Source organism: Sinocyclocheilus grahami, unplaced genomic scaffold (genome assembly GCF_001515645.1).
Source record: "Sinocyclocheilus grahami isolate Dianchi unplaced genomic scaffold, SAMN03320097.WGS_v1.1 scaffold158.1, whole genome shotgun sequence".
In the NCBI taxonomy this organism is placed as follows: domain Eukaryota; kingdom Metazoa; phylum Chordata; class Actinopteri; order Cypriniformes; family Cyprinidae; genus Sinocyclocheilus; species Sinocyclocheilus grahami.
Window position 1 is genome coordinate 617786 of NW_015505337.1, and position 70299 is coordinate 688084.

Sequence of the window (70299 nt, forward strand, 5' to 3'; positions counted from 1 at the left end):
GGAAGTTGGACATAGTGCTGTATTAGAGGTAAAAAATTATATAAATACTGTTCGGTTTCTCGCACAAACCGATCGTTTCGTGTCTTAGGACATCAATGTGTCGTCACGAGCCGCAGGATTTAATTTGGATTTGTCTGTGCATGTTTTTTTTACTCTCATAGATTTTGTTACCATTGCCATGCATTATACGACTGATAGACTGCAACGGCTGGACTTAAAAAATCATAATTTGTGTTCTACTAAAGAAACAAAGTCACCTACATCTTACATACCCTGGGGGTAAGCAGATAAACATCAAATTTTCATTTTTGGGTGAACTAACCCTTTAAGTTGCTGGGGTATATTTGTAGCATTAGCCAAAAATACATTGTATGGGTCAAAATTATAGATTTTTTTTTAATGCCAGAAATCATTAGAATATTAAGTAAAGGTCATGTTCCATGAAGATATTTTGTAAATGTCCTACTGTAAATATATTAAAGGTAATTTTTTTTATTAGTAATATGCATTGCTAAGAACTTCATTTGGACAACTTTAAAGTCGATTTTCTCAATATTTAGATTTTTTTTGCACACTCAGATTCCAGATTTTCAAATAGTTGTATCTCGGCCACATATTGTTCTATCCTTCCTCATCTCTTTTTTGTGTGGAGCCCTAAAAAAAGTAGGTGCGATAATGTGAAATATGTTGTAAGGTAGCACAGCCCGCTGTGTGTTTCAACCTGTGGTTGTCTAACATGTATAAATATCAACCATATCAATGCATCACTCATGAGAAGCTCAGATTAAGGGGGCTGTAACCCAAGCGTTAAAAGAGTACCATGGAGTGTGTTAGGAATGAGAGGCCTGCTCTGTCAAGAGGATATCTCCTTCTAAGGCATGCCTTGCCTTGACACGAGCAGGGCAAGGTTATTCCTTAGGAGGACCAGAACTAAGTTGTAAAAGTTGAAAATAAAACACACTTCTTAGGCACATTGCAAGCATGCCATTCCTCATCTTCAGAGCTCGCCTGTGTCTTTCTTCCATTGTCTGAGAAACGTAATGCCTGGCATGACAATTAGGAGGAATTAGAGTTGATGGCTCTTCAAATGCTACACAGTTGTCTCTCAAGTTCTAAAAGTTGTGTTTTTAATCCATTTTAATGAGATCCAAATATATCATATCAATATTTGAACAGTGTAGTAGTGTTAAAAGGTTTAATGTTTAGGTCTTGTGTAAATGAATTGCCACATCAGAGTTGTTTTGTCATTGTCATGATATTGAGCAACTAGAAATGCATGATATATCATTAAATTAATTATCTTTGGATTTTAGAGATTTTATTCATGGGTAATTGGGTATTGGTCAGTATTGGATTTTTAATTGTACATGCTCATTTCTAGATTACTAAATGAAGTTAATCTTCAAAAACACTAATAATTTAATAATTATTAGTAATCCTTAGAAAATCTCAAAACGAATATCCATTTGTCATACTGTACATTATAATGTTGCAATGTGTAAATTCACTTTAGTTTTGACTTTAGTCTTTAGTGTTTTATTTTTTAATTTATGTGGAATAAATAGTATTAGTAATGTTGGCCATAACATGAAAATAAATATCAGCATTTCAATCATTTCAAAGTATCAGCCACAATTATAATATCAAGGCATGTTCACTTGCGGCAGCAGAAATTGCAACTTTTTTTTTATCTTACAATGTATTGCTTTTTTTTCAATGTTAGTGCCCAATTACCTTTTTATTTTTTTTACTTTAAGACGGAAACAGGCTTTCATACTGAAGAGTCCTCAAATGCTGACGCATTGTCTTTGAGCAAGCCTTTTTCTCTGTGTAGAGCACTTTATCATTACATCTGAACATACTTTGACTTTTAACGCAAAGTAAATCACATTGGTTTCAAAGCACATGATAGAAAATGCTAAATAAAGCTAGTTTGTCCAGAAGTCTTCACATCAGAATGTCTTTGCTCAAATACACAACACAGACAAGTAGTCGTGGCAGACTCTAAGGCTATGCACACTCATACACATCATACGTATCAAGAAAAGAGAGTCACCCTTAGAGAATAGCACTGAGGCACATTATCAAATATGAGATGGTCTTTGCATAAGAAAACTCTGGAAATGCTAATGGAGGAGGACTTGGAAGTGAAACAGAAGCCAGTTGAAGTGAAATGCTTGTGGCTATTCTGCCTCTCTGATTTAAAAGGTCCGGCTTTGAGTTGGCATGCTGAAAACGCTCACAGACTTGAAAGGCCCTATTGACTTTTTAATGATCTTATGTGGCTCTTAATTAATGACGGGCTTGTGGCCTGTCCACCCCCAACATTGGAGGAGTGGGAACTGACTCTATTATCAGAGATCATGGTAATGAATCTGCCACCAGGTGTCACTAAGTCATCTGAAACATTAGCCTTTTCTAAAAGGGGCAGAGAGGGAGAAAAAGGTGTTTTTTTCTTCCTTTATGTAATTAAATTAAGTAGCATTAAATGTTACAAAACAAACATTTGAATCAGATTTTGTTATATGGGTCAATGATATTATGCTCATTTTCCCCCATATCTATTAGTTTATTCAACAGTGCATAAAATGACTTGAATACACCTCTTTCATGATGAGCATGTTTTTAATTTCTGAATTAAATGTCATTTATATTCTACCAGCATCACCACAGGAACTGTTTATCATTTGGATCACTCCGCTTGCACTCCAGCATTTCTTACAGTGTGCAATTCATTCATTCATTCATTATGAGAATATAGTTTATATAGAAATGAATAAATGTTTATTTTAAACTGGAAATAATATCATAAATAGGACCCCTGCTTGTACATTCAGTACCACGTGACTGTGTGTCCTGGTCATAAATAAGTATTTTAAAATATTTTTTTCCCTTTTTACGACAAAAAAAAAAAAAGGCTAGTTCAAGTTGTCATTTGGTGCAACTTCCCAAAAACTTACTTTTACCTTTAAAAAATATTTTAAAGCTTTGAAAATAATGATTCTGTGTATGCTGACGTGTTCAAGGTGCAAGGAAAAATGTAAAAATAAAGTATTTTTCACTTGATGGTTACACCACATGATATTTTTATAAAGTCATTACACTGAAAGTTCACAACCATATGAAACCAACATGAATAGAAAGAGTCTATTTAAGAACTTAAAGAACTAAATTGCCAACCATCTTTTTTTATTTCATTTATGATATAAGAACACAAACTGAATAGAGAGCTTGCTCGAGCTCAAGCAAATATGAGGCATAGCGAATAGAAAACATCGGCCTAACATCTACTTTTGGCTTTACCGAACATACCATCATGTTTTCTGGAACCCTCACCGGTAACATCTGCCGGCGAATGGGTTCGAAGTTGTAGAAGACACTCGGCAGATTCCTCGGCATGTGTGAGGTGACAGACCGATCTGTCCTCGGAGGGACCTTTCACTTACCCATTTACCCCGAACACACTTCTGCTCCACGCTCCTGATTCTCCCCTAGGTTGCCATTCGGCCTGCAATGCCATTTCCAGTAATAGGGCTTCAAGCGTGATCAACTCCAAGCCTCCTCATCGGAGGAGCAAATGGACAAAACTTGTTTTGGCAAAAGGTGTTCATTCTCTCATCGGGGCACATTTCGCCTTGTTTTCCCTCCCTCCGTCTCGCTCCTTTTCCTCCGTGACCCGGTGTGCGGCGGTGCTCTGCACTTGGCTAGACATGGCAAGCCAGTTGGTACTTGAGCAAGGCAGTATCATCCCACCAGCAGCCTTCCTAACAGCCCCCCAGCTGGGAGAGAGCAGAGCCCTCATAAAAGTAGCAGAAAGATGTATTAAAGGTAGTAAATATACACATCCAGCTCGGTGAGCTGTGAAAGTTGTGAATTGGTTTATAAAGCTTTGTTAAGACCAGAAAGCACAGATGTTAAAAACAGGTTCAGATGTAGCGACAGATGGTATTTGATTATGAAGCAGACTGTTCGTGTAATGCAAGGATGCTGCTTCAGCCCAACTGCAAGGAGCCTGTCAGCTCCGAGCTGAGGCGGGAAGCCCCAGAGGTTCGCGAAAAGAATGAAAAAGAACCCAGAAGAAGAGAGCCTGGCGCTTTTGACCGCGTCTGTCCGTGTCGTTTGGATTCAGCCATGAGCTCTGGATCCAAACCGATACAGCTGCATCTGAAGTTGCATGTAATGCCAGAAGGAATCATGAGGTCATTGTCTTCTTGATAAAGGGAAGGTCACACACGCCTGTTCGTGCTAGTTCTACATAACCAAAACAAAATACCCCGATCTGACAGAGGTCAGCCGGTGCGCCACTTACACGAGTTTTAGGATGTTTAAACTAGAGAAAAGCGTTTTATTCTTTCCCATTTTTCATGACAAGTAACACACACTTACAACATAGCGATCAAAATTCGTTCTACCTCACGGACAGGCCTGCCAGAATATCGAACAAAATCTTTATCCCCCCTCCGCCTTAATAACAACCAATTAATAACAGCGATCTTTCCTTTCTCTTTTCTGATAGAGCATCACGGTAGCGACATTATTCTCGTGTTATCTCTTTAGGGAGGGGAGAGAAGAGGGGATGGTGGTAAAATTTTCAACAATGAATGGGCCAACACAAACACAGCTGTTTTATTGTTGTGCTGTTAAGATGTGCTTTTCAAAGGCGTGATGATGAAATCAAACAGAAGGGGAGCGGTGAGCGGCTCTGCTCATCATTATGGCGCGGAGGGTGGCGGTGGGGGGGAGACTGACCCCACCTCCTGTTCAGTGGAGCTGCTGAAGCGGTCCGGGCCCGCTAAAGTGCCTCTTTGTATCAGACTATAAATTACAGCAACGGCCGCCCAGCTTCCTTCCACAACGCCGCACGAGCCACAATAGCACGAGCACTGCTCTTTTCTCCCCACGCGCACCTTTTCCCGCCCTCTTTCTTTGCAATTAAGATCGAATGTTGATGTGTGTATTTGAAGCACTTTATTTATTTATCTCCATTTCAGATTGTTCATATTAATCTGGATGAAATGACACTATTCTGGTGTTTTGACAAAGACAACTTCATCAAGAAACGTCTACTGTGATATTTGATGAAGTGAACCACCAGTGGGTCTATTAAGCATGAATCAAAGACTGCTGAAATAACAGGCCTGATTGGGAATTAGATTTAAATAGGAAAAAAGACCTATAAACGTTTCTTAGCGCAATGTTGATTATCTACAAAAAAAAAAAGCAAGAAAGGCTTTTTTGTGGAGAATTTAGAAGCAGAAATGTAAATTTCATAAAATACCTTACAGTGATCCTTCTGTTAAAACTTTATTAAGTTTTATTTAAGCAGTAAAGTCGCTCTCCAGATTTTTGCAGTCCTTATAGAGTTTTAAGTGTTACTCTGTCAGGGCAAAAATTGTATAAACAACACAGAAAAGTCTTGTGGCTGTACTTTTGAAACAGTATTGTATTATTGGCTGTACTATGCTATTTTAACATTATTTACTTTCATTGTAACCCAGATTTGTGCTTTTTTTAAAACTGAATTTTTGTGGCATTCAACAAAGTTCTGTTAAATGAATTTAACTTGAACCCAAAATATTATTTTAAGCCCAACACAGGGGTATAAAAATATCTCCAGTTCTTCTGGCATCACAGGCAACTCCAACTCTCCTTGGGGTTTCTCTGATTAGCATGCTGATCTAAATGATGACAAATGGCAAAAGGAAACACCTGATCTAGGACTTAGTTTTTATTTTGCACAAGCTTGCATATATACTGCACATACATTCAGTTCCGAGGAGATGGAAGGCACACGAGGCACTTTGACTACTGTATTGTGTAGGTGGTAAAAAGCAAAGGTAAAAGTCTGATTAAGTGATTAGAAATAAAAACTTCAAAACACACAATTTTGTCACCTTCCAAACAAGATAGAAGAAAAGTTTTGTTGTACATAAATTTTTTTTTCTTTTTCTTTCCTTTTGTGTTTTTTTTTTCAAGCGTCTCTTGTGACTACAGTGTCTGAAATTACAATGGCTACCTGGACATAAGTGTCTCTTTATGTCTCTACAGAGTTAAGGAGCTTAGGAGGGCGTTTATATTGTCTCTGTCTACCAAATAATATTACAATACATCCCCAGAAATACCAAAAATTGTACACCATCACCAAATAAATTATGATAAATTAAACCAATAAATTATGAAACTTCTGCATGACAAATTGACAACAAAATCCACAATGCTATCCCGTTAACAATGTATGTGTATCCTTCAAAACGTATCAAAGAAAATTGTAACAGTTTCAGCTGGAATTACCATACTAGAATCAAAAATTCTTTCATACAAAAAAGCATAATGCTATGTACATCATATTGCTAAATCATAGAAAGGCAGTGTTTTCTCATTTTCGGTTTGTATTTACATACACGTCGAAGCCAGTGAAATCATGTTTAAAACCCTTCAGGGAGCACACACCTCATAAATACAGCATCAAATCTACAAAGAGTCAAGAGTCTTGTACAACACATTGCATTCAGTACAAATAATTGTTCCCCTTCCCAGAAATATAGTCATATACAAAGTTTCTTTCTTCCTTTTCTCTTTGTAACATCTTTCTTTGTAATAAAAAACAGTCCCAAACTGAGTTTGGCAATTGATTTGTACAGATCACTACATGACAGTTTTTTTTTTCCCATTGCATGAAAACAAATAAAAAATCTTATGTCAAATGTATATGCACAATAGTCTATCACAAGTGAGATAAAACTTTGAATCAAGGTTATTTCAGAGAGTTTTTTTTCTTCTTCTATAGAGTGTCCTTAATGGAGTGCGAAATGTACACGGCTACATTTCGGATTTTCGACACAAAGCAACAAATGACCCTGTGTAACCACGCAAACAGATCCATCTCATTTCAATATCAAATGAATGCAGCCCGTTCGAGAACACCTTTGAAGGGCAAACCTGAAGAGGTGGTGAGATGAAGGGGAGAAAATAGTCGACTGAGAGTCACTCGAAACATTTAAAACATCATAACACTTCTAAAAGTACAATAGCAAGAAAAAAAAAAGAGTTGAGATGTTGAACATAACCTCCCTCTGGTTTGTCTTAAAGATGCAGTACAGTGATAAATACAAATAAAAGTTCAAAAAGAGAAACAATAGATAAAGAAAATAAACAGAAGTCCTTATGGGAACTAAAACTAACGTACTACCATGCGTGTATATCACACACTCCCTGCAAACACGCACATGCACAGGTAAGCACGCACACACACTTATGCACACGTATTGCCTCTGTGCTACGTTAAATGGCTTAAAGTACATCAGATTTGTGTGGAACTAAGCGTCATACTTGTTCTTCTTCAAATGAGCTGTAAAAATTCATTTCCTGGACTTTGCATGTACGTAGTTCATTACCAAGAAACTATTACCGAGGGCATTTTGTTTCAAAACAAGGAAAATATACCCCTCCGTTTCAATTTGTGCTATTTTGTTCTAAATTTTTAGTAGTCAAATCGTATCATTTCTGTTCCATTTTATGTTAAATATAAATATAAAAAAGAGAAATAATTTGCTGGTGTAATTAACATTAGGCACAGGCAATTATCAGATTCATCAAGGGTGTAAATCACAAAATGCCTGTTTGTATGGTGGAATATGGACAGCTGAATTTGACTAAGCACCACTTTATGCGCAAATTGACACAACCTTCACTTTTAGTTGCAAAGCATCACCTTTAAATGAATGAATAGTGATAACAGAATTCCTTACGATTTGAAAGAATCGTTTATTTATCACAATGAATGGAAAGGAGAACGCATGTCAGCACAGTCTTGCGAGATACTTGAGAATAGGACGGGGCCAAACATCTACTAACTTTGTTTTTTGGGTTTATTTTTCCTTCTCTTTACAATGCATAGTGAGCAGCTTGGCATTTTGTGCGTTGTCCGGGGGCTGTGGATGATGCCAGCCCTGGCGACAGAATGACAGCACCTCATGCTCTTTTGTGCCCATTAATCTAGAAGTCAGCAGGTTTTTTAAGGCATTGTGCTGACAATAATTGCCGGCCTGCGTTTCAATTCATCAGCTGGATTTGCCCAATGCAAACGGCACAGGCTTCCAGAGCAGATCACATGTCCAGCCCTTGCCCTCTACTGCCGACTCTTATTTATGAACTAGGAAGGGATGCACAAAGAGTCTGAAGGCCCTCTTTTCTTTTGTGGACACTGTTTTGATAAGAAACTGTGCTTTTTTTCTCTAGGGTAGGCTAATCGTTGTAATTGGTTACATTTGCGTGGATCTCTTAGCAGGCTTAGCTTCTAAAATTCAATTCAAAGAACTTCATATGATTCATAAAAATTTACAATTGAACTCAAACAAAGTCTCTCGATAATATGAAGTTTCACTACTGATAAACTGTACACTGCCATAGCATTATCAGATGATTGTGAATATTAAGCAAATCTGTACATTTCTAACAAATAAACTATGTACAATCCAGTACGTAGAAGAAAAAAAAACTATTTTACTTTCGCAAATGTTCAAATAATTATTTTCAGCCTGTGTAAACCAAATTTGAGATAATCTACCAAATTTACGGTCCAATTATAGAGGTGTTCCCAGCTAGCAGGTGGAGAAAATCAACAACAACAACAATTCTCTTGTCTTGATGCCGCACGGCACGTGTTTGTGAATTACTGTGTATGTATGAGAGTGGTCTGTGTGTGTGTGTGTTTATGTGAGCAGTTGTGACAGCGTGCTTTTTATGAGCAAGAATGGTTTCTCAGTGGGAAGGCGTCCATTTTTTTTGTGCCGAACTGGCTTGCCCCAGTATGAAATGGCCATGTTGCTTAGTTACAGGAGAGGCTGCTCCGTGAAGGAAAAAAAAAAAAAACCTATGAGTAGGCCTCCCTCCCTAGAGCCAGTGCTATCAATGTGGACACAAAACACAAGAACATTGGACCCTAGCCAACATAGAAGAATGGCTAAACCAAAAAACAGTTAATACTGTTTCTTTTAAGAATAACATCAAATATATATATTATATTATAGATATGAATTTCCCACATAGAAAATGTATACCCCTCTTTATTATTATTATTTTATTTGTCCAAAGAATAATTTATTTTCTGTAGCATTGCCATGACAAACAAGAATACCACATGTAAATTTTTTGTCTTTCTTTTCCTTTCTTCCTTTTTTGCAGCAAGCATTAATAACATTAATGATAATAATTATATTAATCATAAATAATAATTACATCTATACAAGCTACAAATGCAAGTCTTATTCGGCAATAGTAAAACCATCACACATTGCAAACATCCGGGAATAAAACAAAGCCCTCAACAAAAAAAATGACCAATAAAAGAGAGAAAATCAGGGTGTCAGTTCCATTTGTTAACCATGGTGTGGTAAACATAGTAATGCCCATTTTAAAGGCAAGGAAAAAGGGGGTAAGGATTGAATACAGTCAAAACAATCAAGAATTTTATAGACTTTCCTAAAAAGAAGCACAAAAAATTTTTTTTTACAGCTAAGTAATTCAAAAGTAGCCGGGACTTAAAAATAGGAATGCTACCTCTTACTCTGTAAAGATTCTGGAAAAGAAGGGATGATACTTGGAAAGCAATTCAAATCACTACTCATGCAGAAGCTCCTGCAGACAATTGGGAGATTTGAAAATCTCTGGGACCTCACTGTCCAGCTTGCAGATGACCTTGTATATGGCCTTCTTCCAGGAAGGATCAACATCTTTGCCTGCCACAATGGCATTGAAAAACTCCCGTAACGTGATCTGTGCCACTTCCAGGAATCGCTCCGGAATCTGCTGATACACAAGGAGAGAATGACATTAATAAACATATTATGTTTCAATCCCAAGTCTCTGATTAAGAAAAGAAAAAAAAGAAAAAGAGATAAGTAAAAAGGAACAAGAAAATAAGATTCTGTACTGAGAGGACATAGAGAACGGCCCCAAACATCGTCACTACACTAATTCCTCTTTGTTTCAGTTGCTGAAACATATTCTGGTGGTGCTGACTTAAATACCCATATGTTTAGACTTTCAAATCTTTTATATCAATTGTCTTTCCTTTTTTTTTTTGTCTAACTGCACCATCAGGGGACGTGAAAGTATTTAATAGCTTTTGAATGGTTACAGTGAAAAAAGCAACAAGATGTTTGTTTCTTTCATCGAAACTGGTCAAACCATCACATAACAACACCTTTCAGTCAATGTATTGAACGTGGCAGAATTTGTGAGGTTGTAACCAAGAGGAACTTATTGGGTTAAACATTACCTGAGCTGTTCCTCTTTTAGAGTCTACTTCCTAGAGGGAGCGAAACATAATTTGTTGACTTCCCTTTATTTGACACAAGATTGTTAGCAATGTCTCATAAAATGTCTTTTTGTCTCAATATGCTTCCACTTCTAGAAGGGGAAGGAGAGGATTCTGCCACTGACAGCGGTCCATAAAATACTAAATTCTTCTTTGCTTCTTATCAAGTTCCAGTGAAACTAGATTCTGTAGCAAACTTATTGTTTGGTCAAACCAAAGTTGTAGCCTCTATCACAGGTAGAGGAATTCAAAGAAAATTAATCTGTAAACTCTGTGCTCTTGGACAAGGTCTGGACCTCTAACTGCGGTGTTTTCCCGCAATCAGGTAGCGTGTAGGGCGCTACTGAGGAGTTTGTTCTCTACAACCAGAACACATCCTTTCTGGCGTGAGGTTGTTGTTCATGAGAGAAGGCCAAGACCGGGGGCGTACTGTAGACTGGCTCTGTGATCTCTTTAGCACCAGTGACAGTACCTCTCTGCTAACACTATAGAGATGATTAGCCAGGCAAAGAACTAAGTCACCTCCCCTACAGCTAGACAAGACACTTCCCAGACATGGTGCTTACTGCCACACACACTCACAAACACCCACACGCTCGAACACAGATGGGGAAGCAGGCACGCAAGCACACAGAAACAGACACAAAGGTTGCAAAAATATAGTGCTGTCATATTAAAAGTCTTACTACAGGCCACAGAAAAAGCGCTAGCAATTGAGGGATGCATTAGGAATGCTTAAATGGATAGCTCACCCAAAAATTATGACATTTATTCACCTTCATGTCGTTCCAAACCTGTATGACTTTAACTTCTTTGGAACTCAAAAGATGTTTATTTTTTTTTACCATACAATGGAAGTCAGTGCGGTCTAGTGTTGTTATGGACCCCATTGACTTTCATTTTATGGACAATTCAAATATCTTATTTTGTGTTCCACTCTTTATTTTTAGTTGAAGTATCTATTTAAGATAATAGCTTTTGAGGGTGTGGAAAGATCCAGAGCAGTTTTTCCTCCAACCATCCTGAATCAATGTTTTCGCAACAAAGCTCATGACACCATCCAATATTCATCCTCCATTGCAAGGTTAAAGTTGTAGTCCTATAGTTGGTTTTATCAATGCAGCCCTCCCCCGTGGATTGGGATCAGCACTTAGTTTGGCATCAGTACTATCAATCAGACTCTGACTGCTCCTCAAAGGCCAGGTGAGCAGTTGTCTGGACAAAGAATCTCATCTATGCGATCCACACCATCCCCAGCTCCCTTTTTTCCATTAAGTGTGTTAAATATACTGTCATCAAAGGCATACCCTTGTCTGAAAGGCCTTGACCAGTGTGGAAGATGTTTCACTCTGCCGTCACAATCATAAGTGCTTGACTTTTGGTTGTGATGCGGTATTAAATTATAGCATGGCTATAAATACTGAACTTATAATGGCAGTTAAACTAGATGGTATGATTCACCAGAGTGTAGTTGATGGCTTGATTGGGTTTATATGCTGTAACGTGCCCTAGCCTGCATGCCTCCCTTTTATGATGTGTTCTGGTGTTAGGGAGTAAATAGCTAAAAGTAGTGACGTTGCTAACTGAATTGTGTAACATAATATCATAGCTTTTCCAGTAACAAGCTAGTGTTTTCAATGAGTAGCCCTCTCTTGAGTAGCATTGGGAAGTCTGATTCAGTTGGTTCATTTGGATGATTCACTTTAATGACCTCGTTAAAATGATTTGTTAATTCATTTCATTCATTACTTTTCTTCATTGAACTGTTTCTCTCAAATAGCTTTGGGAAGTCTGAATAATTTTAGTGAATTGGTTCATTCTGTCAAATGATTTTAATGAACTAGTTAAAATTATTAAAGGGATAGTTCACACTAAAATTAAAATACTGTCATTAATTACTCACCCTCATGTCGTTCCAAACCCGTAAGACCTTCGTTTATCCTCAGAACACAAATTAAGGTATTTTTGATTAAATCTGTGAGGTTTCTCACCCTCCATAGACAGCAACGCAACTGACACGTTCAAGACCCAGAAAGGTAGCATCAATAAAATAGTCCATGTGACATCAGTGGTTCAACCGTCATTTTTTTTGAAGCTACAAGAATAATTTTTGTGTGCAACGAAAACAAAAATAATGACTTTATTCAACAATTTCTTCTCTTCCGTGTCGGACTTCGACGCGCATTCACGATAGTACCACAACGCATGCGTGTGCATTCCTCTCTTTGCAAACAAGCCAAGCAAGAAACAAGATTTCATCAAAAATATCTTAATTTGTGTTCCGAATATGAACGAAGGTCTTACAGGTTTGGAACAACATGTGGGTGAGTAATTAATGACAGATTTTTAATTTTTGGGTGAACTATCCATTTAATTGATTCATTTGAATCATCACTCAATTTTGTTCTTAGAACTGTCTCTTTCAAATAGCATTGTGATGGTTCAATTTGATGATTCATTTTAATGAACTGGTTCAAAAATGTTTTATGCATTCATGTGTGATTGGCACTACATTTTTGATTGAGTTCAGATAATGTAGGGTGTTGTTTTTATTTGTTTAGTGTTAAATTATGTGTATTAAAATTTGATTGTATTCAATAATAAATCATATATCATTTATTATATATATAAAATAAATAAATTACATTATTTAGATATATCAACCTCTTACATAGCTCGCTACTTTTCCACCTTGTAGTGTAACTTTAACTTGTAGTGTAACTTAACTGTTTTCTCACAGGCAGCTTGACTGCTTTAAATTACAAGTAGCTTACAACTGCTGTGCCTGAACTCTGTCCGTCTCAAACGGGTGACATTTTTGTACAGTGCTGTACAGTAATTTCTCCCTTCCTCCTCTCTTTCTCCTGGGGCAAGATCATAGGAAGGGAGGGGGAAGAGAAGAGGAGATAAAAAAAAAATCCTGCCCAAGTGCTTTTGGCCAGAGCTCTGTCTCCTTCTACTTCTCCCTCCCCGAGGGGCACAGCCTTCAGGGGTCATTTGTTTGATTATGCTGACTGTCCCCAGCCTCGGCAGTACACAATAAAGGCCTGACATAGCAGCCTGCTTGCCTTCTGTGTCCTGCAGATACTCATCACGAGTGTCAGGACATACCAAGGTTAGTGGTCACTGGGACGGCGCTCATAGGCGAAGGGCTTGCCAAACGCACTTGGCTGATGAATGAATGTCACATGGAATGGAGGGGGTGAGAAAGAAAAAGAGAAGAGAGGTGGTGGTGGTGGTGGGGGGGATTACAAAGGTTATAGATATCCAACCTCCCCAACACCCCAACTCACAACATACCCTCTCCCCTATTTTTTTCACGCTTTTATAAGTCTTCCACCCCCTCAGACAATGGCCAGCAGCTTTCTGGAAAAACAACAGAATAATTGCACACAGGAAGAAAGAAAAAAGTGATAAAGGTGCCTTTCTCAAATTTGTGTGGTCTCAGAAGGGAGTCTATCTCTTTTGGATGCTACCATAGTCCCTTAAAGGCAAGTCAGTCTGTCTGGTTGGTGGCCATCTTGGTAATGCCTTCGGCTAGCTATTTGACCGAATTTTTCAAATCTATTTGTCAAGACTGCGTTTCAATAAAATATTTAGATTCAACAATAAAAAAGCTTAATTCTATTTCTGTGCTACATATTATCTGATGTCCATGCAATTCCTAGAAAAGTAATTACCTAAAAATAGTGTGGCATAATGGCATAGATTTTCCAGAAACAAGCTAGAGTTTTTAACAAGTTGTGGTGTAGCTTGACAAAATGTCTCTCTTGTATAGCATGATGAAGTCTGAATCATTTCAGTGATTTGGTTCAATTGGATGATTCAGTTTTAGTGAACCGGTTAAATTCTTGATAATTCGATTAATTCATGGAACTGTTTCTTGGCAGTCTGATTCATTTTACCAAGTTGGTTCATTTGGATGATTCACTTTAGTGAACTGGTTCAAAAAGTGATTAATTGATTAGTTTATTCATCTCTCAGTTTTTTTAAGCTACTTTTTTATTTAATGCACATGCAAGTCCTAAACTTGATTGGCTCTTTTAATTGAAAGGCAGGGATTCCATTGATCCCCTTTAAAATATCTGATACACCATTGTATGAAGCAGGTGTGTGCTAATGTGAAGATTTTATAGCTAATAGATTTGTCTTTATCCTATTTGTGAGAGAGATATGTTCACATCAAATCTGATTCCTTTGCGTAGCCACTGACGCTAATGAAGGGTAAAGCCCAGGAGTGCTGCATTGCTAAGAATATTCCTGCGAGGAATTTCTCCAACTCATTTTTTTTACCATAAAAGGGCAGTAAAATGCTGACTAGGGAAGAAGACAATGTCAAGGAGAAAAGGGTATTGGTATTTTGGATCCTCTTGACTGCTTGCCTTGGAAAGAGAGAGAGAGACAGAGGAAAAGAGAGAGAGAGAGAGGGAGAGGGAGAGTTATTCTTGTCACAAACCCTTTTGTCTGCATCTGCTGACTGCTTGCCCATAGCCAGCAGCATGCTTTAACTGTTTTGTCACCTCCTCGCCTCACACGGATCAGCTGTTGTTCTTTTGTTACGGCTATTGTGTAGGCTAAGCCTCTAAGGCCGCTCTGCTGTGCGGTAAACACAGCTGAATCGCACGGCAGACAATTCCACATCAATATTTCATATGCCCTCTTTAGGACTCCTGATTCAGTCAAGTTGAGAGGAAAAATACGTTGGGCACGGTGTAAATGGCCCACAGAGCCCTCGGAGAAAATTAATACTAATAAATAAAACACTACGTGTGTCTGTGGCTGCCGTGTTTTGTGCACGCTGTCACGCTGTGTTTCGCTTCTTGGCTGTAGATGATGTGAAAGTGTGAAAAGCGTAAGTGATTACTCAATTACTTCCAGCAGATCAAACTTCCGATTTACTCTGTTATACGTGGTAATACGTCATATTAATATACTAATGTCCCTGAAACAACATTATCGGTTAAAGGAATATTCTGGGTTTAGGGTTCAAGTTGACCGCGTTTCTGGCATAATGCTGATGCCATAAAAAAATAAAGTCGAAAATCTGGGTTACAGAAGTGGAAGGGAATGGGGCCAATGCAAACATGAAAATACTCATTGTTTCACTGATATAGCCACAAAATGTAAACAATATAAGTGTTAATAAAATTTTAGTATGAGAAAATGGCTTGGTAACCATTAATGTGTAAAGTTAAATGCAACTTTACAACTTCATTGCCTTGTCAAAGCAGTGTCATATACTCTAAAACCCTAAACTGACAATTATACAGGTGACAAATACATACGTTTTAACAGAAATATTTTTGTAAAATTACTAGCTTCATATTTCTGCTATTAGGCCTATATCCTCAAAAAAAATGGTCCCATTCACTTCTCTTATAACTGCCTCATCGTAACCTTGATTTTTGCTTTTTTTTTTTAAGAAAAGGAGGGACAAATTATGACACAAATTCTGTCAATTAAGCTCAATTTGTATTGAAAAATCACTTTTGTGTGATTTTATTATTTGAGTATCATTACAAATAAGACTAGCTGGCCACTGGTTCCTGCCCCCCCAGCTTGATCAGTTTTCTGGCAGCACTGCATCCTCAGCGCTGCTGTTGCCAAGGATGAGAGGACACAGAGACCATCTTATGAAAAGAGGGAAATTATATCGCCCGGTGTCCACTGAGAAACATAAGACAAGTGAGGGGGGGGGACGAATACAGCAGTCATGATCAGCCAGCCTGGTCTCATGTTTATACGTAGGTATTAATACGTAACATTTACAAGCACAAATTTTTGTTTGTTTTTATTAATGCTAAAATGTACAATTTAGACGTATTTCAACGTTTAAAATGTACAAATAGCTATGTATTTTTAGCTAAAAAACATAATATTTACGTATCTTTTATATCATTAAGATATTTGTATCAATGCATTTTTATCATTTTGTCAATAAGCGATTTAGATTTTTAGACCCCTTAACCTACCTCCAAACCTAAACCTACCCATTTTACAGCGAATATGCATTTTTACAATTTTATTAATACGCAATTTCGATTTTTAGACCCCTTAACCTACCCCCAAACCTTAACCTACCCATTTTATAGCGAATATAAAAGGATATAAAACGCAAATGACCGAAATATGCAGGAAAATAACCATTTTAGTAACAATATAGCATTAAAATATTTTTATAGTCTCTAATCCCACTCCTACTTATAAACCTAAACATTTCTGTACAGTATAAAAAACATGACTGACAGATAAATGGAATTACAATCATTTATTTATTGCAAAAATGTCAAAAGCAGCACCAAATGTAATCCAAATGATGCGTTGGACCCGCAGTCCTCTCTGGCGGAATACAGTAGGTTTGTGTGATCCAGAGCAGAATTTATGTTGTTAATCGCTGAAAATATTATCCAGATAATTTTCCCGATCCACTCCATGAACTCGGGAAGGCGCGCGCGCATCATTCAAACACACCTCACCAGAAACACGGCTTGTCACAATCTGTGACGAATGCAGGCGAGAGCCAATGAGCGTTCGATTATCCTGCCGTAAAACCTGTCGTTTGAAGCGGCAACATTTGAATTTGTAAAGAGTGCGTCAGTCAGAGCGGGCTTTGCTGCTCACGGTCACTAGTAATGGGAAGTTCGGATAATTTTACCGACTCGGACGTTTGAGTCTCGTTCAGCAAAATTAACAAATCTTTTTTCGAGTCATTTCGTTCATTTTAGCAAAATATAAATAAAATGTTACGTGTTACTTCCCTAACACGTCTACTACTTACACAAACGTTGATCATACTACAAACAATAGAAAACTGCTATAAGAAACAGAAAAGATTAATTCATTGTTTACCTGGGTCTTCAGTCTATGATTAGCTCACCTCACCTCTTATCTGACAAGTCTTCGGGTTTGAGTCATTCGTTCATCACGTGACAGCCCCATACGCTTTAACCAATGCAGTCTGAGCCGGAAAGAGAATTGATTAGCTCATCTCTCGAGTCTTTCGAATCATTCGTTCTTTTGTCACGTGACGTGACAGCATTGGATCGAGAAATTCGTTAATTTACAAGCTTCCTTACAAACGGGTGCATAGTTATTATTATAATGATTATAATCATTATTATAATTATTATTTACTCTTTACAGTTACGTGATGCGTTTCTGGTCTCAAATTGTAGCTTTTTACTTCTTACAGTTTATAAATGTGTGAATTTCTGTCGTCATGGTTCTTTTCCATAACACTGAATGTTGTAACAAAGGTAATAAAAAGTTGGTTATTATTATTATGTCTCTTTCCGGCACAGACTGCATAGGCTAAGGGTATGGGGCTGTCACGTGATGAACGAACGACTCAAACCCGAAGACGTGAACTACTTAACTAATTCCAGTACAGAACCTATAGGATGTTGTGCATGCACGACTGAACGAATCACTCCCCGAGATGACTCGTTCTTCCCGAGTCACATTAAAGATCCGTTCAAAATGAACGAATCGTTCAAGAACGACCCAACACTAACAGTCACTAGACTCGCTGCTCGGAATGGAGAAGAAGGTCGCAGAATAAAGGCTTGGATTTGCATCTGTTCCTCGCAGTCGTATGGATTCGGAAGATTTGGATTACAGTGTACGAATAAAATTGTTTCATTTCGTAATTATGTTGAGTTTTTGGTGTATTTTATAGTTCTATTGTTAGTCACAGCATCTTGGGAAAAAAACGCCTTTTGTGGCCTATGGCAATCAAAGTAAACATTATATGACAAGTAAAGGTTAAACGATTGCAGAAATTTTATTTATTTTAAGGTTTAAAGTGAAGTCTTGTTTAACATTGTTAACATTATGTATTCTTGGAAACGAGCTGGCAGCAGAAATCACACAACAAAACGAAATGTTATAATTTCATAAGTAAACAATTTAATAATGCAATTGAAAACAAGCTAATTCATATGACAACTAAAAACTAATAAAATTAATGCCGCGATTTCAGTATTCATAAGGATTCATTTTTAGGTGTCGTCAATACGTCAATTTTGTACATTTAAATGCTGAAAATACACAAGTATTTGTACGTTTAGATGCTGAAAATACATCAGTATTGTACGTTTTAGTGCCTGTAAAAACGTAAGTAAATGTACGTTTTATAGAACCACATGTTACGTAAAATACATACGAAATATCATGAGATCATGTTGGTTCAGCAGCCCCGGTACTTCAACCAGCATTCATTCACCCCACTGCGTGTGCACTTGGGCCCTCTATACAAACTGCCCCCGAATCGACTCTGTTTGTTGGGTAAATATTGATTGAGGAGAGACTTACCTCCTGATAACTGCCATACAAATCAAGGACTGCGTGGGGAGGGGAAGGAGGGCTGAACGAATGTGTGTGTGGGAAATGTCAAAGATGAGTACCGCAGATGAAGACATGGTCTGTGAAACTTCTGTATCTCAAAAGGCCACAGCGTGGGGAACTGAAAGCCCAGGCCAACTCTCTGTCCCTGCTAAGAGTTTCTTCTTGGGAAGAAAGTCCTGGTTTCCTCACCAGAGTTAATCATTAAAGGGGAAGAGTCTACTTTCCATTTCATTGCGGCTCCTGTTTGATGTTGCCTCTGTTTGGAGCTGGTGTATCTCACTGCTATTTGCTCAGGCCAAGCCATCCAGTCAAAGGTGATCAATTCACCTGCTGGCCAGTAAGATTTCTCAGAGATTGTTGAAGAGAAAAATAGCTGTCTCACAAGTCTAAAACATTTAGTTTCAGCTCTAATGATGCAGTAGTATTATTAACAAAATTAAGTCAATATTTAGTCTAATGATAATGCAACACAAATAATAATAATAGTAATATTAATAATAAAAACTATTTAAATAACTATTTTTTTCCCCCAGTAATTTATATTCTAAGGACAGCCTGTCACTCACATTTCATACTTCATCATAATCGTCATTTCCCTATCTCAAACTTTAATCTGAGAAGTGAACACTTCCCTTTCACTGCTGGTAAGGATATATATACTTTTTAAAAAGGCATATATCGCAGTAAAAAAAAACAAAAACCTTAATAAATACCTTAAATACCGTAGACTCTTTCAGGAGGTTGAGTTTTTTATAATGGATTGACAGAGAGCAAACAATTCTCAAGGCCAGGGGGCTGAAAGCATAAGAGTCCACCCCACTCGCTCTCAACTTCAAAAGAACAACATCCCATTGAACGCGAAACGTTACACTGAACACTGGACATTCGGCTCCAGCTAATCAATAGCACACAGAAAGCAAAACCTTGCAGTTTGATAAACTCTTGACTGGAGTGTCAATCAGGCAAACAGATTGCATGTTTCTCTCTCTGATAAAGATTCTTTCAAAACCTACTGTGATGCAACTGAGCTCCACAAACCGTCCCGACAACCTTGAAGCAGGCCTAGGTTCTCACTGCAAATGCTGGACAAACATACGCTTGCAGCTGCTGATTCTGCATTGGCCTTGATGAAAACTATTTTTCATACTTAAGAAAACTTTGAGCAAGCACCATATGCCCATTTCTCAAGGCACGCTGGCACATGAGTGTGTGCGTGAGTGGATATATTTGCGCTCACCTTTAAATAAGGTCATTCCCTGGTTAGTTTTTTTTTCCTTCACAGAAGACGAAACAAGCATTATAAAAGGAATTGCTCAGCCAAAAAAAAAAAACTGTTATTATTTACTCGCTTTTTTTCTTGTTGAAACACAAAAGGAGAACATTTTAAGAATAAGCTTATAAGAAAAGTACCATGAACAAATCTTTCGGGACAGATCTTTTTAATATGAGGTTGATTCAGTTCAAATCGCGGCTTATAATTTAATTCTGTTTTCACACAGAGTTATCAGATGCATTTTAAAGATTTGAAATATAGTGCAGAGTTTTATGCATATTTTTATGATATCTTTTTGAAACTTGAATGCATTGCAATTTCTTTGAAAAAGAAGGACTAGTAAATGTAAAGGGAAGAAAGAAAGTAAAGAAAGTAAGTAAAGAGCTTGGAACAAGAGTGAGTTATAATGAGTTTTCATTTGTGGATGAACTATTCCTTTAATGAAGACTGTTTATTATGCCAAATCTGATTCGCCATATGAGCACGATGTCCTTTCACCCTTCTATATCATTGCATTTACTAAAGCAAACAATGCCACAATGACATGTGCACTTCAAATTCAGGGGCACTAGGTCTCTGACCTAGAGGAGGGTCTGGGTTCAAACCTGCTTGGGCTAAAGGTTATGAAGTCATTTGTCTCAAATTGCAGTTGAACCCCATGAAAGAAGAGAGTGTTTGAGGGAGGGAAAGAGAGAAAGAGGGACATCTGGAGGAGAAGGAGGGGGGAGAGGGAGGACAGAATGGCCTAAGGACTGGAGCAGGCAGGAGGAGGAGAAAGGCAGCTTGGAGTTGGGTCTTTCTTGTCTGGCTGAAGAAAGAATCTGGCACCGAGACTAATGAAGAGAAGAGGGAGGGAGACAGAGACGGGGCGGTTGGGTGGGAGATGTGCCAGGGTTTGGAGAAAGCTGTGCACGAGTGCTACAGATGTGTTTGAACCCCCTGGAGCAAAATAATGACATAATCACCAGTGGTGTCACTGAGCAGACTGCACACAAGGTGACATGGGAGAACATGGAAGGAGTCTGGGTGGAAAAAAGGAGGCCCGTCTAGTTCGTGGAAGAACTTTCCATCAAAAGCTATTTGTAGGGAGCCATAAAAACTGGCACTGGCACCGGCAGGTGTTTCTCAGTTTGTGCCACTTCAGGAACTTATCTGTAGGAGGAAGGAGTTCCAGCGAGCTTGCAGGCCCTTTAGAAGCTACTTAACGCCCTGTTTATGTTCTGTGACAGGTCCCTTCATGACAACAGAATTCCAGCCCATGACAGGCAGCACTTAACACTAAGAGGCAATTAAAGGAAGTGGATATTCAGCACCACAATGTCACACTTTAGGGCAGGAAGCATGTGATGCTTGTTGGTGGGATATGGTCAAGTTCATCCCGTGATTTTAATCAGAAAAAAAAACACACAAAAAAACACATTATACTGTATTTTTATATAATGCAAAAATCTTTACTGTTTTGCCTAAGTAAATTCAAAATTAATCTCAAAACTACAGTTATGAGATGACATTTTACAGTAACTACATCAAGGTTATAATGTAAAAGTTTGAAAAAAGATATTCATTGTGAAATTTGCTAAAGATCACATTGAACAGTTTTATTAAATTATTTGTGTTAGATTAACTTTAAGTGTTAGATGGTGGCAAGGGTAATTAAATTACAATTAGCCTAAATATCCAATATAATCTAAAACAAATAAAAAAATCTCTCATTTGAGCCAATAATCAATATGGTACCAATACATTGTGTATCCCTACTTTTAAGCATAAATCCAACAGAATGTATTGTGGTAAATAAAACAAGAACAAAAAGACAAAAAGTAAATTTAAGACAAAAAGTCTTACATTTAAAATACATAAATCTAGACAAAAAGTAAATTTTAAATAAATTAATTTGCTTCAAATGCTTTAAAGTTTTTTTATTTTTGTACTGGAAAACAAGACAAAGATACAAAAATTATTTTTGTTGTGTACAAGATGTTCTTGAGCAAGTATGATATGCAGTTAATAAATTCTTAAGTAGTTAAATGAAACACTCATATTAGATTTATAGCATGTGGGGAAGAATTAAACTTGAACAGTATGTACTACATCTATGATTTATTCTGTATGTGCCAGTGTGTGTGTGTGTGTGTGGTAGTTTTCTTTGGCTGGTGCTAAAGACTGCAGGGCTTGGTCCCTCTGTGCAACTTACTGACCATTAATAAGTCATTTTGTCTGGAAAAAAAACATTGCCTGAAAGCATCACACTCTTATCTAATTTCTGTCTCTGTTTCTCTGAGTAATAGACAATATAGATTGCCTACAGCAGTTTGGCTTTAAGTCCCTCTAAACTGCCATCACCAGACAGTTAGGCTGAAAAAACTCTTTGTGTTGGGTAAGCGAAGCAGTCTAAAGTAGGTGTGCTTTCGTTGCACTTTCCATTATGAATTATTAAATTACATCTCCTTGTTGATGTTGCTATTTGTGCTAGTAACGAACAAAAGATAAGTCTTTAATGCAGATTTGATGGCAGCGATTACGCCGTCCCTTGGTAAGTACAGTCAAGGCCATTGGATGTAATGTGCTGTACTGTAGCATTCTCCAGGTCACCTCCACTAATGATTAACCAACACGCTGAGGAAGTTCAGTTCCCACAAGAGCCGCATGAGAAGAAATCACACAGCCCCTGTGAGTGATCTCATCAACAGAGATACGGGAACGGATATTCCCTTAAAAGGCAGGTGAAAGAAAAACTATTTTTGTCAAACCTGAATACTGTTAAACTCGCTATCTGCCAGTCTAATTTTTAAATATTGCCTAAAGTGTATTCAATAAAGACATAAAGAGTGTGAGGCTTATTCTATCAGCGGCCGCAATGGGAACAGAACCCAAGTGTCGTCCTATAACTAGATTACTGGAGCTACTCTGACGTGAAGCATGGTAATAACTAAGCTAATATGATGGGAGTTTGTTTTCATAGAGCTCTATTACATTCGGCTGGGGCGTACAGTGTGACGGGGAGCCGCGAAGCGTGACATTTATAGCAAAGCGGTAGCGAAAAAAGAGGAAGTGCATTATAGTCTCCTATCCATCAGCTCTCCATTGAAGAATTGATTCAATACTGAGCATAAGAGCCTATTAGTGGCATACCGCTAAATCAATTGTTCTTGATATTAAAGCATAGAAGTATTTTTATATCCTATTTGTATTATTAGTAATGCATGTTTTAAAATGATCTTTTATTTGTAAAAGAGTACTTTTTATCCTGAAATTGTAAGTGTCAGTCCATCAGACAGTATGATCTAATTAGACAGAGGAAGATGATTGTGACCCAAGAGCACTTGAAGACAATAGTCTGCATCATCTGACCACAGTGACTCTTGATATCACATGACGGGCTAAGGGTTTACCACAGAACACTTATTGTGAGGGGTGCCATCCCAGCTGCATGTGCGCTTGCCACACAATGGGGCATCAAGTCGTACTTTGTCTTCAGTTTCATTCAAGCAGATATTTTATATACTTTTGCTGCATATTGGACACAGGTTAAATATCACAACAAGAATTTTAATCTTTTGTTGGACATGGTTTACTGTGCTTTCAAATTAGGGCATAAATGATAAACTCAGATAATTAAAGAATTACTAATTTAATTTGAACATTAAATAGCATTATATGTGCATGTGTGAGGTAAATTGCTTTTTAAGTTGCAGGGATAACTGTAAGTAAGACATTTGTAGGTTGATTTCCTCTAAAAGCGTAAACACTGTGGCTCTGTGATGCTTTCAAAACATTACTTTGTTTGTTTGAGCATCCTGACCTGCCCGACAACAGCAACATTGGCTCAACCAATGGCGTGAGTTGGTGAGGACCAATAACAGAAAGGGGAGTGTTCAAGGAAACCTGTTTGAAAACAATCTTTTAGTTTGTTGATGCTAGTGACATGTAGAGGAAAAAAAAAACTTAGTTAAACACTTTTTTTTGTTTTTCCCCAGAAAGAAAATAGGGGTTAAGGGGTTACAACTGTAAGGATAAGCTAAACCGTCCCTAATGTGTCCTTTAAATGTCCACCACTATCTTATAGCATTGTCTGTAGCTTTGAGTGGCATTATAATGGGAGCATGAGGTGAGCTGGCAGTCCACACTGCAGGTCAGTGTGAGGTCAGAGAGGAAGAAGTGAAACCAGAGCCCGATCCTAAGATGTGCTAGTGTAGCGTGGCACAAGCTAGCAGCCCAAAGATAAACAACAGTAAACTAGCCCTCTGTGGGGGAGCTGTGTGTGGACTTGGGAGGCCAGGACCTCCTGGCAGTCACGATGGCAGCTCTCTATGCTCTTATTGATAACCTTCTTTTCTCATGAGGCAGGGGAGATAATACACTCCTGGAACAAGGGTAAAGGGAGATGAATGTTAGACAATAGACGGTCGCAGTAAAGGGACCATCCGCGCAGTCTTTGAACTTTTCCCTGTCTCCAAAGGACAATTAATAATGAAGGCCTTTGGGGTAGGTCACACCAGGCATGGACAAGAGGAGACGAGAGAAGAAACAAAAGGGGAAGAGAAACCTGGAGAAGAGGGGGACGTGTTGGATAATTGATTTTTTTCGGGGGAGAGTGTTGCTGGTCAGAACATCTTATATTGCATCATTTACATTGTGCTTTTCTTGTAGATATTTTAATGTTAAGTGTGCGATTTTTTTATATAAAATTCTACCTTAATATGAAATTTTAAGTAAGCCTTAGAATTTTAGATTTTCTCTAAAAGTATAAACATTGGTTCTGTTTGTTTGTGCAGCCCGACAACAGCAACATTGGATCAACCAATAGCATGTATTGTGGGCGGGGACAATCTGTTTCACCAACCAATGGCAGACGAGGGGAGAGTCTGTTAATTAAAGCCATTAATTTTGCAGTTCCGTTTGTTGACGCTAGCGGCGCAGAAATTACACACTTCACCTTTAAGTATTCCCTCAACTATAACGGTATCTTTTTAACCTTGAAATTTCACCACATAAACAAAACTCATATGTGAGTGGGAAACAAACAAAGTTTTCGAAGTTTCATTCACTTAGTGTGATAATAGCCACGGACACCTGATAGCCTGAAGATACCAAGACGAGAACTCTTGAAGTCAAAGGAGGTCTGTGTGAGTGTACTGTGGGTATATGGCCACCAACACGTTTTCAAAAAGGCTCAGAGATCACAGGGACCAAAGAAAGACAGCGAGAGACTAAGCCTCCTCTATGCTCTCCTCAGCCGGTTCATGGGAGGAGGGTACAAGGACTGAAGACAAGGCGGGTCTGGGGCAAGTTGGGAGGGAGGACACTCAGGGGGTTTTGACAGAAGAGCCTTGAACTATTTTGTGGCCGAAAGATGAGACCTTCCCAGAGCTGTCATAAAAATGTCTCCTTATCCCAGTGGAGCCCGTGGACCCCACCCCTCTTAGAACTCTTCAATGGTGCCTGTGATGTGATACAGTAAGTGTGAAGACGGCTCCTGAGAACCAGATGCCACAATTACAGGGCCAGGAAACGCCACTTTGGCTAACAATGCGTAACTGTGCTGCAAGTTTTAACAGGTGTTCACTTTCTTTATACGATTAAATGCTCTATAACTTTTCTTTGGATTTTAAAGGATTTGTTTGCCAAATATCTTTTACACTCCTGTTTTTCCAAACCCCCTACGCTGTTTGTTTTTTAGTGAACCACAAAAAAATAAGTTTTGTAGAATGTTTATGCAGCTCTTTTCCATGTAAGATCAGTCCAGCTCTAAAAACACCATAAACGTGGTCCAAACGAGTTTTGGTCTTATAGTCCGTGTCTTCAGTAGCCATACAATAGCTTTATATGAGGAGTTAAATTATTAAGCACTGACAATTTTCATTTTTTTTAATTTAAGATTTAATAATTGCAAATGTTAAGTATACAGGTTTACAAGGACATGGAGAGAGAAAATAATGACCAAATTTTCATGTTTAATTGAACTACCCCTTTAATAAAATATAATTCTAATGTGTTCATTTAGCTATGCAGGATAAACAAATGATGTTCCCAGACAACAGTTAAGCAGGCCTGTTAGGCTTGATCATATCTGCTTTGTACATAGAGAAACCCCTTCAGCGAAGAGATAACACTTGCCACATTGCTGGCGGCTCTGTTTGGGAGAAAAGACGAGAAAGGGGGTTTCTCTTGTTTTTTTTTTTTTTTTTTGGGAGCCTTTCAGGGTCCGGACATCATAAGCTGTGTCTATGCAAATGTCCTTGATTGTGTTCATTTGTGCCATTGTCCAGCTAAGACAAACAGAGCAGTAATTAGGAGAGAAACGATGGCGTTTCGAGACAGCGCGATGGAGGAGGAGCCGAATGAAGGATAAACAACTTGAAAGAAAACAGCAAGCTTGGTGAGCACAACACACCAAGTGCATTGAAGGCAATTAATGAAGCTCCTTTAATTACGGCCTTTGCTCATTCCACCATGAGGAATGTGACAATTATGTCATTAAAAAGTTTGTAATGGGAAAGTGAGGGGTGAGTACATTTGAGAGGATGAAAGACACAAGGCAGCGAAAGGAAGTGCAATGAAAGAGAGGGAGAGAGAAATGACAGGGTCCAACTACAAAAAAGAAAGTCTCAAAGGAGGAGGAAGCACATTACTGGTGCACATTGACAGACTAGATTAACATCAAACGATCAGCACAACAGAGGGTATATTCATTCAGGAGGAGCTAGCAAGGTGGAACTTTGATGATGCTAAATTTGGCAGAAAGAGCGACTTGCTGAATCGGCGAGGGTTCCAGTTTCATGCCTCGCAATGTGACAGGTGGAGAAGAGAAAATTTAGTACAAAAAAGCCTCAGCATGAAGTGTCCCTTTGCACCGCTAAAGGTTGTGTGACCTCTCTCTGCGGCACAGACTTGCTGTGGGATGTCGTCGCATGCTAGACGAGACGCGACGTGAGGCGAGTCAGCCCGGTAGGAAAAAAGGAATAGAGTAGGGCGCTGAAATTTGCATTAAAGATTGAATTTTCCTTGCATGGAAAATGAGCATTTGGGAAAGTCTTTCAGGTCGTCCTGCTTGTACACCTGTGCAGCCTTTGTGGCTCTTGATATGCAAAACAATCTCTCCCTCGGTTCGACTTCTCTACCAACAACAGTCTTATTCATGGTGCCCTGCACTTTCTTCCACAGCCATGCAAATCTTGCATTTATATATGAAAATAGGGATCGTGTCCCTAAATATCTTCCTGGTTGCGAAAGGTGTGGTGCGTGTTCTATGTACCTGCAATCACAATAAACCTTGGCTTTGACCTAATCTAAATGAAAGTGAGGGGAGGGGGAGGGGGCCAAATTTTTGCTAATAGTCAGCTAAATGATGATGATGTTGTAAGGATAGTGTTTGAATGACCAGAGTCCCAGTGGGCAGATATTGATAGTGAGCTGAGCGGTAAATGTGAGCTCTGCAAATTGTATTTGACAAGGACACTTGGGCCTGAAGCATCGCTCCCTGTTTGCCTCATCAAACAGACAGATGCATGACTGTGTTTCGGCCAAAAAAAAGGAGAAAAAAATTCTTGTTCACTTTACCCCGGGAGTATGGCGAGCATGGGGGTGGGGCTTATGGGATGAACAGCTTGCCATTCATTGTCTAATCATATAAAGAGATCATTTACCTGTATTAATTTTAAAGCTTTGAACTGCACTAACATTAACGGAAAGGATTCAAAGGATTCATAATACCTTATGCATCACTGCGTGAATCTCACCTCATAATACAGTGTGGCCTGATAATGTGAATGCAGTAGTGTGAAACAGAGGTAACGGACGAGGGCTCACCTCAAAATCGTTGGCCTTGTTGTAGTGCATGTTGAGAGCACGGAAAAGCTCGCAGTCCCGGCTCACGCTCAGCTCTTCTGTCCCTGTCACGCCGTCGTTGATGGACTGCCGAGCAAATTTCTCCATCTGGATGTAGTAGAACTCACGGAAGTTGCTGAACCACTTGATCAGCTGAGATGTGATGCAGCGGTTGAACTTTGAGAGAGGGGGGGGGACAGAAACACTTGTTGTACTTTTTGTTGCTGTAGGTTCAGCACAGAGAAATGTATTTGATATTTACAGAGTGCCTTTGTGCTCATCAGTAGATACAATTTATTTATTTATTAATAATAAAAAAAGGATTTTCATAATTGTTGATATTATGCATTTTCCTTATGACACAAGCTATTTAGATGAAAAATATCACAAGATTTTTTTTTTTTTTTTGAAAATCAACAATTTTCTTCAGGTAAAACATGTAACAGATTTAATGTTAGTCTCACTTGTTTTATTGGTTTTCATAAAAAGCACATTAACACGTTCTTTTTTTCAGGAAAAAAATATAAAACTAAAGAATACAGTATATAATCTTTTATTATTATTCTTTTTTTTTATTTTTTAGAAAAATTGTCATTTCTTTCTTCAGAAAAAAACTTATACCAAAAGGTTCCCACTATTTCAATCTGTTTTTACTGAAAACTAATAAAATCAGGTGTGACTAACCTCTAATCTGGTTAGCCAGTGAGACCCTTAAATGTCAGGACAACAGATAAGACATTTGTTTCTACAAACGTGTTTACTTCACATTGTCCTTGAGGATGATGGGTAAGCAAACAAACCCGTAGCCGAGACAGATTGGTCAGGGGGTGTTTTTTTTTCCTCCAACAAGGCTTACACGGTCGGTGCGGATATTTGCTGTTGTGCGCAAATGCAAACAGTTCAGGGTTGAGTAGATGAAATTATAATTGTGTCAATAGCCCATAATGCAGTAACGGCAAATTTACATATCAAGTAGCCGAGTTAATTCTGACATGCCTCAGGGTTTTTTTCCCACATTAATAATCGAGTGAAGTAAGTGATCAAGTAAAGGGTGAAATTGAGTGAAGAAATCTAAATTACATGAAAACATTGCAACAAGTACGGCTCTAGTTAAATAGTTCAGCTCGGCAGCTCAAAGCTGGCCTTCGTACGCAGTTGTGGTAGCTATATTTGGAGCGCCTGATCCTAGACCAGTAAATACACAGTACTCTGTTTGCCCTGTGTACTTGCCTCATGACCTCAGCAAATGACCTGTGCGACAGCCTTTGGACCTTTCTGTGTGTGCGCAGCTACATGTGTATGTTCATGTGTGTGTGCAAAGCCACGGCTGCCAAGAGTGTGAATGTACAGGACAGCTGAGTTGAATGTAGCCAAGTTAAAAGCTATAAATCCAGCGGGCTTTCTGTTGGCTGCTCTGACATGCAGCCTCCTGCCTTTTGTCATTATGGGTGTTCATCAAGCCTTCATTGCCTTTGCCTCCCCTTTCTATACCCTTAAAGAGCATTAATCAAAAATCAACAGCGAGCACTTATCTATCTGTGGCCATGAGAACATGCAGGCCTCTGTTTAGATGACAGCTGAGGAGAGAGAGATCGAGCATGAGGAGAAAAAAAAGAGGAAGGACAAGAAACAAAGAGGGGGGAGGGCGGCCGTGTTTTTCGAGGGTAGGTGTAATTACCGTGTAGAAACTTACCGTCTCCGTGCTTGCAAATTTAAGATAATGAAGCGAACGAGAAATCATAGCGGGGAATCCAAATCGGAGAAAGAGTCAAAAGCCACGACGGGCTGATAGGTTTCCCCAAAAGGCCAGCCGAGAGCATAATTACCGCACCACCGTGAGAGTTCTTCTCCCATAATTCAGCAGAAAATGATTAAGTCGTCATCCCAAGGCATCAGTCTGCAGAAGTTCAAACATGTACTTAACCTATCCAGGAATTATACATTTGGCCTGTGTGTCGCCTCTGCCTTCTTTCAGCCTAACAGCGAGCGAGAACAGGGGTTGAAAAGAAAGAAAGAAAGAGGCGGAAAAAAAGAACAACCAAAGAAGCAAGGCTATCTGATCTCTCGCTTACCCCCGTTTCAATAGATGTTAAACCTATTAGGATCTACTGAACTCGAGGGGCTTCTTTTTTTCCGCTTTATCTGTGGAGCGAAATGCACTGTCCAAATTTCCAGACACTGAGATAAGGACCCCCAGCCCCCATGACGACTTACTCCAGCCCCCCACCATCCCCTTAATTCTTTTAGAATAAGAAACAAAACATTACAAAATGATAGCAGACTGCTCACTGGGGAATGAAAATTGCTTTGACATGGAGATTAGGCTCTTCTATTGTCATAAGACATTGTCTCATATGAGTGGGGCTTGCAGAAGAGATGGATAAAAGGCGAGAGAGGGGGGAATTTTTTTCTAGAATGGCTAGTGGATGACATAATGGAGAGCGCAGAAAAGTAAGTCCGCATGACATCGTTTGGCAGAGCTGTATAAAGGGAGATTTAAAAAGCATTGTTGCCGAATAGAAATACCAGAGATTCAGGGGACAATGGAGCCGAGTTGCTGGAACGTGACAACTCAGCAATTAAGGATCATGTCATCTGCTTGTCAAACAAAAATAACCAGTCTAGCTCTCTCAGCTCTCAGCCACCCCATGGAACAAAACACTAAATGATACGTCGTTGCACAAAAAACACTTGCGAACACTCATTTCTTGGTGGGATTGTGGGAGAGAAAGTGAGATGGGTTGGGTTCGAACAATAAGTTCTTTTGCATTCCGAGTCGAGCTCTTAAATTTTATAAGTAACTTTTAAAAAAGTTTTTAAAGTGTTGACATGTTGTAATTTTATGCACCTATTTTATTTGAGGAGCACCAATGAAATTCTTCACTCACCTGGTGCTCTAAACATTATTTTTATTATTATTATTAATTTATTTATAATTCCTGACTATAACATTGCAATATTTTTTTGTGAAGCTGCTTTGAAACAATATGTATTCTGAAAACTGCCATACAAACTTGAATTATTATTAATTATTAAATTTCATTATTATTATTACTAGTATTATTATTATAAACATTATACATTGTCTTGATACTTAATGGTAACAAATATATATACTTTTTTATAAATTAACATTTCAAGTAATATAAGCTATAATATATATTTTATAAATATTTTGTACATTTACAATACTTTATACAAATAAAAAATATTTATTTTAAGTAATCCAAGAATGATAACTAATGGACTTCACTTTTCTAGAAGAAAGTGTCTAGAAGAAATTTTGACTAGAGCATGTATATGAAACCTTTTTAATTACAATAAATGCAACTTTATTAGGATTGTATTTAGTTTTTTTTTTTTTTGTATTTTAAGCTTTTTTTAGGTTGCAATCACAATCCACTTGCACATACTTTGATCAGCATGACGAATCCGCAAGATGCTTTTGTATGTATGCGTAAAAATCTACACCCACACAAACACACTAGTTTCATAAAAAAATCTATTATTCTATCATTTCCAGTGCTGTTCTAAGAACACCAAACTCGATGCTTCCCATGGGACACCTCATCCTGTTATTCTCTACCCCCACAAAAAACCTTGTATATCCAATGAGCACGCTCAAAAGATTCATAAAACAAATCAGCCTGACGCCTGTGATGTGTCCGGGCAGCAGTTGACTCAGAGAACAGTGTACGGGGGCGAGAGCGTTTCACACACTCTTGCTCACGGGCCTGTGAAAGATTATTCCTCTGGTGACAGAGATCCGCTCTTTCCAAGACACCGGGGCAAGACTTGACCTGTCACTCCACACGTTTCCTCTGTTAGCCATGGACAATACAGGCTTTCACACATGCCTGGTGGGGACGCTACTTATATGGGGGTCTGTGCATTTTTTTATACAGCCGTAATTAGTCAGTAATTTATGCTTAATTCCCTTACATGCATACTAGTTGATCCAAGAAACACATGCCACCTATTGTTCCCGTCTGCTTAAGCAGCCCTGGAAAACCTTCTCTCCCAGGACACTGACCTTGTTTTGCAAAATGTTAATTTAATGTGTACAGAATTTCACCGCCTTGTCTAAAGGGGAATTATAATTGGGCCTTCTTTAATTTAAGGCTTTGATTAACTTTCTCTTTTGTGGCTGAAAATTATGGTACAAACTATATGAATTAGAAGAGGTTTTTAGGTTTTCTTAAAATCAGAGTTAAAAATTAAAAAAGGACTGTCTGTCAATAAATCAGCTTTCTCAAATATTACATTCATATTATTTTCTAGATATTATATCATTCCCTATCAGAGCATAAGCGCTAACAGCGAGCGATGAATGGCAGTACATTCACATGAGTATTAAGCTGCTGGCAGATTTAGATGGATGCAACAGAAGCATGTGTGTGAGGATGAGGTGGTCACCCTGGACCCGGCACAGGGGCAGCTGGGAGTGAGAGGACCCTGCTCTCCTCATTTAAATAATGTGGCCTGAATCTGTCACATTATTTCTCCTCCGTATGCTCCCTGTATGACGCATCAACAACAAATTAAGTTGTAAATAAAAGACAATCACTGCCATTGTTTTGTTTGTGTTGTTGTGCTCCATTTTGTTTGTTGTCTCCCTCCTCCTCCTCCCCATCCCCTCCCGCTTTCGTTTGTTAGTTTCTGCCGAACCTCTAATTTTCTCAGCTCTTATCACCCTCTGCCTCCCACTTCCACAGATCAGTTGGGGATGGGAACTCTCGGAAATTATCGTCCCGACAAGTTAACAGAAACCGAGACTAGTTATCTGTAGTGGCGCGACCAAAAAAAAGAGGTAAAAAACGTAATCTCACGATCAGTGTTTAAAATGAAAGTGTAAGTGAGTAAAAGGGAAAGTGGGACTTGTGCTATGCCGTGTTGTTCTCCTCTCGGAGATTAAGGCCAGTTATTTTAATTGGGGGGTGGAGGGGTCGGGGAGCCGGCTGTCTGTCTGTTTGGAACCCATCTGGACCAGTGGGACAGTGCTACTTCACACGACATAGTTAACGGTCAATGGCAAACTCACCTTCACGTCTGAGAAGAACATCTTCAGCATGTTGGAGCTGGGGTAGCGTGAGTAGAAGAACATCAGCTTGGCCTTTTTCAGATGGTTCGGAGAAAGCCCCTCTTGGATTTGAAATTTGAATGTCAAGGAAATTTTTAGAAATATAATTATTTTAGACGTTCACCGGCAGTAAACCACATTTGCACTTCTTTATGATGGCCTGATGTTAAATAAAAATATCAAACAACATATAAACATAAAATCAGCCAACCTTACATCTTTCATGTATTTATCAAAAAAGCTAATAATTACACCATTGCAAACTATCCCTAATTATTTCCATATTCTGACGACTTTATATTAACACCTACAGAGTCCCAGTCAATGTAGCATTGCAAGTCAATAAACGTCTGCTTATCCCAATAAAATGCTATTTATCTGGAGGTGGCACTGCCCTCTAGATTGGTAAACAGAGGGCAGCTGAGGGGGGTCCCAGGAGAGACCGTGGCTAACCAGAGCCATCTACCCATTACAATTAGCCCCAACCCCCAACCCTCCACCCTGAGCCTCCTGGCACGGCCCCCGCTCTGCCAGTTAGGCCGGCTTTAGCCACATCTGCGCTCCAGACTGGCCCAGCCATTTCCTCTGCAAATTAACGGCTTTATAATTTATCAAAAATGAAGATGCATGTGGGGCTAAATCAATGGGCCCCCACAAGGTCAATTAAGAGGCTCACCCAGCGCTCGCCTAGCCCCCACCCCTTCACTATAAAGCATGGCACCACACCGAATACGGTACATCACTGTGTCTGTTATGTAAAACGCTAAGCGCTGGAACAGTTGCAAGTTATAAGAACAACAATAAATGCATCTACACGTAAGGAACACTAAAAATCGACTGTCTGTGCAATTTCCAACAGTGAGCCTCTTTAATAATGGTGTGCATGTAGATTGACGTGTTCCTTCTGCCAAGAGAGGAGGAGAGGAGGAAAACCCTAGGTGACCTCCATTAGGCTGATAGGGAAGACCAAAAGAGCATTACTCTCTTTCCTACCATCTGTCATAATGCATACAGCAAATAACAGCAGTGAATGACAGCGAGGGAGGGAAAGAGAGAGAGTTAAGCTGTCTTTTTCACAACAAGTCTGATTTTTCAAGGACCTAAAGGCTCATTTAAAAACCAAGAGAAGGGAAAAGCCCAAGCAGTGGGGCCGCTTCTCAAAAGTGCTTCTTCATGAAATGGAGCGAATAATAGACCGTGTTGGAGTCTGGAACGAGAGGGCTGATAAACACCTTCATAGTTGTATTTTTTTTTCAAGAGATTAATCACATTGAGATGCTCTTGGGTCTAATGGGTGTCGCACATTGAAAGCAGTGAGGAAGCATTCGCAGTTACCACTGTTCAATCTCTACGCAGTATTTACAGAGCGATGATTATATCAGTTTATTCTGCCCTTCCTCTGCTCTGTTAACAACATTCATAAATCCCAGGTATCTCATTACTCAGTGCCATTAACATTCAAGACATTTACTTTTAAGTAAAACAAACAGTCACGGATCTTGGGAACAATGTGTTGGGGATGACTCGACGGGGCTTGACTCAACTAACCCACATTTTCTACAAGTAGACCTGGCTTCCAAGAAAAATACTGCTGTTTCTAGGATACGTAAATATTCGAAATGACAAAATAGATCGAGTAAACACTGGCCCACTGAGTGTTAGACAAGCCGGCCCATAGTCAACATGAATGAAGGACATAATGCAAACATGAATATTAAGTATTTCAGGGGAGGAGATCTATGGGGCAGCTGTGGTTTATAGCTAAATAAGATACTACATAAACAACACCACCATAGATGCACTGCATCATCAGGCTTTTTTAGGTCTGGTTTTGTATTAAGCATGTTGCATGTAAGGGAGACAATAACTAGTGAAATGTGATCCAACAGCCAGGTGTAAGGAGAGAAAGGAGGGAAAAAGGACATAGGGATGCTAAATCCATAAATTAATGCTAGACATCTGTTCAGCAATATGAAAGATTAGAGCAACAAATGTACTACAGCAGAGACTTTAGCTCTTGCTTAGAAAAATAGAATAGGAAGCGTTTTTAGATTGTCAGCTGGAAAAAAAATACTTTGATGAATCACTTCTGACATAAAAATATATAAATTAGAACAGACTCGAATTGTGTCATTCCTCCGACAAAGTGATTTTGAAATCGAGAAGGTCTTTTATTAAACCACTTTGGCAAGCGAGTTTGAAAAGTGATCTGAGCGATGTCTTCATAGCGCACGTTTTCTTTGCTTCACTTTAATTGATGAAACCTGAATCTACGTGCAATAGCTGCCTCAGCACTTGAGCATGGAGCTAGCGCAACCATGAACCTCTGTCCTCGTCTACTATATTAGACATGCAAACTGGCTTCACCTGCCGCCCACCCCCACCCCATTCTTACAACAGCCCTGTGCCAGAGCTGTTCGGTCTCTCTATATGCAAATGATGGGGGAAACTGAACAAGGCTATTTTTCTTGAGATGCAAAGAGAGCACGTGACAAGGAAGATCATGCTGCCCATGGCTGAAGATAATTGGCTGCTTGTTTCTTCTAGAATTTGAATAGAAATTCATATTTGATTAAACACCCTATTTTGCAAATATTGAGAAGTTGTCGTTCAGGTCCCAACTGTGCAGGTGTGCAAGTATACGTACAGAAATAATAGACTCTCTCTGAGCTGAAGAGTGCTTACTTGGTGAATTCTCTTTGCGTCGTTAGGATCAACTATTTTGCCAGTTAATTGTAATAAATAATGTAATCATGCAATTAATAAATTAAATAATTTAATATTTAATCTTCAGATTCAAAATGACTGTTTAATACTTTATATTGAACATTTGGTTTTGTTCATTTTGACAATTCGAAGCTTATCAAAGATCTAGTAGCCATTTGGCAAAAGGTTAAAAATAGGGAAAGGGATGAAAGAAAAGCAGCTACCTGCAAACACCTGTTCACACCAGAGAAACAGGATAAAAAGAAAAGACCTACTGCCAGGCAACAGCTATCAGTGTACCTTTACCTAAAGCAATCTGGTGGTGTTCATAAGAAATAGGCTTTGTTGTTTTCTTGAGCTCACATATAATGTAAAATAAAAGCAAATAAAAGGGAGAATAAATTTTTTTAAATTACGAAGCTCAACAGTAGGGACTTTTTTTACCCTTGTTGCCGTTGACACCAACTGAGCACAAATCCTCCTAAATGAAGCGCTCCTCCACTGACAGAGATCTTTTACCATCCTTCTAACACAACTTTCTAGGGCCTCTAAGCAAAGGATCCCACTTGTCCTTTTACTTCCTGGCTTTGAAATATGATTTGCTTTGAGCATTTATGTACAAAGTCTTGCATGCGCTGTGATGAAAGAGAGGGTTTTATTGTGAGTCTCCCTGTGATAGTGTGAGAACAGAGAAGATGGGAGGTATCTTAGCCACGGCGGGGCCTTTCAGCACTTCTCCATATAGCGCACACTTAAAAGCCTCCATCTACTGAGCTCTTTTTAATCTTTGGACTACTAGAGGAACACTGATTGTGAATGTGCCAATTAATGGAGATTCATTGAAATTAAGTTTACGTCTTTTAAGATCTGTCTGTCATTCATATGGTATTTAAGCTGCACTCTCATCAGAGCTGTCTCAATTTTTTTTTATCTAAACAAATAAAAATACAATTATCATAAAATGCTTTTTTTTTTTTAAAGGATATTGTACTTCCTGAATATGGAGAGATGTCAGACATGTCCTGAAGGTCTCCACACTCTGATTTGATAAGGGACAAGGACAAGCCTTCATTCCCTGGGTGTGTTGGTGAGATGGAACGATGGTGGCTGAGGTGGTTGGACGACATCTTGGTCCGTAGGCTGGTGGTCTCTCTGGACAGATCCAGAGACTCAGGAGAAGACCTATCCTTTCCTGGGTAATGCACTGTTGGGGCACCTAAGGGGCTCTGGAAAGGGTAGCCCATTAGAGGAAGGGGGAAAGGATGGCGGAAAGAGGGAGGACTAAAGCCCATTGTGGAAGATAAGGGTGAGGGGTGCAGGGAAGGATGGTGGTGAGCCCCAGGTGTGGGAAGAGACCCAGTCTGATCTGAGGAGTTCTTTCTCACTACCAAAGGCAGGGCCTCCGTTTGGTCATTCGAGTTGGGCACCTGCATGCTAGCAAAAGTGTCCAGAGGATTAGGAATGATGACATCACCGAAACATTGCAAGCGCTGGTTGGCAGTATGAAAGTTTGGGTTCTCTCCATTGACTGCGAAACGATCAGGGGGCATCTGCAGGGGTGGGAAAACCTGAGGAATTGGGCGTGGAGGCTTAGCAAAGACCTTCACCACGGTGTCCACTACTTGGGACATTGCTGTATTGAGCTCTTGTTTTAGCGTCTCTGCTAGCTGTTTGCCCTCTGCATGCATGGAGGTTGGTCCCTGGTTCTTTCCTCGTGAGCCATCACGCTTGGGTTTGTCCCCCTCTGTCGCCATGTTCTGCACCCGAATAAGTGCACATGCTCGATCCAGGAAGTGCCCCGGATCCACATCAGACATCTCGTTGTCGGAGCGATCTGGGACAGAGCCATGGGCGCGATTGTCCATTCTATCAGAGCGCATGCTGTCTTCAGAGATGTTTCCATCTTCGTCGTTCTCAGAGTCAGTGCTGTCGTAAATCTGGTAGAACTTCTCTTGCAGTTGCCGGAGCTGCTTCTGCATGTCCTCCAGCTGCAGTTTCAGTTGCCGGCGTTCTTCGTGTTTCTGCTCCTTGCGCGCAGAGACGAGTTGCTGGAAACTCTGTTGCTGCTGCTGTGGCAGTTTCTGCTTGCGCTTGTTTTCCCGGTAGTTCTCACGAGGACTCGGGGGCTGGGCTACCCCCTCGCGCTCATTATCACCAGCACGGAGTGTGACGCTGGGAGAATGGCTCATCCCACGGATGATGTTCTCCACCCGGGCTCGTTTGGCCCTAAGATGCTCATCTGTTAGCCTCTCCATTTCAAATTGGGTCATGGAGGGCCTGTTGAATGGTGAAAGGCACTCCTGAGGGCTGCCCCGTGAGGAATTGCTGCAAGCATCCTCCTGCTGGATCTCTGAACCGGTGCTCGAGAGGCCACTTCCCTGGAAATTAGGCTCACTGCCACCATTTTTGGTCAAATTGTTTTTCAGAAGCTGGGAGATGATGGTTGCCCCAGGAAAGGGCATCATAGCGTCTTCATAAGAGTTCGCCCTCTTCAACAGCTTGCGAAGCACGTTGGACTTCTCGCCGTCTGCGTGCTGCACCACAGAACACTCAACATCCTGCTCGGAACCGTGGGGATTCATGGCACTAAGAAAGGTTGCTTTTGCTCGGGTGAAAAACACAGATGCTTGCCCAACAGTCCTCTTCACTCCTATGTCAACTCTTCTTTTCTTGGTTTGTCTGCTTATGAGGGATGTGCTGTCATGGTCAGGCATCACTGGAACTGCTATTCTGCCATCTTTGAAAGCCTGTCAGCTGGGCACAGCTCGAGAACCCTGGGAACCTAGCCAAAAAGAAAGGACTGATGAATAATTTTCTTTATATGTCTCCAAGTTTCTTGTGGCCAATGCTAAATGCAGTTTGAAATAGACTAATGTTCTAGAGAACAACACAGAATGTATTAAAAATATTTGAAGTCAGTCTATAGTATACTAAATAAAAACTGACAAAGAGGTTGACCACAAAAAGTATATAATAAGGATCAGTTACAAACTTGTCATTCAAATTATTTGAATAATCTAAAAAAAAAAAAAGAAGTCATACACAAATCTATGTAGAGCTGCACACCAAAACGTATTCTCATGTAAGAACCAGTTAAAAATCACACTGCTCTGTTTAGCCAGACATGTCCTGCTACTATTGTGCTCACACAGCCAACATGCAGGCTTTGTTCACTTTGGTAAGTTTTTAGGTACCTTTGATATTTGCAAAGACTCTTACAGTAGCGGCCTTAATATTATATTTTGGAGATTAGCAGACATATATGTTCCCTCATCTAATTAAAAAAAATCATAAAACAACAAGTAGGCTATAATACAACTCATGAATAAAATTCTGGGTTTACAAAAACAATTGGTTTATGGTTGATCAAATAAATTCAAATCAAACCTATTTTGTGGATAATATAGTGTAATAAAAGCTAGTTTTACAAGTTGACGGTGACTTAAGTTTGGCCAACATTATACTAACGCTTAAATCAGATGATAATAAGTATGAGTTCTCCGTGCATATTAAAAAGGCTAATATGTAGCTTTGATCGTTATGAATGTAACGCACTTTAAATAGACTAGGGTATTTCGTCTTGCACTGAGCATAAAGTGCACAGCTTTGCTAAGCAGGTATTGAATAACGCGACTACTTCCTCCAAACATACGAATAAAACGTTACAGGGAAAAGAAAAAGTCCAGTAATTTAAAGTGATAGTGTCTTCATATTGACCAGCACGGCCAGGTTTGCAAATATCTAGAATAAATATCTAATAGCCTATTCTGTGACATACACCATACGACGAAGCCTATAACTTAAAACAACTGTGCTTCAAGACGCACCGATTAACATAGTCATAAGTTTACATTTACAATATGAAACAAATCGGAAATACTGCTTTTGCTGCCAGTAAATATAGACACCTGACAAGTCAAGAAAAAAAGGCAACAAAACCTGTTCGTTTTAGACGTCTTTCACCTCGTACGGCCATTGCGTCCTATGCGCACCTTTTCTTTCCAAAAATGTCAAGCTGTTTAACTTCAATTCAAAAAGTTGTGATAGAAAATGTAATTCATAGTACATATATATGTTAACGCACACGATTCGGTTGCTGTGTTAAATAGCCAAAACATTTAGTCACCATGCAGCAAGTTCTCGGATATAGGGGGTTTGAACCTTTAAAACCCAAGCACCCCACTCAGTCTCTCAGCCAACCTAGAGACCCCTAAAACGGCTAGATTTGATCAGTAACACCTTTAGTCATTTTTTCAGTAACTTTTCGTCAGAAACATTAATATTTATATATATATATATATATATTTAAATATCCTTAGTTAGAAAGTTCAAGATTAGTTCATAGTTAGAAATGTCATAACATTTTAAGAAAATTATGATTTATATATATTTTTTCTCCTCGCAGCCCTGATAGAAAATCCTGCCCTAAGAGGAATAGGGTAAAACGTGCGTGACATTCATTTTGACACTAAACATCTGAAACAGACTTTACGGCTTTATATACGCCGGCAATTCTTTCCTAAACATACGATTTTGATGTACCCGCAAACTGAAGCAAAGCTTGATGTATCTGTCTTTCACGTCAGAAAACGACGATGATGATGATGATGAATAACGCGTCAAGCTGGAGTGGCAGTAAAAGTCAGAGGCGCAGTATAAGCGAACGCTCCTAAGAATAAAGGTTCATCAGTGGTTCTTGGCAACACCTTGGTTTCAGCAAATAGCCATCGTTTCATCAAGAACCATTCTTTTTTTATTAGTTGGCAGTTTGGAAGATCAAAAAAGTTCTTGATATTACATTATAGGTTCTTCACTGTCGTTGTTTCTCGGCTCTTTAACGCAGTTATAACAGGCTTTCTGATCAACTAATGAATAATAAGCTCTTTGTGAAACTTAAAAGATTCTCCTATGACAACAGTCTGGAAACCCTATTCTATCGAAACCTTTATTTTTACGAGATAGCCTACCGTAAATTCAGCGAGCGCATCTGTGTAAATTATGCGGTCATTTGTTATTGTCATAAAACAACAGACGACTGACAAAAAGCAAATGGAAGTAATAAAGATACAGAAAATGTAACAACGGCATTAAGACCACAAGAAACGGACTGTCCTATCGCGAAGAATAAACGGCAAGTTCAGAACTGAACGTAAATGTTTCGCGTCGCCTCCCCAAAGTCTACACGCAATATCACAAGAGCGTATTTATACTTACTTTCCGGAAAACGTAAGGATGCAGTCCCTTCTAAATGACACGGGTTTATGAGAAAGTTAACAGCAACCGAAGAGCGTGAAGGATAAAGTGATACAGCGCATCGCATGAAAAGTCATCAGTAGTCGAACCCAACTCAGCGCCAGCGCAAATGACAAGGTTACTTACTCTGAAGATGAGAGCGAATTGAGCTTCTTCGCGATAGTGTAACAGAGAATACAGAGGGCTGTTCGCCCTGTGATGAATATTGTAATTTCTCGGGACAAGCGAGAGCGAAGAGAGTGAGCTAGAGAAAGAGCTCTTGTGCGCCGCTCCTCTCTCTGCATGAAAACTGTATGTCTCAGCGCACGCGGCCAGGAGGAGGCTGAGAGCGCGCGCTCGCACCAACAAGATTCACTTTAAGACGCGGCTGAAGGAAGCAGGAAGACGGCGCGTCATAATCATTGTGATGTAACGCTCGCACCTACCAATAAGAGCAGTCCGCTGGATTTAGAGGAATACAAAACAAGTGAAGTTGAAGACTCCGCTCGAGCAAAAACGAGTGATACGGGGACCTTTGTGGGATATCTGTAAGGATATGCACTTTTTTCAAAAATATGTTCTCTGTGTGGATTTTGTTAAAGTTATTCTTTACATTATGTGCAAGCGCTGTTTGTGCTGACTGAAATGTATACACTCCTTCAGTGTAGATGCATGCTCAGCATGATGCATTTGAAATATAAATCGCACCAATGTGTACTATTAGGTGCACTTGCAATGCAACTTTAATTTTCTTCCCAGAAAATTAAATACACGAAATATATATATTTTTCTAATTACTCTCGTATTATTTCTGTATTATAATATCATGCAATTCATGCGAATAGTATATTTCATCACCATGTTTAAAAATAAGACCCAACTCACAACATTCATCAAATGTGGTATGCAGGCCCCGAGAAGTGACCGCAGCCTCGACCTCGTGCGTGCCCGGGTTCGTGAAAATAGTTTCGCTTGCCAAGGTTGTCTTTGAGCTATGGGCTTCTTTCTACTTAAGACCTTGCTCTAACTTTAGATCCCTCCTCCTAGCCTCCACAGTCAACAGATGAAGAATATGCTGAAGCTTTGACATGTTCTTATTGTTATCTGAATACGGTTAAATAGACTTCTTCCTACTAGGATAAAACCGTAAGATTATCCCCAAAACGCATGGGAAGTTCTTATTGTAAAATAAGGCATGCATCCATCATGTGTGCTTTTATGACCAAGGCAAGCATATATAAATAACCAGTGTTTTATAATCGGTCCCTATCTGAATGAACATTTGACTGATATAACATAGTATCTGTAATAGAAGAGAACAGTAGTCTATTGTCTATCCTAAGTTTGATTTACGCACAGAAAATGTACACCGACTGTTGCTGTGTAGCAGACGTGAACATTATCAAGTAACTTGCATTTACATCTGTCTTGCTCATAGATTTGAATTAACACGCTAAAATAAAGTTCTGCTTTATGGAAGAAAAAAACCATAGGATTATTTGGACACATTATTTAGAGAGCCATTAGCCAATCAAATGTTGATTTCTCACCATCCTATCAGGTGCTTCAGCATGTAAGCAGATTTCTCAAAGCCTTAACCTACTTTTCTGTAGTCGCTGTTCCTGCTCTTTGTTGAAATTAAAAAGTGTATTCAGAACGCAGCACATTACTGGTTTTCCTCAGTAAATGTAAAAGTTTCCCCCTCTTCTTGTTTTGTGGTTTAAAGCCACTGCATTGTGTTCTGTGACAGCTCGTTTGAACGAAATGTGAAGTGACCCTGCACAGCATTGTGAGTAATGATTAAAACATCTTTATTGATACAAAACAAATTATGTTATGCCAGGCTACATGTAAAATAAACCAAGCAGTTCGTGTGATACCAGACGTAATTAATTGTGGTATCCTAAAAAATCCGCTATTGAAAAATCCTCCAAAGCACATTTCAGTGGTCTCATTCATTCCAATGCATGTTTGGGCTGTCAGAGCAGCCGTTTGACCTATTAATGAGATTATTTACTGTACGTGTTGATCAAAATTCTTTAGGAAATTTGGGTTAGAAAAGCCATTTGCAAATGCAGTCAAAACAAAACTTTGTATTTGTATTATTATTATACAAATTATTATTTGCATTATTATTATTTTCGATTATTATTCACATATGTTATTATCTATATTAACGATTTTACTATGTTACATATTTTTAATAACATGCATCCCTCGAGATTTTTACCTGATGGTGAGTATTTTTTCCCGACAGTATTCCTTCTTCAGTACGTACAAAGATTGACTAAATTATGTGTTTTTATTTTTATTCATAACTTAAAAAAAACTTTCCTTCAAGTTTAGAATAGGATTCACTCTCACAGCAACAAGCCCTTTTCTTTTCCTTGAACGAGGACAAAAGGAAAGGCGTGTTGTTTCCATGTCGCAAGCAAATGTTATTGTGAGTGAATAAACGACTGGGTATAGGCAGGATTTTAGCTGCAATGAATTTCTTTTCCAAAACAGGTGTTCCAACTTATTTTGTTAGCATCTTTCCCCAAAGGCACGCTCGGAGTGCGAGCTTAGTGGAAAAATACATGACAACATTAAAGCAATAATGTTTGGAGAAGGAAAACGCCTCTTCGGTGTAGAGGAAACCTGTTTATTAACACCGCCACCTCTGATCTCTCTGTCACCTTTCTGCTGGACACTCAGTCGCTAAATGTCTTGGCCTCGCTTGCATTTCACGAGGGATAAAGACTAAGCACTTAAATGTCATATCGAATATCATAATAAATGTTAGATGTGTGCGGAAAGTGATTGATTTCATTTTACGCAATAATTCAGTAGTTGTCAATGCCATTGCCAAGTTGGACTATTCTTGCATTAAACTGTAGCTAGAAATAGAATTAGAATATATTTACAAAGAGACTGAAAAAAAAGTTTATTTCAACAGAATGATTACACCGGTTTCTCTACGCCGTCTATTTGAAAAGACAATGTGCTCACCTGCTCTTCCACAGACCTTTTTTTCCACCCAGCCCACACATTACGAGAAAAGAAGGACTTAAAGATATCGACATAAATTACTCATTTTAATTTAGAAATATTTTTCTGTATTTGGAACTGGACATGAGTTAAATTCCGATAGCATTGCAACTTTAGGCTATTTGCTTTCTGCGCCTGAGTTTCTGCATCCATTCTCCTGCTTCAACGCTGCACTGAACAGGTACAGTTAGACAGCTATCAGTTAGACTTCACTCTGTGTACTGGCTATATATCTCCACTGTGCGAATTATTTAATTGCTTTAAGAAAGTTGACGTTTTTAAGGTAATTTCTGTCAGTAATGATCGGATGAATTTCGTCTCGCGCAATCCGAATTGTTTTTGGCGCCCCTAGCGCATATTCAGTAGTAGCGTCAAGTATCTTAAAATGTTCTAAACAAAACACAAACGATTTTGTTGTGTAGTAACGCGATAAATGATAACAGTAGCAGTGTTGGGGAAAGTTACTTTTAAAAGTGATGCATTACAATATTGCGTTACTCCATAAAAAGTAACTAATTACGTTACTTAGTTACTTTTTATGGAAAGTAATGCATTACGCTACTTTTGCGTTGAAATGGATCATCTAAGGTCAGAAGCAAAGACATTGGTTAATAGAATGGGATTAAATACATAAAGGATATTTGTGTTGTTTAACATTTAATTATTGCAGGTTTGCATCATATTTCGAGTTGCATTATTTTTATTAATTTTGAGGAATACTGAATCTGTTTTTTTTCTTTTTTTTTCGTGAGTTAGGGAGATGAATTAATGCATATTCATATTTATTTTAGAACTACAGTAACATCTTCTGATTTCTCTCAAAATGGGGACAGGAGAGCTGTCAATCAATAAATTGAAAAAAAAGTAACTTGCGTTACTTATTTGAAAAAGTAACTCGGATATTCTCTTGTAAATTAAAAAGTAATGCGTTACTTTACTAGTTACTTGAAAAAAGTAATCTGATTACGTAACTCGCGTTACTTGTAATGCGTTACCCCAACACTGAACAGTAGCCTACTTGTGTTTGTTGATGTACACACCGATACTGACAGCGATCGAACAGCTGTTGCTATGGTTACTACTCGCGTAATGGCGAGTTCTGTTCGCGAGCGTTTACATTTAGCGCAATCTTAACTTGTAATCAAATTTTGTGGTTAATTGTACGGTGTTTAAAACGCTATTGAAAAATATAAAAACACAAAAAACACCTTTAGTAGTCACTTCCTGAATACGTCCCCCCACCTTCGCACCATCCCAGCAGGCACACAATGTCATTGACGTTGATATTTGGTTAAATTTCGGTTGCGACGTCGGGTGACCAAAATTCAATGTAAATTCAACGTCTAATGTCAATGTTAAATTGATGTCCAATACCGACGTCAGCTGACGTTGATATTTTGTTGTTTTTAGGTTGTGTAACCAAAATCCAATACAAATATTGACGTCAACCCGATTTTCATTTTCAACCAAAATGCAACGTATGTCTGACGTCATGTCCAACGTCAACCTGACGTTACATAGACGTCCGGTGCCTGCTGGGATGCTTTTGCTAGGCTAGTAATTATTTCAGTAATTATCTTAGAAGTAAAACTGAGTGAGATTTGTGGCTTTATTTGATTATGTAATTATTAATGTCATCTAAATATAGACAGATATTTGCTTTTGAACCAGAATTTATGTTTTGAGCCTCTTTTTAGAAGAGGTGTATTTCAATTGTTTAATTGCAGTGGAAACACTGTTTTTTTTGTTTTTTTTTAATAAACAGCTCAATCTAGCCTTCTATTTTTTTGTGGCAACATGACACTTTTGTGGGTAGTTGTCTAAAGGCCATCCGGAAACACAGCTGACACTGAGTACATTTCTATTCTATTTCATGTGTTTTGCTCAGGATAAGTTCGTGCTGTGGTGTTTCCGAGATGCTTCAGTTATTCATAGTAAGCTGGTGCGGTTTGCATAACTGACTGAGAGAGGGTTTGTATAACTTTAATCCATCCTGCAGTTAGAGCATACATTTATTCAAAGGACCGAAGTTGATAGCCCAAATAAATTAGCAATTCAGATGCAATATCAACAAACAAGGCGAAAAAAAGAAGTCAACTGGGCTTCATATGTCACTTCTGTGGATTACAGATGTCCTGGGGGCTAGTGGTAAAGAGAGGATCAGTGGGATAGACTGCCAACAGATAAACAGTATCTAATGCTGTGTGGACACTGATGTTGCCCTTTCATTCTGATCTATGACCTGGTACCTGAACCCTAACGCGAGACACCAACTGCTCTCAAATGTACTTTAAAGGCTCAAACAAACACAATCCTTGAGTACTGGCATAAGTTTATGTACTCTACAGGACATTTTGTACAAGTCTTTTGCCTCAAAGTCTGTGTGCTGATATGGCAGCAATATGTGTTTCTTTGTCTCTGGCTGTGAAGCACTGCATAATTGTAATATTAGTCTTGTTCCATAATATTCCATCACGTCTCTGAGCAGAACAGATAATATCCTCCACCTTACTAATCACGCTAAAATTGAAAGGCCATATGAGGCAAAGAGAATAGAAGGGGAGAGATGTAATAAGACTAGATTAGGGGTGGCAGCACACAAGAATAGATATAAAAAGGGGAATATTACTGCACTGTAGATGCTGTTGTGCACAAATTCAGTCAGCTTCCTGGGGCCATCAAGATTCAGGGAGTAGCTATTATTCTACACATTAGCGCAGGCTAGCTAAAAGCTCTTATGCTTGAAGGGGTCTTGGAGGTCTTCAGGAAAAAGGATGTGGCACTAAGAGTGGGCAGTGTTTAAGAGACCCCTGGTACTCCGCGAAAATGGGAGGCTCTCGATGTGACAATGTGACATGCTGGATTAATTTACAAGACTGTCGGAGCAGGGCATCGAATATGGCATATCGGGATGTGGAAATGATGTTATGACATGTAACCATTACTGTCACACTGAAAAATAAGGAGGGAAAACAAAAGAACAGGCTGATGACAAGACGTGAGGTAACAGAATGGCTTTACAACATGTAAGGTGTTTAAAGTATGGCTGGAGGTTGAGATATTCCCTCTAATGTGACTGAAGTAAGTTCAGAGGCTGTATGTATAAAGGCGCTCAGATTAAAAATGTAATCTTAAATGTGTCAAAATTCTAAGAATGACGTCAATTTTACTCTTATTCCTAGACTTAAGAATTAGAGTGATTCATAAAGGTTCCTAAGTGTTAAGACTAGGTCTCAAGCTCCTAAATTATGTAAGAGAGATGGAGAGGTCTCAAGACGAGTAACAAGACAGCAGCAAAAAGGAGGAGACAAACACTTCCCAACGAAGATATGACATATTGGAGTTATATGAAGATATGGAGTTGATAAAATGATGCAAACTTGATTGTCAAGATAGTCCATTTGTTTTTGTAATTGACAAAGTAAGAAATTTAATTAACTCTTCCACTCTACAAGTCAATGCTCTAACTGCAGAAATGAAAGTAGTAATTCATTTTTTTGGCTGGAAAATTGGAAAAATGCAGCAATGCACCGGTGATGACACAGTAAGCAGGGTCTTGCATATTGTGGCACTAACCCCACCAAACACAACAGTGGCCAAAAGTGATGCGTGGATTTTTTTTTTCTCTGACCCCACTCTTCACTTAAACCATCAAAATATGAAGGAAAAAAAAACACTGACCAATTTTGCCAACTGCTTTCAATTGAAAGAAGCTAAAACTGGTCACTTAATGTTGCTAGATGACCTCATAAAGGTGAGTTCACTGATCTATATTTATATTTATATAGATCAGTGAACTCGCCTTTATAACGTCATGGGAGAGAAATGTCCAGTTTGTCCAAGAAATTGATTTTGATTTTTGGAAGTCACTAAATCTAGTGACAAAATCACTAAATTGGCAACATTGGCACATTGACTACAACATAGGTTATTCATATTTCATTGGTCCTCTTGTTTTTGCATGTGTTCATAATTTCTTTGTATAACAGCATGGTCAAAAAATTATGACCGCACAATTTGGCATGTTTCATTGCATTATGATCACAAATAAAAACAACTGATTCTAAGCAACTACGCAATATGCATACAAAATCTTGCACTTTTTAACATTTTTAGGTAAGGGTGAAGATGTCAAATTTCCTAGGCCGGACATCACTTTTGGCGACTAATATATGGTAGTTTATTGACTTTCCAACTGACTGCCAATACTGCAAAAACAAGCCACTTTTGTGAGGATTGTGGGCTTTCATGGAGTTGTTGGAACCATTGATGGAACTCATGTTCACATCATTGCTCCAACTGTAAACCAACAGAAAACGAAACAGCAGTAATAATTTGTCATAATTTTGCACAATGCAAAGCATTTAAAAAGGCATTTAAATATTAAAATATTTCAGTGTCTTAATTAAATTACTTTATTGTAGTTACATTAAATGATTGGTGTTGTGCTGCTGTGACTTTACATGAGCAGGCTCACTATTGGCTGATTCAGAGGTCGAGGTCGGCCATTTTGTGTTGACATCATTGTAGTCCTTAGTTCACAACACTTAAGTGTCACCTCAGTCAACACTTAAGAATCAGTCTTAGACTTTACTAAAAGATGCTTTTAGCTTCTTTATAAACGTTTCCTACTCTTAGAAGTTTTTGACACTTAAGTCAAAGCTTAAGTCTATTCTTAAGAGCATTTCTGAGAAGTTTTATACATAGGGGCCCTGGACTCTTATGGGACTGATGAACCCCAGGCTGTGCTATCAGATATACCGGCTTAATTCTACACGATTATACCTACTGTTTACTGGTAAACACTAACAATCAATGCTGTTTCATGCCATGGACAGAGTGAAGCCTTAATGCAAACACACTCTATGTTGAAAGGTCACTTTCTTCAGCTAAAAAAGTGATAGTAGGATAGAAAGAGAGAGAGAGAGAGAGATCTTTATTAAATTCGCAGTTTGTACATTAAAAACGCATACTATTTTGGTAGGCATGGATAGAATAAATGAGATTGCAAGAAAGCTATATGCACTTTCAATATTGGTATTTAACAAATCTATTGATCTAGTGGAATATAAAGTTTAAATCACAGATTGTTTTGGTCTGTAAATACTTAGCTTAAGAAATGACAGCTAAATACATTACTTTGAAATTCTCCTCTTTCTGTTTGTCTCAAGGCACACAAAACAATTTAGGAAGACTTTTAAAATTATTCATTTGTGCAACCTCCAAAAACAATCCAACGCTTTAAATGGTTGCTTATTCCATAGTGTCCACATGCATTTATTAATTTTTCTGCTGTGTTTTTTCCCGTTAAATTCACTGCCGAGGTCTTAAACGTAACACGTAATTACACAATCGTGAGCTCTGCCTGTGATAAGCTTTTGAATGAACGAGTAGCCGCTGAGACTAAATTGCTCTCGCTCTCCTGCTCCCTCCTGTCGCGTCTGGCCGTTAGGTCAGGGTTTGAGGCGAGTTGGCAGTGCGGAGAGGACCAGGCCTGGCCCCGTGCCTCAGTGCCTGCGGGACCCTACCCAGACTGCCACGGCCCCTCTGGCCTTCAGAATGAATAGAGGTCTTCAGACACCAGTGCCCTGGACTCTTATGGGACTGATGAACCCCAGGCTGTGCTATCAGATATACCGGCTTAATTCTACACGATTATACCTACTGTTTACTGGTAAACACTAACAATCAATGCTGTTTCATGCCATGGACAGAGTGAAGCCTTAATGCAAACACACTCTATGTTGAAAGGTCACTTTCTTCAGCTAAAAAAGTGATAGTAGGATAGAAAGAGAGAGAGAGAGAGATCTTTATTAAATTCGCAGTTTGTACATTAAAAACGCATACTATTTTGGTAGGCATGGATAGAATAAATGAGATTGCAAGAAAGCTATATGCACTTTCAATATTGGTATTTAACAAATCTATTGATCTAGTGGAATATAAAGTTTAAATCACAGATTGTTTTGGTCCGTAAATACTTAGCTTAAGAAATGACAGCTAAATACATTACTTTGAAATTCTCCTCTTTCTGTTTGTCTCAAGGCACACAAAACAATTTAGGAAGACTTTTAAAATTATTCATTTGTGCAACCTCCAAAAACAATCCAACGCTTTAAATGGTTGCTTATTCCATAGTGTCCACATGCATTTATTAATTTTTCTGCTGTGTTTTTTCCCGTTAAATTCACTGCCGAGGTCTTAAACGTAACACGTAATTACACAATCGTGAGCTCTGCCTGTGATAAGCTTTTGAATGAACGAGTAGCCGCTGAGACTAAATTGCTCTCGCTCTCCTGCTCCCTCCTGTCGCGTCTGGCCGTTAGGTCAGGGTTTGAGGCGAGTTGGCAGTGCGGAGAGGACCAGGCCTGGCCCCGTGCCTCAGTGCCTGCGGGACCCTACCCAGACTGCCACGGCCCCTCTGGCCTTCAGAATGAATAGAGGTCTTCAGACACCAGTGCACTGAACTGAGGCAGCCTTTTCAGCAAACAATCCTATCTGCTTCCTCTCCACTCCAGTCCTCCTGCAACTTCACTGAACTCGTCCAGTTTGTCAGGGGGGCTTATTTTTGTTGTTTTATTTCCATGTTTGCCACTCTGTGAAGAAGAAGAAAAAAAGGACCTAGAATGCTGGAAATGGCCCCGAAAAAAATACTGAGGGGAGAGGACCTTTTGAAAGGGTTGTTGCATCATGGTGTTAGGCTTGATGAAATTGTCAGCTCATGCATGTGCTTGTGGATCTGATTAAAATGAAAATAAACACGTTGTTGCTATTAAACGGATGTTTTGAAGAGCAAATTCGCTTAAAACATGAGAAAAGAGAAAAAAAAACATTTTTACAGTCTGATCTGTTGATCTACAATACATGATATGGAAAATTGTCTGGAAATCTGTTTGGGGAAAATGTTCATTTATGTCTACATTTCATAAGAGAGGATCACAGGTTCAGTTGCTTATTTGACTGTATTCATAAACTTCTGTATTGTCCACATTAGAAGAAAGAAAAGGAAATGCTTGCCGGTTAAACAACGCTTTAAAATTATTTGTGGCTACATTTTTGTAACTGTATTTGAAAAAGTACTGTTCACATGAGCATCATCATCACAGAGAGACAATGTCACAATATATCATTCTGTGTGCTATGAACACTTCAATAGCAAAAATGGATGACAGAGATCCGGAGAATGAATAATCGTAAAAAACAATAGACAATTATTGTTCATCCCCTGTGTTTTTTTAATCAAATTGCTGAACACATAAATCGCTACTGAGACAGTCCTTAGGATTTTTTTTTCTCCTATAAAAATGGGGATAAAGGATTAATTCGAACATCGAGAAAGTAGGCCAGTCATGGCCTCTACAGCAGCGCACTTAATGAAAATCAATTAGGATTATGCTTATTCTTCCCTCACTGAAATCACAATACACTTTGCCTCTTTCTTCAGATAAGCACGTAAGGAAAAGCCTTAGGCTGTTTGGACGGTAACAAGGATATTACGCCGACATAATATAGTGAAAATAAGTAAATAATTACTAATTAGGCTTATGCTCACTCTACCTGAATGAAATTTGTCTTGAAGGAGGACATGATACTTTACTTACTGTACTGAACATGCAACGGTTAATGCCTGATTATGTTAATGCAAGTACTAATATGTCTATTTCTGACTCTGGATCAAATAATGCGCTGTTTAAATTGACTCAAGTGGTAATCTATTTGATTAGGGGTGGAGCCACATCAGGTCACAGCTGTGAGCAACAATGTCTACATTTAGTTTGCAGAAAAGGAGATTTGTGTCCATTTGATGATGGGTAAGAAGGTTAGAAAGGTATAGGATTATTGTTGTTGGAGTTAAACAATGTTAAATGAAAAGAAAAAAAGGCTATGTCTAGGCAATCATCACAAAAGACACATCTTATTTGTATTCATAGTATATGCTAAATATGCAATGGTGTTTCTTTGAGATTGTAGTTGGTTAATGGCATCCTGCTGGAATTTGGACAAATCAAATGTTGATCTGGCGTCAAAATAAATACATTTGTGATTAAAATTATAGATCAGTATCAGATGCCTTTGAAATGTCCACTAGTCAAAAATTGTGAAGAGAGGATCACAGGTTCAGTTGCTTATTTGACTGTATTCATAAACTTCTGTATTGTCCACATTAGAAGAAAGAAAAGGAAATGCTTGCCGGTTAAACAACGCTTTAAAATTATTTGTGGCTACATTTTTGTAACTGTATTTGAAAAAGTACTGTTCACATGAGCATCATCATCACAGAGAGACAATGTCACAATATATCATTCTGTGTGCTATGAACACTTCAATAGCAAAAATGGATGACAGAGATCCGGAGAATGAATAATCGTAAAAAACAATAGACAATTATTGTTCATCCCCTGTGTTTTTTTAATCAAATTGCTGAACACATAAATCGCTACTGAGACAGTCCTTAGGATTTTTTTTTCTCCTATAAAAATGGGGATAAAGGATTAATTCGAACATCGAGAAAGTAGGCCAGTCATGGCCTCTACAGCAGCGCACTTAATGAAAATCAATTAGGATTATGCTTATTCTTCCCTCACTGAAATCACAATACACTTTGCCTCTTTCTTCAGATAAGCACGTAAGGAAAAGCCTTAGGCTGTTTGGACGGTAACAAGGATATTACGCCGACATAATATAGTGAAAATAAGTAAATAATTACTAATTAGGTTTATGCTCACTCTACCTGAATGAAATTTGTCTTGAAGGAGGACATGATACTTTACTTACTGTACTGAACATGCAACGGTTAATGCCTGATTATGTTAATGCAAGTACTAATATGTCTATTTCTGACTCTGGATCAAATAATGCGCTGTTTAAATTGACTCAAGTGGTAATCTATTTGATTAGGGGTGGAGCCACATCAGGTCACAGCTGTGAGCAACAATGTCTACATTTAGTTTGCAGAAAAGGAGATTTGTGTCCATTTGATGATGGGTAAGAAGGTTAGAAAGGTATAGGATTATTGTTGTTGGAGTTAAACAATGTTAAATGAAAAGAAAAAAAGGCTATGTCTAGGCAATCATCACAAAAGACACATCTTATTTGTATTCATAGTATATGCTAAATATGCAATGGTGTTTCTTTGAGATTGTAGTTGGTTAATGGCATCCTGCTGGAATTTGGACAAATCAAATGTTGATCTGGCGTCAAAATAAATACATTTGTGATTAAAATTATAGATCAGTATCAGATGCCTTTGAAATGTCCACTAGTCAAAAATTGTGGATTCATTCAAATGCAAGGTTTCCAGGTTTTGCTCAGAGCGTGCTGCATTTATTTGGGTCATTTTCCATGGCTTGGTAAAACGGAGAGGTTTTTTTTGGCCACCCATCCACCATATTAAGCACCCCACCTGCTGATGATTACCCATAAACACTTCTTTCTGCTGAGATGTACCTGGCAATTAGTCTTTGAAATGCCCCATGCTTGATTTACCTTAGCAGTACAGGTGAATGGCGATGCACTTAAACTGCTCGACCTCTCGTGGTGCATTGCGGTTTGTTTACAAGCTTTTTTTTGGCGCTGAAATGAAAAACTGGGAAAACAAATAAAAATAAAACAGTGTACGGGATGCTTATAATTATTCTCCCAGAAGATTTGCTTCCATAATTACAATGCGATACTGACATTTGGAAAAATGCATAGAGGTCTGCTCGGAGCTGCCACGCAAAATATAAATGCGTGTTATTATAGTTTGTAATATGGCCTGCGTCATAGATGTAAAAGAATAAATGACAGTGCAGTTCTTCAAAGCCGTATTAGTTCAAAAACATCAGTGAAACAGGAAAAAAAAACATGCAGTCTTTTGCTGAACAGTGGTGTGGGCATGTAAAGAAAGCAGGACATCTGGCTGGTGTACAGTGGCAACAGGTGTTGTTGTTTTTGAATGGAATCTGTGTTAGTAGGCCTGACTGATTCACCTCTACTACTAGATACAAGATAAGAAAAGCTTTTAAGAAAGATCAGATGTGATGGAGTTTTTCTTTTTCAGAAAAGAAAGAAAGAAATGAAGCAGTGGTTCTCAGTCTGGTCCATTAGTTGACCTGAAAAAAAAATCATAATTGTAATAATAATCATATTGTTGACAAGAAGTCCTAAATAATTAAATCAATCAATTAACCAACTGGTTAATCAGTTCAAAACATAAAATGATTTTTTTAACTGACAGTTTTTTTTAACAGTTATAGTAGTCGGTTCAACCTCTTAGCTACACCGATTTACTCTGAAAGAAAAAAATCACTCAGATTTCTTGAAAAATGACAAAGAAATGGCAAGCAACATGGTAAACTGAATTAAATGTTACATTTTGAAGTAGAATGACTGCAATAGTATTTTCTTATAAATTCTTAATATTTGTTTTATTTAAAACATTAAAACAACTTAAAAAATTTTTTTTTAAATAAGAATACAATTATGGTTTATAAGTGTATCTGCTTCAAGATAAAGTTTAAAGGTTTAAAAAAAAGATTTTTCAAAGCTGTAAATAAAACAGATTTATTGGAGTATGTTTTGCAAGGAAATGTCTAATTCATTGTGTTACTTGCTGTTTCTTCAAAATTATTAGTGATATTTGCTAGGAATTTCTGATTGAAAATTCCTGCACCAAAAATATTTTCAACACAACATTTTTCAGCATGTTCCACAATTTTTAGTAAAGTGGTCTGCCTTCTGAACAACTTTGAGGACCTCTTCTGTACAAAAGTTTTGCTTCTTTTATTTGATTGGATTATTGTACAGTGACAATATTCTATAATGACAATATCATATATAATGATGTATACTTGATTGTTTTACGAAAGGAACAGTTGGTAAATCAGTGTCTTTCAGCGAGTGGTGATAATGGATGTTAGCGAGAGAGAGAGGGGGAGAGAAATTAAGCGTGTGTTGTTCCTTATGTTAAGGTGATGTGTTGTTCTGCTCATTACCAATGTTTGACCATATGACATGCATCATCTGAGTGTAATGCATTATCCATGAGCTCAGCCTCTCCAAGGAGCCAATCGACTTTCTCAACCTGCTCCTTCTGGAGAAAAACAAACAACAGGTGCGTGTACCCGTGTCCTCCTCTCTTTCATGTCTTATTCCGTCTGCTGCCACCTTACGAGCATGAAAGGCCGCATTGTTGCAGCAGCGAGGATGATTTGCGAGCTAATTTGTTCAGAATGCACTGTATTTTGACATATTTTGAATTGCTCATGACTGATTGTTTCACTAATCGCCTTTAATCCTTTTATTTGATGCTTAACTACTTGATCTTAGCAAATTTCCTTCCCCTTCCATTTCCGTACACCTGATTTATGGGCTTGCAGACATGAATTTTGCCCAGGCATAAAATGAGACCCTCAAACCATAAAGCTGCATCCTTCTTTAAAGCTCTCAAAGACTTCCTAAAGGGAAAAAGTGGTCATTTCTGCTAAACATCATGGCAGCACATGAGTGAAGGGCAGTGCGCACCTTTTCCGTACACCACCGTGAAGCATAAAGTAAACCATAACATCCTGCATATTGTGTGTCAGAGCCAGGAGAGGTCACTTCTGTTCATCTGAGCGCGTGAGCACGTGTCTAAACTCTGTCTTCAAATAGGTCTGTCCGCTTAAGCCATTTTGAGGAAGAGTGACTACTTCCTGTCTGAAGAGCTAAATAGGGGAAGTGGTCATTTAACAGAAAGATGGGCCTCTCAATGTCTAATTTTGTGGTGTTTTGTCTGGAGCAGCACTGGTACCTGGGGACTAATTTTGGCTTGAAAAATAGTCCCTGCAGGCAAGTCTTGTGTTTTTGGAACGGAAAATATGTGAAGTGTCCCTAATTACTACAGTATGCTCTGATGCCTTATCCTGTGCGTAAAGAGGCACCACAAATTATCTCAAGTTTTTTGATGAATGAAAGTCAAAAGTCACCGCAAGCGTTTTTTTACTTTAAAAAGTTCCATGAGCCAGAACACTTTAATGTTTTGATTTAAAATCACACCTAAAAACCCATGTAATATCTTTTGTTATAAGATAAAAGGGCTTGAGTTTTTAAGAAAAACTCAGCAACCGACTGACGTCCATTAATGATTTCTGCGCATGTAGGAACAACGAACTAAAAGGTTCTTGTAATATTTATGTTTTTGTTCTTTTTTAATGGTCTTATCCAATAATGGCGCTGTAACAGAGCCAATGAATCCACAGTGGGAAAAACAAGAGAGAGCAACCTGTGTAGTTTGATTTCCGAACAAATGACTTATAAATCAGTTCGATTAGTGAATCAAAAACATAAAGCGCTACCTGTGATGTATGATTCAAGTAACTCTAATGAACTGACTCTTTTTAATGAAAACAAAGACATACACAAGTACAATTGTGAATCCAACCAATCCTGAGATTCTTGAACGAATGACTCTTTTGAGTCGTTTTTTGAGCAAATCATAAACAAAAGTCTGGTTCTCAAATTAATGACTCATCAGTCAAATTCTCTCTCTCTCTCTTTAAAAAAAAAAATCAAACACATTTGCTTACAACTTACTGTATTGTTGTCCATAAGACTTGTGAGATTTAAATTAAAATTAAAAAGAGTTTCTGTTCATTTGACATCGCGTAGTTAAAGATTACAAGTTTGATAGTAATATGCCTGTTTTATAAAAATGAAATGTTTTTTTCTTGTTTGTTTATTATTATTATGTAATATAGGCCAACATCTAAGACATTATGTTATGTTATATCATTTTAAAAAATGGAGTTATTATTTCAAATATTTCTTTGTTAGAATTCCGGAAAGAATCGTTGACAGAAGAGTTAAAGAACTGGATTATTTTTAAACAAAGCTCGCAGAACCTTCACAGCATCTAATTGGGAAAATGCATGCTACAGAAAAACTGATCCCAGCTGTAGGACACACAAAAAAAAAAAAAAAAAATCTTTAGCACTGAGTATAGATCAAACTTCTGCGACAGTGAGAATGATTTCACATTGTCCCCAAAGAGGAGATTTTCCCTTGATCCTTAACTATGGGTTGAGGACAGTCACTTATGTATGAAGTTGTGACAAGCCATAATCCCTGGTGATCATATCTCACAAAATAGAACAGAGAGAAGAGGAATCAGTTTGGAGCATTGGCCCATCTGCCACAATCACCCCACTCCAAATGACTTGGCATCAGCATTCCCTTTCAGCTCACAAATACACAGAAGTGCCCGATATCTTGACCCACTTCATTGGTTTGGCCTCTATGAGGATGTCAGTTGAAATGCACCAAAGAATCGATGGCTGTTTGACTAAGGAGAGCCCGTTTTTGTTTCATACTTTGTTTTAAGACTCTGTGGAGAGGATGCAAGTGGAATGAAGAGAGGACAGGAAGGATGTTAAAGGGGATTATGCATGTGTGGCATAATGGGCTAGCTTACTCAAACAGACACTAGCTTCTTTGGGTTCAGTCAGTCATGTATAATGGGGATGACATGCAGTTTATTTTGGATGATGAGGTAATTTCGAGTGGTGGTTTAAGAAAAGAACCGATAGATTGTGCAGTGATAACCTTTTTGTTCATCCTATTATGGGGAAGTGTTGGGCAGTAAACACAGAGGAAGAACGGTGTGTCTTCCTATAATCATCAACAGGCCATAAAATGTTATGTCATGAGAAAATAAAAGGTTGAAAGAGCTAATGAATGTGGCGACCTTTGTTTTTTCTTCTAGGTCTTCATCTCATATTCTGTACTCACTGACCACAGAATGTTTTATAATTCAACAGATCATTTTTCAATATTTGGGGGACCTGACAGCAAATTTCACCAGACATATTTGTGTGGTTAAGCACAAGCTAGATTTAATAGTCATGTTTTGATATAATAAGTAAACATCTGTCACATCAGAATCATTAAATGACACCAGGGAGGCTCAGTGCATATGCCTCACGTAATGCATCTAAATCAAACAACAAACATGCCTTACATAATGTATTTTCAACTTTTTTTTTTGTCTCATATTGCATGCAATTTGTTGCTTCTTTCAGAAAACAATGCATTGGGAATTCTCTTCTGTTCTGATTAAATGTGAATGTAAATAATGTTAAATAAGTGAGTATTATTTTAATCAATAAATTATTTATGTTAAACATGTTAATGTGTATGATGTTTGTTTTTGTAAAAAATTTTAATTGACCAAAATAAAAATGGTTAAATCAAAACTTTATGGACGTTATTTATAATGAATTTGGTATTCATGCAGAATCATTTTCAACCTTTATTTTCCTAATGTAAAGTCAAGTGTGCACCGTGTAAGATACCTCCAAAATATGATTTAACGTAATAATATGTTTCTCAGTTTTCTAAATTCTGTAAAATCTGTGTCAAGGATGCAAAGGATCTCTTGAGCAGAGCCAAAATGTTGCTTTTCAGCAAAGTAAATGGACTGTGCCCAAAAGTGTCAATTAGTTTTAAAAGGCCCAAAAAAGCCTGCACAATGGTCCTCTTAATGTATGTGAACTACACTTACCAGATGTTCTTTTTGTTTCAAACAGTTGCCTTGTTTCATGTGAGATTGAACGGTTGGAGTGGTTTAGAGTATCTTTTCCAACCATTAGTCATGGCTAACTCATTAAAACAAATACTTGATTCTTCACCTTTAAACCCATTCTTGTTAAAATAGATGGAATAACTGAGGAGAGTCAGCCATCCAGCAAGAGTCCGCAGTGGGAGGAAGAGACCAGTGGCCATTTCTGAGAATTAGCTGGATTGCTTCCTTTTTTGTATCGTATCTATTGTCTAAAGGAGAAATATGGTTTGTTAAAGCGACACACAAACGTACTGAAATGATTTGACAGAACAAAGAAAGCACTGCGATGGAGTATTGTTACGTGTTTCGAAGGCAAGGAGCACTTCACTTCCATCACGGACTAATCTCTCACTGCAGACTGAACTGAAAGTGCTATGTTATCCCCATTTCTCTGTTTTGGTTTCTGAAAGGACATAATAAATACAGTTTAAGGGTCAAGAGGGTAATTTGCCACGATCATAGACCCTTATATATATATTAAACTAGAATGCACTTTCACAATCTGCTGGACAATAGAGATTTCCCATCTCCCATCATGCCCGGATGTCTGTACACACCAGTGCCTCACAATATACATGCATAATTTTTTTTTTCATAAAACTATAATCACTCAAATCCTGATTTTCAATCCCTTGGCTCAAGCCGACAGTTTAAATAAAATCACTCCAATCCCATGGGTAGGAGAAATGAAAAGGACAAGGATTAAAAATGGTCAGACCTCTTTCTTCTCTCATATTCTCCCTGGCTCTGGATTGGATCACGACCCTTCTGTGTGTGCAGCTTAAGAGCAGACGGTGAGCTTTCACTTTTTTTGTGTGTGTGTGGAGCAGGAATGGGCTTACAGTATTTACTGAGGGACTGGGAGGAGTGTGTGCAACATGGAGCCTTAATGCCATAATCCCACATCATTAGGGTTAATAGGAGACGGGCCTACAGGAAGTAGGAAATATTTTCAGACACATTGGAATTGTGTTATGGCAGTTGATTTAATATCTTAATATACACAAAATGGAAATTAATATAGTGGAACATGAGGTGCTAATACACAGAACACATGATTTTATTGTTTTGACATGCATTTACATCTATTATAAAGAAAAGCGATAGAAGATCTTGCATTACAGTGATAAAATAGTTTTTAAAATTATATAAAAATTATAAAAATTATTTTACTATATATATATATATATATATATGATAAAAATTGTTAGCATATTCTATAATTATTCATAATTATTTTATATTATAATTTACAATTAATAACTATATTACTTATATTAATATATTTCTAGTATAATAATACTTAACAGTAACAGGTGTGTATTTATGATTTTTTTTTACAACACAGCTCACCCAATCAGAATTTAGAGCTAGAACTATTTATAAGTTTTTGATTTCCTAAATACTTTCTAAAAATGTAGTGTGCTTTGGAACTCATTGTAAAGTAAACAGGCTCTCTTATTCCAAGCTGATTTTCAACAGTATTTGTTTATTTATTCCGTTATTGCAGATCAGTCTAATTAAAAACTCTATCCATAATCTCCAAGCCTCATTTACATATCATATAAATAGAGCATTGTCTTAAATCATTGTCCTCATCAAGATACAATTCAAAACAACTAAGTCCTTAAGACACTCAGTATAATTACAGTAAAGGTTAATTAAATGCTTTGCATACTTTAATAATAGAATGTGTGTGAGAGCTAGTTTATATTGAATTAATAGAAGGGGACACAACTGGATGTGGAAGTCGTCGACAAACAATACATGAATTTTGTAAACAAATGTGCAAAATCTACCTAAGAAGTTTTAGGTTATAAGTATACAACTCAGGGAAGTATAAATAAATGTACACCTAATGAATGTCACATGATTTGTACCTAAAAGGTCAAGGATGTCTACATAATGTCCTCTCCCAGCTTACAGAGTGGGACGGGAGGGTGGGGGAATTTCTCTGTGTGTTAGGGGGGTGGGAGGTCTCAATCTTCGAGACATCTGTCACAATTTGCAACTTGTATGCTTTTTTTATAAGCTGTTGATTTCTTGCATGACTGCCCAAGAACTGTGATGTTAAAATGTAGCCTACATTGCACAGGGCCACCCCTTATGAGACGAGTAATCTTCCCCTCCCTCCCTTCGCACTGTGAACTTTATCATGGCTGTATGTTGTGGCAAAATCCCTTTCATCGGATCCCCAGATTAAGGCATTATTCAATTTATAGATAATACAGTAAAACAATGAAATAGCCCCTTCAGCACAGGCCAGTGGGTGCTTTAGGATCTAGGCCTGTCGCTTGTGAAACTTTCCCAGGACAGTCTCCCAGGGCCTTCTCACTGGTGTTTCAGTGTAATATATATATATATATATATATATATATACACACACACACTCACACACACACACACACACACACACAGTATATGTATAACCGATATTCAGCAGTCAACATTTGAAGTGGATCAGAAAAGTTAATCAAAGTTGTCCTAAGACTAGAACGCATTTTGGTTATTTATAACCAAATATATATATATATATATACCACTAATAAAACTAAAAAAACGTTGTGATGAACAGAAATGCTAATTTGACAATAAATTATTTTGTTCTGTAACATTATTGAAATAGATAGTAAAGTTACATTTAATTGGTTCAATAAATTCACTAACATCTCAGTCACTAACATCTCAATGATTCATATGAGACAGAGACAGACAAAAGAAAGGCAAGCATGTTCTGCTATTACCTCAGTTCATTCAACTGTAAAGCTGAAATGTGTTTTGACACATATGTGATGAAAATGTTTCAACACGCTAAATTACTACCTGTAGCTTGTTACTATTGCTAATGAAAAAGTTTACTTAACCACTACTTTGTTAGTTACTCCCCAACATTGGTTCAAAGTTTCAGAAAAACAACAGAATAATGTGCTGTCAGAAGATTTGAGATTGCATGCGTTATTATAGTATGAATACGGTAAACACTATCGTCAGACCTTAAGCCTGCTTAGATACAAACATTGCTGAAATCCTTATCTCTGTCTCTCTCGGAATTTGTCTCATGGCCATCTGTTCTTGTTTCTCTGAGAAGGAGCTTGGCGTTTAGAGCGTTCATTAGAAAGTAAAAGGCTTTTTCTACTCTAAATCTTCCGCTGTGGCTGGGTACGAGGGTCATGGCTTTAATATCCTCAGCAGTGGCTCCTCTTACTCCTGGGCATATGTTAGGAGTAAGTTAGCATCTGCTTCTTGAGTAAGGATCTGGGATGGCCTTCTGTGCCAAGGATTCTCACATACAGGACTGCCAGTGAAGGCTAAAGTCTGTACAGCAGCCGCTAGAGACACTGCTCAACTTTCCGTTTTTCTGATTTGACAGTACATGTTAAGAATGTGGTTTATACTGTAGAAACTGAATAAATGACTGAATTTGTTTTGACTTATAGCATGTCATTATCTATCTATCTATCTATCTATCTATCTATCTATCTATCTATCTATCTATCTATCTATCTATCTATCTATCTATCTATCTATCTATCTATCTATCTATCTATCTATCTATCCATCCATATTTAACAAGTGATATTGTGATATACACTCTAAAAAACACTGGGTTAAAAACAACCCAATTTGGACTGAAATGTATAGAAACGATTATGTTAATTGTCAGTTGGCCAGAGGTTTAATACTTAATACAAGGGCTGGGTAAATATAGGACAGAACACATATGGGGTTAATTTTACCCAGCAAATTGGGTTGTTTATTTAACCCATCATAATGGGTTGATTCATTTTTGTTATTACTTTATACATGAAATAATGATAACAGATTAACTTAAATCCACTAAACTTTTGTAAAATGCTCCACACAACCACTGGTTTGCATGATAACTTCCTTTATTTTCCTTTATTTATCATTTACAGCATTGTTTATCATTTGTATGTATACATATTGCCTATTTAAACTCATTTAACAAACATTAAAAGTAAATATTATGTGTATTTATATATACATAATAAATATACACAGTACCCACACATATATTATGTAAACAAAAACTTTTATTTTGGATGCGATTAATCGTGATTAATCATTTGACAGCACATATATATCAACGTGATCTCATGATATTTCGTATGTATTTTACGTAAAATGTGGTTCTATAAAACGTACATTTACTTACGTTTTTACAGGCACTAAAACGTACAAATACTTACGTATTTTCAGCCTCTAAACGTACAAATACTTGTGTATTTTCAGCATTTAACGTACAAAACTGACGTATTGACACCTAAAAATGAATCCTTATGAATACTGAAATCGCGGTTTTAATTTTATTAGTTTTTAGTTGTCATATGAATTAGCTTGTTTTCAATTTCATTATTAAATTGTTTAAGTGTAAGTTTTATGCTTGTAAATGTTACGTATTAATACATACGTATAAACATGAGACCAGGCTGTATATACACACACACATACAGTATACTGTATATATACCAAATGCTGTTCTTATGAACTTTCTATTCATCAAAGAATCCTGAAAAAAAATTTAATTGTTTCCACAAAAATACTGAGTGGCATAAATGGTATTCAACATTAATAATAAGAACTATTATTAATTATAGAGCACCAGTAATAACTAATAATAATTTAGCAGCAAAACAGCATATTATAATGATTTCTGGTGGATTATGTGACACTGAAGACTGGAGTAATGATGCAGAAAATTCAGCTTTGCCATCACAGGAATACGTTTTAAAGAAAGAATGTATTTGAAAGAAGAAAATACATTTTCAAATATATTCGAATAGAAAAGAGTTATGCTAAATTGTAACAATATTTCACAGTATTACTCTTTTTATCGCGTTTTTGATCAAATAAATGTAAATGTAAATAAACAAATTATCAAATAAATCCTTGGTGGACATAAGAAACTTTAAATAACTTAAAACTTAAAATAATTTCAAACTTTTGACTGGTAATGTCTACATATATGTATATATATATATATATATATATAGAAAGTTTTCAGAATAACATGTAGCATTTTACACCTGTTATTTATTTCACCTTTTAGCAAAGCATAAACAGCATGAGGCAAAAGTAAATCCAACAAACATTACCCTCTGACCCAACCTTGACCTGTCATCAGCCATTAGCAGTGGTCTACAGATGAACCCAGACCTGAGGAAATGCTCTGTGGTGTGTGTGTGTGTGTGTGTGCGTGTGTGTGTGTGTGTGTGTGTTTGTGTCTGTGTGTGTGTGTGTGTGTGTGTGTGTGCGTGTCTGTGTGTGTGTGTGAGTCACCGGCAGGAAGAAGAAAAAAAAAACCTTCACAGAACATTTCTGGGAAGTTCGACCAATAATGGCTGTTCTGAAAGAAACCAGCAAAATGGACTGAAATATACAGAAACGATGATGTTAATTGTCGGTTGGCCAGAGGTTTAATACTCCAACTTTATCAGAAACCGTTCTTTAAGTAAACCTTTCGGAAGACCCAGGCAAAGCAGCTTTGTGCAAATAACAGGAAAACCTTGCATGTCATTGACACAAAGCATTGCCGTTATGGACAGGCTTTGAGCTCAGATGGAAAAATCACATGAAAGAAAACCGCATCTATAATTAATAAGGAAGAACTTAATTATTATGCATGTTTGAGAGAAATAAAAAAATCCATTAGAGACAAAAAGAAAAAAACACACAGTTTGAGTTGCTTTTAAAAAGTCTTATTACAAAGACGAGGAGAGGGGGCACTTGTGCTTTTAGTCTTAATTTAGAGAAGTCTGTTAAGGGTCTGCTCCTTATGTGCAGTACTTTACCATCATTGTTCAAGCCTCCATTGCTTTATGCATACATATGAATCCTGCCTGAAAACATAATCTAATTACCATAAATGGCCTTAGATTATGAAGGTCACTTTTCCCCACTATGAGCAAAAAACATTTCACATTTACCTTGCAACAAAGACGTAAGGAATAATAATTCAAAAAGGAGTGAGCACGCTGTGGTCTTGCCAAGGCCACTCAGGACTTGTTGACTGCAATTAAGTTAGTGTTTTATTCTTCATGGGGTGAATCTCAAAATATTCTACACTTGAGGGTCTTCGGGGACAAAAAATGAACCTCTATTAAAGTGCTTATCCAGTATTCTGTGATGAAAGACTGTAGTTTAAATCTAACTGATGTGGGTTTTTGAAAATGCATTGATTTCAAAATAATGAAGAATGTCATGGTTACGGCCGAACTCTCCATTAAACACAGGAAAAAGTGCAAATGTGCGTTTGTTACCCTACGGATCCATGTCTACCTTATCTAAAGAAAAAGCGCTCTACTGGATGTTTAAATGTATATTTTTGTTTGAAATTGGAATTGGAAGGATAGTTCACTCAAAAAATAATTTACCCTCACCCTCGTCTATTGATTTTGTGAACACTTTCGATGATGATTTTCTTTATTCTGTGGAACACAAAAGAAAATATTTTGTATGAAAACCTTTACTTTCATTGTATGGACAAAAAGTATTCCAGGAAAAAATATAATTGAAGAGTAACAAAATCATTGTTTAAGAACTGTTTAAGAAAAACTAAGTGTAAAACTAAGTTTTCAGCTATTCCAAATAAAAGAAAACTTAAAAGGGTCATATGATGCTGCTAAAAATAACATTATTTTGTGTATTTGGTGTAATGAAATGTGTTTATGCGGTTTAAAGTTTAAAAAACACATTATTTTCCACATACTGTACATTATTGTTTCTCCTCTATGTCCCGCCTTTTTGAAACGCGTCGATTTTTACAAAGCTCATCATTCTGAAAAAGCGAGGTGTGCTGTGATTGGCCAGCTATCCAGTGCGTTGTGATTGGCCGAATACCTCAAGTGTGAGACGGAAATGTTACGCCCCTCGCCGTACTGTGATGCCGTGTCCGGCCGGAGCGACGAGACAAAACCAATAAAACCCATTACAAACGAGGCATTTGTTGCATCCAGTGGGGACATAATTACTGATTATAATGACTTATACTGTCTTTTTACGCGTTGCGTTGCATTGCATTGCGCCGCGTAAACATAAAACCCTGTCTGCATTTGTGATCAGAGAAATGACAAACAACAAGTGCTACTCCACACTGCCCAAAACTCGCGTTTGAATCATCAGTGGCAAATGATAAAAGAAATCTAAGTCTAACGTTACTCTCCCAGGATCAGTAAACGGTCCTCCATAAAATGTGCCGGCGATCCACAGCACTAAGTTGAAGTATTCCCTCAGCGACCAGCACAGATCAGCTCTAGGCATGACGAAGCGGATATCGTCCTCTTTTGGAAGACCAAACAAAGTAGTTTTGCTTTCACAATGAAGCACACAGCGTCTTCACGACATGGCAGCAGCGGCAACAACAATACTACAGCGAGAATAAAAGTTACGCCTTCTTTCTTTGCGTGAACTTTTGGGCGGCGTTATGCAAATCTTCCCACATAGTGAGGTAGGTATGTGGGGGCGTGTTCGAACGAGCCGTTTTGGGTTAAGAACTCTTAACTTTTATAAAGAATATATCTTTGGATTTGAGACTTTAGTCTTTGCAAATTTACAGATCTTCTTTATGCACCAAGAGCTTGTAACACTCCAAAGAGAAAGGAAAAAATGAAATCGCATCATATGACCCCTTTAAGTCAATGTAAAAAAAAAAAACATAACATATGAATTGTACTATTGCATATTTTTCATAATTTAATTTGACTAGCTTTGAAAAAATGTGGTTCAGTTCATGTTTGTCTATTTTGGTCATACATGATTTCCTGTTAAAAAAGAGTACGTAATAGTTTGAAGAAATAGTTTGCCCCAAAGTGAAAACTCTCATTTCGTACTTACTTTCATGTTGTATTATTCTCTGAAAATCTTTACACCCACTCTGGCTCTCCTTGAAGTCCTCATGAGTGTAATAGTGATTCATGAACAAATCTTTTGGTTCTTAATTAAGTTGGATTTTTTGTGTGCATTGACTGATACAGTTCACAAAAATGACCTTGAATGATTTGTTCATGAGTTCAGCTCATTTGCAAGTTGATACAACTTCAGAAATCTTCTATACTCAATTTACGGTTATTCATTATCAGGTAATTATTAGACGGCAAACTTTAAGTCAATGCAATCTGACTTTTTATTTTAATAATTGAATATATTCAACTCAATAAAGTCACGCAAACGGTTGCAGTCATTCTCCTCATTTTTTACAGTGAGGACTGATGTCCTCTCTCTCCTCCAAAGCGAAGAGATTAGTGTGAATAAATAGTGGAGAAAAGGGACTCAGGTGCATGCGGTTTGGGTGATCTCACCCCGTCACACATGAGCACACATGACAAAAGTGCCCGAGGCTGGCAGGCCATCAGACCTCTTTGTCTTGTATGTGTGGGAGTGTGTGTTCATGAGACTTTCCAGGCCATGCCAAGTTAAGGAGGTTTGGGCCAACACCTCCTGACAAGAGCAGATCAGCATGGAGAGAAGAAAGTAGATTGGTCTTTCTCTGATCTTGCTGCCTTCCAAAGCATCCATGTGGCCTGTTCAGTCAGGACCATTACAGTGACTGCTAATATTCAGGCTCCTTTTTATTTTTCATTGTAGTGGTGGTCAGGCATTAAATCACTAAAGAGATTGTTTATCTTCAACATTTTATTTTACACATTTTTATAAGTTTTTATTTTGGAGTCCCAAAAACCTCAATGAAGTATGTTTAAAATAATAATAGTAATGTCAAAAGTAACCTCTTATTTCCTTTCAGGGCTTTTTAATAAGTTTACATGACCTAATCAAAACTTAACTGACTCTGTTTTACCACAATTCATGACTGGTATGACTGGAAACATAAGCTTGTTTTCCTTTTGAATTAGGTTTACTTTTCTTACTCCATTGGCAGACATTTTGTTGTTGTTGTTGTTTTAAGCTTAAACTCACTTAATTTTGAAACATAAAAGACTTTTAGCTTCTTAAATGCATCTTGATTTAAAGATACCTGTACTGGAAAACAAGGCAAAAATCCTGAGTAAGATAATCTTTTTTTTGCAGTGTAACGAGTTCTCGTAAGTGTTCAGTATATTTAGTGAGAAATTAAAAGGGTGTTGGGGTCTGCAAACAGAACATGAGGGTCAATTCATCATGACCTTAAAAAGAGTTCACAGAGAGCAATGCAGCTGCAGTCACACTGTGCAAAATTGTCCGTAATGATCACACAGCAGGAAGTAGTGCCCCGATCCACCGGCCCAGCTGTCATACAGCGTGCACGAGATCTCTTTCACCCAAGCCAGTCATGTCAATTCTCCTAGCAACCCCAGGAATCCACGTAATGAAGTTATTACACGTTAACACGCTTTCACACACTCATCTGCGCGCACACACCAATACAGATGCGCGCGAAATTACACGGCGTATCCTTGCAGGGGTGAGGCTGGAGTTGAAACGCTAAACTAGGGCCGCCCGAAAAAAGTGAACCTGTGAGCCAGGCGGAGTGGTGCACTTTTGGTAGGCGCTGTGTAGTTGTCAGCCTCTTTGATGTCGTCGGATTGATCTGGCAAGAGCTGGGGGCTCTTTGTTTCTCTCGGCATCCCCGCGAGCTGTCTGATCCCACAATGCAGCGCGACACAGAATCTCTGGGGTTACCATCATCTGGGCAGGATGGGCGGCTCGCAAGAGAGAGCCTCGCTGGATTTCTCCCACGTGAGCCGGCTCTCCAGATGGCCTCAAAGAGTCGAGCGAACGGCTCAGCCAACATTTCAGCCCCAACACACACAAAAAGGAAGCAAATGCACTCTAAATATTTTATAGATATTCCACACTCCCTCAATGAAGGAATGACAGACATTGCATATCATAAAGCAGAATAAAAGAGATATTTTGATGAAAGATTAATCACATCTTTTGTGGGAATTTTCAATACTAGCGCTGTTTACTCGTTCCTGATGAGTGGAGAGCACTCAGAGAGAGTAGGGAGATGAAAGAAGCACCTTGGTTGATTGTTCGAGAGCGCCTTTGGATGGCAATCTGAGAACGAGATCAAATAGTTGCGCGTAGTTTGATTTCATGACTTTTGTGACCGTTGGAAAAGGGCCCTGTGAAATGCCGGCCCGATTCGGTCGGTTTCAGGAGAATTCAGGCTCTTGATCGAGAGCACTATGGGCATGTCTTCCAGCGTTGTGACTGTTGGAAAAGGGCCTTGTGAAACAGCAACTCGGTTTGGTCGTTTTTGGGACAATCCAAGAGGAGCAGTGTGGGCGTCTCTTATGGCCGGATCGGTCTCCGAAGGTACGTCTGTGGCACCAACTCATCCGTCGAAACCAACGGAAGCAGTTTCATTCATAGTCTCGCAATTGGCCTTTTCCGTATCTGATATTTCAGCCGCACGTCAATAGTGGCACTGATGCTCAAAGTAATTGGTGCTTAATTTGTACATAAACAGCAGAGGCAGTTTCAATCACAGCCTGTGTCTTTAGAAATCATTAATCTCTAATTAGGGCCAGTTGGGACCAGCAGTTAGAAGGTTAAAGAGGTTCTGACAGCCCTAATCATTGCTCAGGAAGCTGAAAATATATGCAAAGTCTCAGCAGATGGGGCGAGATCAGCCTCTGCCAAGTGATAACTGTTATTCCTTTGCACCTCCAAAGCTGTCATCCTAATAGGCACATTTTGAATTTATTAATGCTCTAGTTACAGTGTCTGCACAGTCTCTAATGGTATGTCAGCCGGAGAGTGTAAACCAAACGATTAACTTGTATTACCTGGTAATGATAGAAATGTTTGTCATGATTACACTCCCCTCACACAAATTAGCACAAGAACGCTCAGACCAAGAGGGAGACCCCTGAACGACTCTTGAGCCAAATTCGTGTCTTGCGTTTGCGTTTTTTTCTCCCTTTGATCTGTTTGTTGTGACATACTGCGACATGCTTATTTATTTTTAACCCGTTCTTTTCTAACAAGAGAACAACAGCTTGGTGCTAAGTGATAGAGCGCTTCGGGCAAAAGAGACCCCGACAAATTAGCGCGTGCACATTCTCCGTCTGTTACAACATCTGATCGTAGACCGCATTCTCTTTTTTGGCTTCTCAAATGTAGCTAAGATTTTAATATCTAGCTCTTGGTGCCACAGATGTAAAATTAACAATTAACTGGGCAACTAGGAAGAAACAAGCCACTCTTTTCTCCATCAAACAGGTGGCCTTGAGCAATGAAAAATGCGCTAGTTGTGCTTAGCATCAGCGCTATCGTTCAGACAGCAGCGATACGTAAAGAACACTTTTCTCTGGCACACATAGCAAATCCCACAGATGTAGGATGAAAATGCTGGTGGAGTAAAACAGATTTCCCCCCGCAGATCATTTGGAAAAAAAAATACTAAAAAAATAAATAAAAACAACAACAAAAAACATGATTAGATGAACTAGACTAACTGGTGAGAATAATTGGCATGCTAGTAAGCAGAGTGCATGCAGTGGTAATTATACACTGCAGTTCTCCGTCCACAGAGCAGGTACATTAACTGGCTAGCGGAAAGAGCAAATTACACTGAAAGCTTTCCTCACCTCAGCCAGTGAGGCTTTGAGATAATAACTTCTCTAAAATATATTCCACTCACAAATACTGCCCTCCTTTCATTCACGCTAGTGGATGCTGTCTCTAAAGACGTGTATTACTATGGCGATGGACACACATCTAGAATATTCAGCTATAATTTGCGTTTAGATTTACATAGATGTTAAAAATCAGGAGCAAACTTGCTTTTGCAAGACATTAACTAAAGAAATAAATGATGAGTTATAATTTTACACAGCAAACCAAGAGAACACTTAAAATGAAAACAAGAGTGTTATGTACCTTTTTATTTTTATTCATTTTATTCTAGTTTATTTATTTATTATATATATATATATATA

At 38.2% G+C, this 70299-nt stretch overlaps 1 protein-coding gene across 1 annotated transcript; it reads right to left on the minus strand.

The window, feature by feature from the left end:
* Nucleotides 1–5712: 5712 nt before the first annotated feature.
* prox1a (prospero homeobox 1a) lies at nucleotides 5713–41526 on the minus strand. Its single transcript, XM_016282325.1, has 5 exons — nucleotides 40930–41526; nucleotides 36537–38332; nucleotides 32806–32913; nucleotides 27747–27941; nucleotides 5713–9804 (listed from the first exon to the last, which is right to left on the minus strand). The coding sequence occupies exons 2-5, from the start codon at nucleotides 38262–38264 to the stop codon at nucleotides 9619–9621; spliced, it is 2217 nt and encodes a 738-aa protein (XP_016137811.1). The 5' UTR covers nucleotides 38265–38332; nucleotides 40930–41526; the 3' UTR covers nucleotides 5713–9618.
* Between the last annotated feature and the right edge of the window lie 28773 nt (nucleotides 41527–70299).

Excerpts from the sequence above, each read along its gene's own strand:
- prox1a (XM_016282325.1), bottom strand. The coding sequence starts at position 38,264 with ATGCCTGACCATGACAGCACATCCCTCATAAGCAGACAAACCAAGAAA. Across the intron at positions 32,914-36,536 it reads CTCCATATTCAGGAAGTACA|ATCCAAGAGGGGCTTTCTCC; the intron begins ATATCCTTTAAA and ends TTCAAATTTCAA. Across the intron at positions 9,805-27,746 it reads ACAAGGCCAACGATTTTGAG|ATTCCGGAGCGATTCCTGGA; the intron begins GTGAGCCCTCGT and ends GTGTATCAGCAG.